At 30.6% G+C, this 72089-nt stretch overlaps 2 protein-coding genes across 3 annotated transcripts; both read left to right on the forward strand.

Moving 5' to 3' along the window:
- Nucleotides 1-8129: 8129 nt before the first annotated feature.
- Nucleotides 8130-9607, forward strand: LOC120076007 (uncharacterized). 2 transcript variants are annotated; one of them, XM_039029781.2, is made up of 2 exons: nt 8130-8429; nt 9187-9607. In XM_039029781.2, exons 1-2 carry the CDS (start codon nt 8160-8162, stop codon nt 9418-9420), a joined length of 504 nt encoding a protein of 167 aa, XP_038885709.1. In that variant the 5' UTR covers nt 8130-8159; the 3' UTR covers nt 9421-9607. The 2 variants fall into 2 exon arrangements, with proteins under 2 accessions (XP_038885709.1, XP_038885710.1); XM_039029782.2 differs by having other exon boundaries at nt 9190-9607.
- A 31134-nt stretch (nt 9608-40741) lies between these two features.
- Nucleotides 40742-43491, forward strand: LOC120076523 (GATA transcription factor 12-like). The gene is made up of 2 exons (XM_039030378.2): nt 40742-41258; nt 42570-43491. The coding sequence occupies exons 1-2, from the start codon at nt 40896-40898 to the stop codon at nt 43296-43298; spliced, it is 1092 nt and encodes a 363-aa protein (XP_038886306.2). The 5' UTR covers nt 40742-40895; the 3' UTR covers nt 43299-43491.
- Nucleotides 43492-72089: the final 28598 nt, after the last annotated feature.

Raw genomic sequence — 72089 nt, forward strand, 5'->3', positions numbered from 1 at the left:
TACATCTCTCAGTAGGTTCTAAGCCACTCATACTGATGCCCTGCTAATTCTAGAGCAATAAATTCACACTTCCATGAAGTAGCTTCTCTACCCAATAAGAACACATATCCACTCGTAAAGCTTACTTCGGCAATTATTAAAATGCAAATAATAATCTACTATACCATTAAGATACCTTGATAAACGACGAAGAGCAATCAAATGATTTTTATCATGATTATGTGTATATCTATTCAATCTTTTCACATACAATAATAGGTCTAGTATAGTTCATAAAAAACATAACACTTCCTATAATCTTTGTGTATTCGAATTGAGAAACATTATCTTCTTTATTTTTCTTAAGGCTCATACTAACATCATAAGGTGTTCTTACAGGAGCTTTCCCATGTAGTCTAATTGACCCAAATAAAATCCGTTCTCTGTTTTTCTAAGCTTAACACTAAGTATTATGTCAGCTCTCATTTATCTTTCATTTCAAAATGTGATGATAATAACAACTTGGTATTATTGATTACATCTATGTTTGTTCCAAAGATAAGCATATTATCAGCATACAAACATATAATCACACAATTAGCTCAAACAACTTTGAGTAAGCACGTGTATCAATGGATATTTACTAGTGTACCGTTAAAGTTCTAATTGCACAATTATTTGGAAGCTAGGTCACCATTGAAAAATGACTTCTTTACATCCATATGATGTATTATCCTAATGCTATTAAGGCTTTGTTTCCTTTAAGAAATTATACTAAATCCATGAAGTTCAATTTTCATTTTCTCTTTCCAAGATCCTAAATGGGCTCAATAAAACAAAGACTTTATACTTTTAATAAATTGAAATTATATAGATATGTATCCATGATCATCTCCTTATCTAACCAATGTGGGACTTTGGTCACATTTCCAACGATCCTCCCCTCGAACAAAGGACCAACTAAACCTCCCTTCAAGTAGCCATCCATCCATCTAACTCTTATCTAGACAAACTTCTTTTCACCAGAGCATACCTCCTATCTAATAGAGTTCAACCATGGATGACACATCATGACTACTTTTGAGGCATCACTACATCTTTGTTCGACACTGGGGATTTATATCAACGTGACTAAGCTAGGGGACGACTCTAATATTACTTTTTAGAGATAACAACTCTCCAAATATCTTCACAATAGTATGATATTGTATCTACTTTACACATAAGCCCTCATGGCCTTGCTTTTGGGTTTGACCCCAAAAAACATTCATGCATATAACTTTGTCAAATATAACACACATGGAATATTATTTCCATTCATAATAACATGCTAACAGACATGCTCAAATAGATCACAATAGCATCTCATTTAATATAATACAGTTTACTACTCATGAAATATTCAAATATGTACTAATAAAGTTATATTGAATATCATGCTATAAAATATCAATAAAATAAAATTGCTAAATTTTCATACCATATGTAAAACTTAAATTTTGTGGAACAATCTGACAAACCACCACAACGTGAGTTAATTATGTCATCACATGGCACATCAACCTCATCAATCAAGAGCAAACTCAACCCAACAGTTCAACAAAGAGATTGCAGTCCAACAGATCAATAGTCAACACCTCAAACAATGGAATGATGCATAATTTCTTGCCAATTTTCAATGACTGTAATATCTAGTATTGCAAATGTTATTTTCCTTGTTTAGATATTACACATAGCAAAACCTTACATTTTTCATTACAAAATAGCTCTCACCATGAGCATATTTCTCTACTTTATATTTCCTTCTTTTTTAGAAAATATTCTTTAATACATTTTCCAACTAATGTACCATTGGCCTTTTCTCAAAACCAATAGTGAATTAATTATTAGAAATATTATTATTCTTCTTTTCTTGTATACAAGATCTCACATTCGATCATTATGGTTTGGGTATTTCAGGAGGCTTGTAGAGAATTGGTCACATAAAAAAATTCTTTGGTTATTGTAATTGTATGTCAAGATTGCCCAAGTATAACCCAATTTTTAACTAATCAAAATATCTTCAACATATGTGAAAGTTAATCAAATTAAGAAAAGGATCACAAGCCTCATCATCCAAATATGGTTAACCACAAAATTCAATATCATGCCACAAAACCCACATATTCCAAAAAAATCCATCACAAGAACATAATCAACATAAATCAATCACTAATTTGTTCATCACAAAGTGGAAACCATAAATATTGAGTTGTCTCTCTAAATTCATCAAATCATGTCTTCGGTCGAATAATTTAGTCAATAAATTATTATTATTTAAAATTAATAATAATAAGTACCCTATTTCCTTAATTTAATTTACCAAGAACAATACTTACTGTCTTTTCTTAATTTTCTTTCTCAAATTGCAATGAAAAAGATTTCCTAATTTCATATCATCATTTAGCAATCTAAAAATATATTATTAAAATATAATCTCTCTCAAATTTTCTTTTTAACAAATTATTCATTTAAAAGTAAACTATTCCAATTAAGATTAGCAACAAATAAATGCATGCATTATATGGTTAGACCTAACAAATTCATAATTAATTTTTCCTTAAAGAAATAATTATCTTCTTTGTTACCTCTTCAAGATAAAATCTTAACATCTTACCCACCGTAGCCATAGCGCTAATGAAAAGTAACCTTTATTCTTACAAATGTGATCTTTGAATTCGGCTCCCATGCATGAATCATACAACCCCATGATTCTCACTGGTTCAAGCTTAATGAATCCCCAAGGGGAGAATTTTCAAGTTCTTTGGCTATTCCATCATAGTCTACCATTTCCACTTTCTCTGCTACTTGACCAACAAGAGTATTTACCGCGATCTATTCGTAAAATTGTTAGTCGTCATCAATTTCGGATCTCAATCATTATTGTATCGTAGAAGATCTACTACCTTGAAAGTAAAATTGGTGCGACCTCGAGCTCAATCGCCAAAAACCGATTGCTCCCGAGATTAACACAACACCCTTCTTAGACGTTGAAGAAGAATAAGACTTTACTTAGAATTAAGTTATTTTTAATAGAGAGAAATATCATGTCAAACTCAAATCTCACCCTTGAGAACTAAAACAACTATTTTTCCTTTGTATAAAAATCCAACAAAAATATTTTTCTAAATTAAATGTAGAAAATATTTCAGATCTTCATTAAATACAAAAACATTCCATATCTAAATTAAACACAGAAAACCGTTTTCAAATTAAATTAAGTATAAAAATACATTTAAAAATCTTTGGTTAATTTTATGACAAGTCATTCCAACAATGAGTAATTGATAAGTCATCCATAATTCGAGTGATGAGTCAACCTAACTTTTTTTAAAATCCTAAGCTTACATAAAAGTGTATGTGACAAGCATCACTCTATTAATTGTTTGACAGTGAAACGAAAAGATTGGCGGCCATACCGGATTGCGCTTTGATTTGAACCTATGTACCAAGAGAAGCAAATGAAGCATCCCACATATTAGCTTCAATGGCTTTAGATACATAGAATTCCCCTAATTGGCAAAATGTTTTCCCAAAATATATGTTTTTTGCCTGAAATACATACGTTGCGTGACATTATGTGAACTTTATGTCATGTATCTAGTTGAGTATAAAATTTAAAAACAAATGAGCTAAGAATATGCTGTAAAATATCATTTAAAAAAAAATTAAATTTAATAACAAAAGAATCAATGATATTATAAAGTATCACATTCTTTCAAAAATTAAAAAATAAATAAAGTATCTAAATAGGATATCTACAGGTTTAAAATCTCGAAATAAAATTAAAACTTCTTTTAAAATAAAATTACAAGTTTATAACTTTCATGATTATGTTTAATTATTTAATCTTTTAGAACCTTAAAAAAATGATCAATGGTAGTGTGAAAGGTATTTAGTATTAGAAGTGCAACAAAAAAACAAACAATCGAAAAACCAAACCAATCTAAATCGATCTAATGATTTGGTTTATTTTTTAGTATAAAGTTGGACATATAGATTTGTATTTGAAGAAAACAAAAAAAAAAAAAAAGTATTGATTCAGATCAGAGTTTGATTGGAAAATCAAACAAAACTAAACCAAAATAAGGGTATATATACCCTTACAAATAAACTCTAACATTAGACATCTTTTATTGTTTTAATTATTATGACGCATATATATTTATTTTTAAAAAAAGACCAATTATTATGGAGTATATATATATATATATTTTTTTAGAAAGTACCTAGAAAAAGAATAAAAATGTTCAATTTCAATATATAAAAAAAAATGGACCCAATTTTTTTAATTTAAAACTTAGTAAAAATGATCCATTCAAAACTAAATTGAAAAAAAGAAGTAAAAATCGAGAAACAAACCAATAATAAACCAAACCAAATAAAAACCAATCTATTGATTTTGTTCTTTATTGGACATCGGTTTGGATCTCTTCTTTATAAAACCGTTTGGTTCAGTTTGATTCTTGATTGACCAAAATCAACAAAATCGAACCGATTATCACCTCTATTTAGTATACCATTGTAAAAATTAAACATATGAAGCTTGACTTGGACCTATTTTAAAGTAGTGTTCCTCTTTATGATATGCCATGAAATCATATGGAATTCTGCTTGCAAATGTAAAATGTAAAAATTGGAGAATCATAAATTGGTTAGGTTGTTTAGTAAAACAAATTATTTGTTAATATGTATTCAGAATCACATTTTAATTTAGATTAAACAAAATTAATTGTAATTTGAATTACGTAAAATTTTAAATAATCATTTTATAACAAATTATAAATTAAATATCAATATGAAGACAATTGATATATTAAGTCTATTTTCCTCCGTATAATTAAATTACACCAATTTAGTATTAATTTACTAAACGCTATAACTATTTGTTTCTAATTTAAAAGTTAAAATTTATCAAACACTATTTTTACTTCATTTCATATTTGATTTTTCTAGAAACACAATTACATACTAAATCTAAGTCACTTAGCAAAACGAAGGGGATATGAAAATTTGAAGGTTAAAATACTATTTTAGTCTTACTACTTAGAGATTTGTTCAATTTGAGTTCATATACTTTCAAATCTAATATTTTAGTCATTATAATTTTAATAAATTTAAATTTTGTCCATACAACTAGTTTATTGCTAATTTCTCAAATCTTTTCTATTATCTATTAGCATTTTCATCATAAATTTTGAAAACGATTTACATATTATATTTTTTGTACATGAAAATTATTATTCTTTAACCAATTTTGATAAAAAGTAAGTCTGAAAAACTAAATTTAAGATTTATTGAAAGTACAAAAGACATTTAAAAGTATAGGAATTAAAATCGTACAAACTTCACAATACATAAACCAAAATAATATTTTAACTAAATTTGAACCTACACCTTCATAGGAGTGTTAAAAAAAATATCATAACTCAAAAAAACCAATCAATCCAACAACCAATTGTGTTGTTTGAGTTGGGTTATCAACTCATTTGGGTTGGGTTGGATTGGGTTCAAATAAATGAAAATTTTATGGGTTCTTTATGAGTTCACCTCATATAACCCAGATGAACTTGAACTTATCATTAACTTTGAAATATATATATATATATATATATATATATATATATATATATATTTTTATTACTTATAATATAATTATTTATACATATTTTGATTTTAATTTTATTTAATTTCATTATTTTTTTAATAATCTATTCTCCAACAACTCTTAAAAATAGTTTCTAAGCACTTTGAAAAAGAAAATTTTCATTAGATAAATTGAAATTGAGGTGTTATTCTTAATTCAATGCATGAAAATAATTAAATCAAATTTTTACATAGTTACATTTTACTTTTATTCAGAACAAAATTTTAAATAAATGACTTGAGTAACCCAAACTAACTTAACCCAAATATTTCATGGTTAGATTAGATTCATTTGTTAATAAGGATTATTTAGGTTGAAGAAATTTATAACTCGGACAATTGAATTGGGTCTAAAAAGTTCTTCAACCCAACCAAACCCAATCCATGAATATCTCTACAACTTCAAATGAATGAATGCATACTAATTACCGTTAAATTATGCCCAAGTCGATAAGTGAGTAAAAAACATTCAATGGACTTATATATGAGTCTCGTGACAACTTAATACAAAAGTTGGCTATGCTTTTCACATACATAACCCCCAAAAAGCTAAAAAGTGAAGCAACCCCTTTTTCCCTTTTTCCCTTTTTCCCTTTTTGAAATCACAACTTTGTCTTCTCCATCAAATCCCAAACTTCACTTTTTGAAGCCTTTTTTTTTCTTTCTTCCTTCTTCTTCTTCTTCTTCTTCAACAAGTTCCTTGTGCACTTCACTTCCCCCTCTTTATCTCTTTCATGCTTTCACCTTACTTTCTCGTGATGTTATGCTTCTCTTTATTCTCAAAATTAAACATCTATGTTTCTCTTCTACGTTGTCGTTTTTTTCAAAATAATATTTTTGTACTTTCAAGAGTTTCAATATTACTCTTAAACTTTCATAAGCGTTATAAAATTACCATTGTAGTAGAAATTCTTTAGAATTTTTTACAAATATTAGCACATAAATAGTGTGGTCGTAACCTAGCAAAAAATTGGATCACCACGCTACTTAGGTCATCATATATCATTTTTTAAGTCCCAATATAGGAGTCTTTTTAAATATAAAAAATATTTACACTTTATAGTAAAAAGTTCCAAAAATATCATTTATGAAAGTTCAAGAAATTTAAATATAAGGGTATTCTTAGAGTTTTTTTTTTTTATAACTTAGCCAATAAATTGAATAGTTCGTTAAACTTTTAATGTTATTTTTATAAACAATTAATGTTTATAATTATTAAATATGGACTAATTGTATGGGTTAAAAATGTGGACTAACTTGATATAAGATTTAAAAGTGTAATTTTGGATTATTATGATCCTGTTTGGTAACCATTTTTTTAATTAAGTCTATAAGTTGTACTTTTACCTTTAAATTTTTTTCTTTGTGGTCTATTTTTTATCACTTGTTTAAAAACTTAAGTCAAATTTTGAAAACTAAAAAAGGTAAATTTTAAAAAGTTATTTTTGTTTTTAGAATTTGACTAAAAATTCAATCATTGTACTTAAGAAACATACAAATTATTATAACAAATGGGGAGGAAATAAATTTAATTTTCAAAAACCGAAAACTAAAAACAAAATGATTACCATGAGGGTCTATACTTTTTAAATCGGTTATATCTTTTGACTTTTAGGATAAAGTCGATCAACTTTCTAACTTTCAATTTTGTTATACAATAGTTTGTATGTATATAAGTGCATAACATGTACAATACATATGAAATTTATAATTCTATTTTAGTATTAAAAAAATTAAGAAAAATTTCAGTAATAAAATAGTCTTTTACAATGTTTAGTGTAAGGAAGTTGTAACTATTGGAAGAGAACAAAATAAGATTTTATGAAACTGTTGTAGACTATAGTGCATGATCTAACGTTAGATTATGCATGATTTTTCATACCTATGATTTAAATCACATTCATATACGGAACTATACACTACTTTGACTAAATGGAAGACAAAACATAAAATTTTTCAAAGAAAACAAAATCTAAGGACAAAATAGGAATGCAAAGATTCTTCTCTATATTATAGATTTACTTATTCCATTCAAGTAGAACTAATTGAATAAAGACATCGATTATCATTCTTAGGTTAATGGTTTGATCTCTCGTCTTAGAATCGTTGAACTTAAAAAATGATAAAAACACAACATTCTTGAATTTTCCTAAAAGCTACCTTCCAGGATATTATTGTATGTAGGAATACAAAGTCATTAATACTTTTTACAAAGTTAAATGTTCGATCCCATTCTATAATAATATTTTGAATTCAACAATATATATGATGAAAGATTCGAATCTTCTAGTTTTTGTCGAAGACACAAACCTTAAAACATTTTATAATACTACTAATTAAATTAAATACTTTAAAAGAATTTAATGGCGAAATAGACACGTATTAGAAGTTGAAATCTTTAAAATACTTAATCATAAAATAAAATTCTCAAAAATAAGGTTCTATAAATTGAGTTGTCCCTTGGATATCCCATTTCTTCATAAGCATTTATCCATATGGCATCAAAAGTTGAAGTGCAAAAGCCATCAATGGAGGGTCTCCAACGAACCATATCCGACATCTCCTCGGAGCTGACTAAAGAAGGTCTTGCAGTTGTCGGAAACCTGCCGCTGCCGACCATCTCCGAGGTGGAGGCCGCCGCTTGCGAGTGTTGCGGCCTCTCTGAGGACTGCACGGCGGAGTACATCGGTCATGTCCGAGACAAGTTCATGGGAAAGCTTATTTGCGGCCTCTGCGCCGAGGCCGTAAACGAGGAGATGGAAAAGGTTAAATTTTTTCTTCTTTAGAGTTCCATGATCTTAGAAATTCGAATATCTGACTTAAAGTCGTAAAAAGAAAACATCATAAGTTCCAAACACGAAATATTTTAGTTAAAAAAAAAAAAATTTGTGATGTCATATATCTATTTTGAGCTTCTTAAATTTGATATCATCTTCAATTATTAGTTATTATATATCAAATTATTTAGGTTTCATTTAAGGTTGGTTAGTGTCTAGTAAAACAAAACTGATGGAACATTAATTTAAACAAAATCACTTTTATAATTACTTTGGTTGAGCCAATCTATGCATATATAACTCAATTGATTAAGATACTATATTCTCAACAAAAAATATCAAATGTTTGAGGCCTCATCTCACATATTAAGATTCCTTTTGATAATCATAAGGTCTTTTTTTCCCTCAAATATTAAGCATATAGCACTATTTCAACTTATGAGTGTCTTTGCGATGTTATCATACTTCTTACAAATATTATCAAAATCTATTCAAGTTCTAAAGATATGATGTATATAGAGAGAGAGTTTTTAAAAAGTAATTTTAAATTTTCAAAAACGACGAAAACTATTGTAAAATTTTTAAAAACAGAATAAAAAACGAAATCACTAAATATCAAACGAGACTTAATTAAGCTTTTATTCTATGTTTAATTTAGCTTGTGTATATATATTTGTGAAAGCACGACATATTGCAATATTTACGATAATTTCAAACTAAGCCTAATTGGTATAAGTTGTAATAGAAGAGTTGGACAAGAGAGGAGGCATTGAAGGAGCACATGAACGCTTGTGCAAAGTTCAATAAGATCGGAAGGGCATATCCGGTGCTATATCAAGCGGAAGCCATTAAACAGATTCTCAAGAAAACCTCCAAGTCCGCCGTCTCCGCCCACCGAAACGGCAGGATTGGCCGGACCTCCAGTTGCATTCCGGCCATCACCAGAGACGTCTGTGATAATCCAACCATGGTCAAATGATAGACTTAATTATATTTATAATACCAAAATATGTATATTGCTTTGTTACCTGTTTGGAGAAACTCTTTATTAATTAATCATCCTGTCTTTAAATCATTCCCTTACTTTTTTTTTCTTTTTTGGGGTATGTGTGTAATATATATGTGTAATTAGTTGTAAGATGAATAAAAAATTTTAGATATATTAATCACTGGTTATTTAGGTTAAAAGTTAGGGTGTTAGTGAACTCGACAACTCGAAAAAATTTGACTAGTTCAACTTGAATTACTAGAGTTGGATTAGGTTAGAATAGCTTTTCAATTGGATTCGTTTGTGTATTTTCAGCAATCGACTAGTTTGGTTCGGTGTTTGAATTTAAGGAAAAAAGTCATCGATTCAACTCAAACTGATAATTGGTTTAGGATTTCATTATCGTAAATTGTTCACTCGCTTATTTGTTAGACTAATCAACCTTATCGCTGTTTAAACGAAGTTCTACTTTTGACCAATGTTCTTTTTTTACATTTGTTGTCCACCACTATACTCTTCTCTCTCAGCCAAACAATCATTTTTTACCATTGAAGGTACACATTGACCGAAAAAGGAAAAGAAAGATTGACCGATGACTCCAAGAGATATATGAGTTGGGTTTCTTTTTTGAATAAGGTTATCAGTTTGGAGAATCAATCAACCTGTCGATTAAAAATTCACACCTAAATCTAATTTCTATATACCTATATTAAAGTATGAAATTGTAGTGTTGAGTCCATTTTTATTTTTATTTTAACTTTTATCGTATCTCTATCCATTTGTCATGGAATATTAAAAGGAAGAAAATGTTGGATTGTACACTTGGAAAAGCCAAAGTGGTACAAATTTCGTGTCATAAAAAGCAAAAAATAAATTGAATTAAGAAAAAAAAATCAGGCCCATAGGCCGAATACAGGGCAATTTCGTGAATATGGACTCAAATATTTCTGGCCCATATCAAAGTTGGGTCTATAGAATCAGGCCCACGCTATAATTATTTCCCCATATCACTGCTTACAAGTTACACGTATCATTTGTCCTCTTTTTTTTTCTTTTTTTTTTCTTTTTTTCCTTTTTACATAATTAAAAGATCACTAGTGTAAGTATAAACCGAATTAATTAAAATAATTTTAAATCATTAATCAAATTTGAAAACTTTTACAAAATAATGCATACTAATCAAAGTCGTGTGCTTATTATAATGTGGTAAATATAGTAATCTTGCGAATTTAAACGAACTTCACCATAATCCATGGGTTTTAAATAAAAAAAGAAAAAGTATGAGAAAAAAAAAATAATTATATGACAATCCAAACCATCAATATAGAAGTCTATAATGTAGGGGTGGTTTGCGTAGGTTTTGGTCAACTTGAATAGAGTGAACAACCTAACTTGATCAAATGTAAGTGCAAAAATTTGAAATTCCGAACCTTAAATAAAATTATTAAAATTTGATTTTCAAACCAAGTTAATTTGACTCTTATTTATAAGGGAAAATATTGAATTCCTCAGCAAAAGTGCATGAACGCATGTTCTTTTGAAATTCGTTTTGAAAATTCATGAATAACAGAGAAAAAAACTCAATAAACTGGGCAAACATAAAACTTATATAAGCTTGCTTTTAAGGGGGAAGAGAGGAAGAAGAGAAACTAATCCTTGAAGACAATCTTCAATACTTTCCTCTCCCTGTCACAAACACCTTGTTCCACAAGCAATTCCCTCAAATTCAACATACAAGAACATCACCACCAGTTCTTCCTTGCTATTCTCTCAAATAGGAATCGAAGAGTTGTGGGCTCTTCAATTTTGGTAAGGAAAAAATAATTGAGTGATTACTTGAGAGAAAATTTCAAGAATTTTTCATCTTCTTCCATCAATTTCACACAAACACTCCTTCGAGGAATTGAAGGCGAGAGGGGAGGGAAGATGACTCCTTTCAATCTCATGTTAACTCCCTTCATAACTACATCGGGAGTCCATTTTTATATTTAATTTAATACTAAGTTAAAACTTATTTAATTTAATTTGATTTAATAAATATTGTATAACCCAATTAATTAATTTCAACTAATTAAATATCATCTATTGATTTAATGTCACATTTGAATCATATTCAAATCCATTTCCTCTCATATATTATAGTTCTAATATGAATCTCATACACATTAAATTTAACCTATAGTTTTAATATGAATTTCATCCATATTATTTAATACTTGAGTCTAATTCAAATACCTTATTCTCTCATACAACCTATAGTTTTAGTATGCATCATATTCATATTAATTTTAACTTGTAGTTTTATATTCATATAAATAATATTTGAATCATATTCAAATATTTATTTCTCTCATATATAGTATTAATTATAAATCATATTTATAATTAATTATATATTAAAATGTATCTATATATATTATATTAATTGTATCTTATACAATTAATTCCTTTATTTAATTTGAACAATTAAAATTAATTAATTCTTATTTTATCCTTAGTAAGCTAACAAGGGGACTGATTGGACCTACAAATTAGAAGCTCCAATGATTCGAGATTAATTAATTAAACATTTTAATTAAATTAATCAACATTCATTAAGTGTGGGTCACTCCATTAAAGACTCATAGCACTCTTCGTACTGTAGATATATTTATTGTCCATAAATATAACCAACCAACAGTTAGTTGAACCTTCACGAATTTCTCACAACTATAACTGGGTCAAATTACCATTTTAACCTTGTAGTTACATCTAACTTCTTAAGTACTACTGATCCCTCTAATGAACAAACAGTTTATAGTCTAACTATAACTGACCCCTCTCGAGCTAGTGAAGAGGTGATGCCTCATTGTTTAAGACCCAGAATCAGTTACTAAGGGAGCAATTTATCTATTTACCTTAAAGATAAGAATGAGGAATTCCATTTTGTGTAGCTGTGTTCCCAACTCCCTACTCGGACAATTGAGTCGGCTATTTTGGTCACTCTCACCCATACAGATCAAATGATCACTCTCATAGGCAGAAATTCACTACTCACTGAGGATTCAGGTCGAGTCATCTATGGTCATCCTAGTGAAATGTAAGTTTCTTCAAGTAATGGTATTATAAAGGGAGATTAACTATTTCATAGTCTGGTCTTATACAAACTCTTTATATAGAATACCTCCACGTCATGTCTCCACTTGAACGATTAGGATAAGATCATTTGTAACATTTTGCAACTATTGTAAAAATTACAAAGTGGGTTATATTCGTAGAGTCGCCAAGATAAGGTACTCAGTCTTATCAGACCATTTAGGTTATCACTTAAACATGATCCACTTGTATGTCAATCACACACATGTTTAAGTTACATAAAATAACCTTAGATCTTTCTTTAATGGATTATTACATACACAAAATAATCAACCAGTGTTTCAATTAATATATAATTACGAGGCTTTATGACATACACCCTAACAATCTTCCACTTGCACTAAAGCCAATGAAACATAAGCTAGTGAGACATATATCTTAGGGCATACTCTATACCCAACATGCTCTCCCACTTGTCCTAGCACACTAGAGACATGTCTTGTAATCCTAGCATGTCTTGTAGTCCTAGACATTCTAAGAAATCCTATCACACTTTAGCCTAGAGAATCCTTTTATATAATTCAAACTGTTATGTCAACAAAAACCATATAGTCACCCTCATGATGTTTCTCTCATTTGTTCTATTCCTACAACTTTGTGTTTACTACTATCCTCAAACGTAGTTCTTATACCACATTATCTTATAAAGTAGATAGACTAATTCATATTTGAAACAACGTTCAAGTATTTAAGGATATATTAAGACTATGCAAATAATTGCTTCATAAGCAATATTATTGCCCTATAGTATAAATTACACCACCTAGGATAAAACATATATTTCTCTAAATCCAGTATGAAACAGTGTATCTTGTAAAAATATCAAATCTTAAACTTTATACACCAACATTTCATTATACATAAATTTTAATTTTTCAATTTCAATGGTCATACCATCGACTTCACTGATTTGACTAACCAATTGTATATTAAATGTTAATGAAGTCTCATGTAAAATTTACATCCTCTCAATACTTGAGGTATCTTAAGAAACTTTTTCCTTAGACATATCAACTTCATTGTAGAATGGTATATTACCATTCCATCTGAAGCTATTACATCGAACATTAAACAACTAATTTGTAAATGTAACATGCATAAGACAAATTTAACATCACTAAACATCTTTATGTGGACTTTTAATATACAAAAAGGCTTCAAATCAATTATTTGAAGTTGGTTAAAAACTCAAACTTTCATATTGGTATCTACATCATTCATAATGGGAAAATATCAGTATAAAATAGATAAATTTCCATTTTTCATTTTCTTGTTTGTACAAGAACATTGTCATTGTTCGAAGTCATGGATTACAATACTGCATCAAAGCTTATTCTTAAAGATCCTAATTGTAAAATTCACTTCAAATGTACATCACAATTTTGCAAATCTTTTGCAATTTTAATCTCTGAAAAAAATGTGCTCAAATTTGTGTAGATGCATTGGATTTATTTTCATGAAAGAAGTTATTCATTTTTACATCTCATATGCAACAATTAATCAGATAATGCATAAAGACTATTATAGAAATTTGACTCACTGTCTATTTTCATCCAACGGTTCCAACGTTGGTTTTCACCTAATGTCAAGAGCCTTACTTTGAATATCTCTATCTCCAAGTTCAACATTTTCAAGTTTTCCTTCTGTAAATCCATTCATATCATTTGGAGTTGACCCCATCAATAAAAATCTGCAAGAACTGACTAAGATTAAGTACTCTATTTATCTCAAATTTTATGACTTTGACATAATTTCCTTTTATCAACTTCTTTTAATTCTTATCATATGTTATGACAACTTTCACTTCCAATGAGCCATAGCAAAGGTTGAGTCATCTTATAACTCTCCCATTATTTTAAGGTTTACAAGTTTTCATCCTGTCATCTAATATAACAATATAGACTTGAAGTAAGCTTTTATAAAGGTTGAGTTATCTCATAATTTTCCCACTACGACAAACACATATTTGGTTGACAATTAGAAATTTATTTTCAAATGAAAATAAATGGTTAACAATATTTGCTAACTATTAAACCGTTTTACTTGGAATTAAATTCATCAACATAATTTGACCCTATTGCAAGTCTGCAACCTTTCATTTTGACTTTTCAAATGAAATCAATATTCGTCACACAAATGCATCATTTTAGTTTGGACTGTCCAAAAGATCATTTACAAACTCCTCAAGGACTACCTATATTTAGGTGTATTTTCGAACATTTATTTCGTCAAAGATTCATTTTAACACAAGTTTCACAACTTACCCTAATACTAAAATGTTGTAAACCAGTTTTACAACAATTTCATAATCCAAAATCATTTCTCAAATATTTTTGGAGGAAATAATGTTCAAAATTGCAATCTCTAATGCATGTCCTTAGTGAGTCTAGCTCTAATGTAATGTTTATGTTTCACAAAGTATTTAATATGTACTAAGTTTAACAAGACCATATTTCTCCTGTTTTAGTACAATTTCATCCAAATTATACCTAATGCTCGAAGTTGAGATCTTATCTCATCTTCATCAATTAGGCATAGTATATTAAATTTCCTGTACTGATCATTATGATTTGACCATAATGTCACAATAGACTTTCCTAAATGACTTTGACTGTAGTCTAATTTCTTTTGAACATTTCAAAGAAAATAAGACTATTTCAAAGAAAATAAAACTTAAGTTGTATTAGATTTACTTTTACTCATAAATAATCATTAATCATAAAAATGAAATATTTACGATGTCAGACTTACTCTTTCAGTTATTAAACCATCTAGGTCAAAAATGCATAAACCCAACAAATTCTTTGGCCCGATAACCTTACCTAATACGGTTTAATGAAGCACTTGCATGAAAAGCAAGAGTTTTGACCGATAATAATAATTTAACTCTAACTCTTTGAGAATTACCCATAATAGTCACTTAAATACTAAAGACAAGTATCCTTTTAGGATAAAAGAATTTGCCTTTCTTTTTGGATTCATTAATCTTTACACTTTCCCAATTTAGTATTTAAATGTGTTAACTTCTAACACACATAAAAATGTATTTATTTAAAGTTGAACATATTTTCAAACAACTTTTGAAAGCATACCTTATCACTAAAACCATTCCTACTCTATGAATTATTTAGTAATAAAGTTTGGAGAAATTGAATTTCTTTAATGATGATAAAAACGCCATATTCAGCATAAATAAACAAAATGCCTCTATCGTTGCTAATTAGTAGAACTATTCCACTGAATTAAGTATTTACCAAGAATTTCAATCTAATTGTAATGAAGAAAATTTTTTATAGTGAATCCTTATTCAACTATCAATATGTGAATCTATAATCTCCACCAAGAAAATCAAATTTACTAATTCTTATTTTTCTTTATTTTGAGGTATTTCTAAAATTCCTCATCGTGTGACATCCCAAGCTAATTTGGAAACATTTTCCATGTTTGCTTTAGTCACATGAATTTTTCTTGACTTAGATAATACTTAACTTTGGAAGCCATTTACCTTTTCATGACTCCAATATATAATATGTTTTATCGTGACTTTATCTTATAATTTAGACACATCATATATTATCTAGATAAAAATAAGCTATCACTTCAAATATAATTCATGAACATTTCATGAACTAGCAACACTCTTTTGAGAACATTTCCCAAATAAAAGACAAATTTAAGATCACACATTCATTTAGCGTTGATGACATTTTCTCAAGTAACTTATTTATTGAACCTTTTGACTTATATCAGTAATTAAAAAATAATACTCTTGAGAGGAAATAACAAAACTTTGAATTATATAAAACATGTTATTCGAATATATATAATCTTTTATCTATTCAAATTCAGCATAGAAATTTAAAAAATAAAAAAAGGAAAAAAAAAAAAAAAAAAAACCAATAGGCTTAATATGAATCTCATTCATGTTAATTCAGAATTTCTATGGCTACGATACTCCATTGAGTTAGAACAAGCACCACTGAAGGATGCTTAGTTATTCCTTAACTGGATTGAGACATTCTTAACCAATTGTTACACCATAATAACTCTTATTCCTATAACAATTAGTTATCATTGGTTTGGTCAAGAAATCATTAACTTGCTTAATAATTTCTTGTAAATGTGACACACCATTTTAGATCCTAAAGTTTCACCCCAATGAACCAATCGAAGGAAAAAACTAATTGCTAAAGCAACCCAATTTATTTCTGGAGTTCGCCTTAATACCTAATGCACAAACCATCTGAAGGAGAATGCTCCCACGACACCTCAAGGCTGTACAAAAAGATCTCACATTACAAACCAATAAAGGAGATCGTAGGACATGTTGACATACATCCTTCTCCCACTTACTATAAATACTTTCTTTATTCACCTTGATATTGACTCATGCAAACACCATCCGAACGAAGATGCTCCCAAGGCGCCTCGAGGCTAAGCATGAGTCTCACGATGTGAACTTTTAGGGAGAGTGTGAGAGAAAAATGGCATATCATATATATATTTTTCTCCCACTAAGTATTTTAAAAATTGAGGGTTCATTACTTAGGTAAATTAGGCTAAGAAATTTATCTAGGTCTTGTTAAATTTTCCCAATATAACTCTTATATTGGATAGTTTAACAAAGAATGATTATTATTTATTAAACACTTTAATAAATTTTAATCATCTATTGCATGCTTATAAAATATTTAACTATTTCACCTTCCCGGTCGATTCCCAAGTAGCGGTGTTTTGTTTCCGTCAGCTTAAATACACCTAGACAGAACGTTCTTTAGATAAAGGTCCATTATAGGCAAATGTTTTATAAATTTTATCTTTTATTTTCTCATTTTAATCCTATTAAAAGAAAATTAAAAAGATATATATTTTAATCTAATCTTATTAGAAATAAAATTTGAAGATTAAATAAAACAGTTTTATACCAGTTAAAGCAAGTTAATTAACCTTATCCTAATCACATTAGGCTAGCATGCAATCGAATAATATATATCTCGTGGTATTATTAATTAAATATAACAATTATAAACTAATTAATAAAACCATATCTCATGCATATCACATTCATTACATGCACAATATAATTTTTATATTAATGTTAATGAATTACTATATAGTTAAACATGCTTTTAACCATATATTAAAACATATAATGTAACACTTATATTATAATCATGCAAACTATATAATATAATCATGCATGTACATACTTTAGAAATTAACCTAAACTTTAAATATAACAATTATATTTAAATACGATGCATGGTCATGCCTTTTTATTAATTAATATAACTCTTATATTAATACTAATGAAAACAATAAACATATTAGCATATAATATAACACTTATATTAAACAAAATACATGATAAAACATGCAATCATATAGTATATAACATTATATGACGCGTGTGCATGTTTATTAAATCATGCAACCATATAATATAATATTTATATTAAATAGGATCCATGAAAATGTTTCTTCTAAGGTGAGATTTTAAGCTATATGACATACATTATGCAATATATAATTAACATTAATTTAATCAAACATCATATGCAAAAATTAAATTATTTAGCAAAGATAGACCAAATTTTCGCACCCCTAAGAATTAGTTAAATTAATATAATCATATTATATCAATTTAATTAATTAAAATAATAAATTACATAAAAAAACATTATTAAAATTTAAATTAAAAAAAAAAAAAAAAAAAAAAAAACTACAATTGCCCCATGCTAGGCTTAAACCCATGACTTCTAGTTTTTTTAGCATGCATCTAACAATCAACAGTGTTGCAACGCTATTGATTAGTGTTGCGATGTTAATTAGATTTGAACCTCCTCGTACGCATGTCTGAGTTGGAGCGTTGCAACGCTAGTCTTCTGTGCTACAACGTAAAGGGTAGCGTTGCAACGCTTTTCCTTTATGCTCTAGCACATAATACAATTTCTGCTTCAGAATGAGTCTGTTCTTGCTCCAAATTGCACTGACTCCTCTACAACACTTGCGCCACGATCAACTCGAACTTACAGACTCGATAGCATGAATTAAAATGTCCAAAAGCACTAAACCCTTACATTTTGATCCCATCAAAACTGTAAACTATGTTCCAAAATTCAAAATTATCCATTTTTACAAATTCAACATCAAATGCACAATAAGCTACCCACCTCTTCTCTGTTTTTCATTTCAAAACAAAAATAGAAAATACGATTTGGCTTTGATATTAATTGAAGGAATCGAATTCCTCAGCGGAAGCGCGTGAACGCTTGTGCTTTCGAAATTCATTTTAGAAATTCATGAAGAAGAGAGAAAAAAAATCAATAAACAGGGTAAACATAAAACTTATGTAAGTATGCTTTTAAGGGGAAGGGAGGAAAAAGAGAAACTAACCCTTGAAAAAACAATCTTCAATGTTTTCCTCTCCTTGACATGAAAACCTCGTTCCATAAGCAATTCCCTCGAATTCAACATACAGGAACACCATCAATTTCACATAAACGCTCCTTTAGTGAATAACAGGTGAAAGGGGAGGGGAGATAACTCCTTTCAATCTTAAGTTAACTCTATTGCTAACTGTAGAGGAATTAAATTTTATACTTAATTCCAATTAATTAAATATCATATATTTAATTAATGTCACATTTGAATCATATTCACATGTATTTCTTCTCATATAATATAGTTTTAATATGAATCTCATTCACATTAAATTTAACCTATAGTTTTAATATGAATTTCATTCATATTATTTAATATTTGAATCTTATTCAAATACCTTATTCTCTTATATAACCTATAGTTTTAATATGAATCAATTCATATTAATTTTAACTTATAACTTTATATGAATCTCATTTATATAAATAATATCTGAATCATATTCAAATATTTATTTCCCTTACATATAGTATTAATTATAAATCATATTTATAATTAACTATATTTAAAATGTATCTATATACATTATATTAATTGTATCTTATACAATTAGTTCCCTTATTTAATTTGAACAATTGAAATTAATCCAAAATTAACTTATTCTTATTTTTATCCTTAGTGAGCTAGAAAAGGGACCTAATGGATCTACATATTAGAACTCCAATGATTCGAGATTAATTAATTAAACTCTTTAATTAAATTGATCAACCTTCATTTAAGTGTGGGTCACTCCACGACCTACAGTTGCACTTTTCGCACTGTAGATATATTTCTGTGTCCATAGATATAACCAATCGACGGTAAGTCGACCCTTCAAGAATTGCTCGTAACTACAACTGGGCCAAATTATCATTTTACCCCTATAGTTACATCTAACTTCTTAAGTACCACTGATCCTCTAATGAATAAATAGTTTATAGTCTAACTATAAACTGACCCCTCTAGGGCTAGTGAGAGGGTGAGACCTCATTGTTCAAGACCCAAAATCAACTATTAAGGGTACAATTTATCTACTTACCCTTAAGACGAGAAGGAGTGAATTTCATATTGTGTAGTTGTGTTCTCAGCTCCCTACTCGTACAAATCTCCAAAATGGTTGTAATTGAGTCGGCGCATTTGGTGATTCTCACCCATACAGATCAAAGGATCGTCCTCATAGACAGATGTTCACAACTCACTCAGGATTATGGTTGAGTCACCTATGGTCATCCTAGTGAAATGTAAGTCTATTCAAGTAATGGTGTTATAAAGAGAGACTAACCATTTCGCAGTCTGGTCTTATACAAACTCTTTATATAGGATTCCTTTACTCACATGTCTCCACATGAACGTTCACTTACGTGTCTCCACGTGAACGATTAAGATCATATCATTTGTAACACTTTACAACTATTGTAACAATTACAAAGTGGATCGTATTCGTAGTGTCACCAGGATAAGGTATCCAACCTTATCCATGTACTACAAACTATTTAAGTTATCACTTAAACATGATACATGATCCACTTGTATGTCAACCTACATAAAATAACCTTGGATCTTTGGATTATTGCATTTATAAAAAAATCAACCAGTATTTTGAATAACATATAACTACGAGGTTTTAGGCATGCGTCCCAAAAAATATATGAAATCCAAATAATTAGAGATGTAAGTATAAATCCTATTAGATTTGAGATTTAATCTCTCAAATAAATCGATGGACGGATTTGGGCGATGGAATAAAATATTTTTATTTTATTTTGGCCAAATAATTTGTTTAAATTATTTTGAAGTTCAAATTTTGCAAGATTTTGGATAAAATCCATGCGCCTAAATACCCTCAACTAAAGTCTTCATGATCTGGGTAGTTGATAGATCTTCAATTTGGAAATTTCCAAGTGACTTGGTTTTGTGTTTTTTCTCAAGTGTTGTGCAAAATTCAAAGTTATAATTCTGTGAAATTCACAAATTCTACTCCAAATTATCAAAAAAAAAAATGGTAAAACTTATTCAAAATAAATCAAAGTCAAATTTTGGTTGAGCACAATATTTCTATTTTAATTCAAATAAGAGTTTACCCCCAAATAATGAAGTCAAAGCAATAACAGACATCCTTTGTAGACTTAGCGTGAAAATGTGTCAAGCAAAAGAATTTCAAATCAAAACACTTAGATAAATTCATATTTTAATCAAGTTGATGCATCAAAAGGAATCAAAATCATACATTGATTTCAAAACTATCATTTTCGAAATTCATCCATACATGAACGTGGATAAATTTTTCAGAGACATTTATTGGAGAAGAAATTTCAATCAATTACAAAATATCATGTGTCTTTCGCTTGGCCATTTGATCAATATAATGAGCTTATCAACTTCAACCACGATGGGACCTAGACCACGATCGATAAATTTGGTCGGAGGTTCGACTGGGCTTTAAGTCATAAATTGGACTGGACCAGGTAACTAAAATCGCTAAGGTCCAAAATCCGACTCACAATTCAAGCCCGCAATGAAAATTTTGGACCGAAGAAAAGACTGGGTCCAAGCCCAAACTTTAGCTCAATAACCCAAAAGTAGATGGATCCAAGCTCACCTAAAAGCCCATGAAAAAACCTTTATGAATAGAAATCTTCCCCTTTCATTTGGGAGAAGTTGAAAAAATTGGCAATGAAATACTGAAGGTTTAGAGATCAAGATTGAAGCTCTAAAGCTCTCAAGACCTTGAAGTTCTGATCGATTTCGAAATTACCACCTTCTCAAGATTAAAGACTTGGAAGATTAGAACTTCCTTAAATTTCAGAAGAATGAAGCTCAAATCGATCTCAAGATTACTACCTCCTGAAGATTGAAAACTTGGAAGATTAAAATCTCCTTGAATTCCAGAAGATCGAAGCTCAAAGTAATTCCTTGAAGATTGAAGAATTAGAAATTTTAAACTTTATCCCTTGTTTGAGAGAAGACATAAGAGGATCAAACATTAGAGATTATATCCACTATACTATACTGAAATCAATACAAAAATTCCACGAATTAAATTTCTTCAAAAATCCTATGTGAAGCTTCTATATCAAAATAATTACTATTCATAATATATATAAAAATAATAAATTAAAAAAATAATATCTCATAAAAATTAAAAAAAAATGTAAATTAAATATCTCATTTATATAAAAATAATTATAAAAATCAATGTGTCCTACAAGGCGGACGTCGTCGATTTCAAGCTGGTTGTCGTCGTCGACTTTGAACTTGAGGTTGTTCGGGTTCTTCATAATGTTGCTCTGGTACCTCTGCAGGCGCTTCATAATATAAATATTCATTATGCTCTCCACGACCCCGACCATGTCCATGCACTATGAAGACGAAGGACCAGCCTCTGAGTCATAATGTCCTGAACCAAGTGCATCATCATCATCGGACTAACATAATCAGTTTAACTCTACGTCTGCATCATCGGGGGCAACTCTTCCACATTATGTGCAACCTCATCAAACTCATCCTCTTCTCGAATAGGTCCTCTACGTTTAGGAGCTGGTAGAGGAATAATAGATATATTGTACATATAATGAATTTCCTTCATATAGCTTTGGTTGTCACTACATATAGCAAGAACCTGGTTCGGATCATTCGCAACCTCACGGAATCTACAGTTGTTCGATCTCTGTGAATTATAAAACAATTAGACAATATTTTAAATAAATTTAAATGAAAAATAATTAGATAATATTCATTTACCAGATGACCCACAGCTGTTTCCGGACGAGTGACATAGAGCCTTGTGATATTATTATACCAATAAATATATTCTGGAGTGACATCTGTGTCAAACTGTTCAAGAGAAACCCTCAATGCAATAAACCTTGCATGATAGTGTCATCGCACTACCAAATGAGCAAATTTTCGGATCAATCTCCAGTCTTTAGGTCAATATAATGCAGTATGGGTTCAGTATTACAAGGCGATGGGACATTCTGCTAAAAACTGAATTGTCTCATCACCCTGTAAGGAAGATGTCATTCACCAATGTGAAAACATATGAGAGGACTCATCGTCCGCTATATGTTTTGATCATTCGTACAAAAATTAGGCAAAGTATGCATAATAATTTTGTACGGCTCTCAAATAACCTAAAACATAAAATATTATATTAGAGAATATTAAAGACAAATACAATAAAAATATGTATAAAATAATCAATTAGGTTCAGTGTAATGTACCTGTTCAGGTTGAAGCAGATCAAACATGTATCTATACTGGCTGATTACATGTGTGGTTGTCCTAGTCACACAAAATTTGTCTCTCCACCTAAACTTTTAAATTGATAATTTAGAATTTAAATTAACTAGATCAGTGATATAAAAATTAAATTGAATTAAAACAACATACCGAGAACCGTAGGCTCGTCCAACTAACTGAGCGTCATTAACATGTTGTAGCTATGGAGCCATTGTTGGAAATCGCTCCCAAGCCCATAGTTGCAAAAGTATGAGAGGCTCAGCTATCTTTCGAACCTCAAGTCTTGTTGCTTTGCATAATTGTCTATACAACCATGTCAAGCATGCTCCACCCCACAAATACCAGCCCACATCATGGAGGTTAGCTAACAGTGGCAGGAACATAAAGTGAACAAAATGACTTAATTTATCTGAAAATAGACTTCCACCCATCATTTGTAATATATAAGCTCGCGCATATCTTATGACGGTTTCCTCGTCTGCATCATCTGTGAGCTCACGAAATTATGTTCCTAACCATATTAAATTTAACCTCGATTCTTAATCTTGTCGACAGGTGGGGTCGCACCGAGGTACAATTGACAAACTTCTAATCAGTCATCGTACATCACTCCGGTGACCGGCTCACCGTCAATAGGTAACCCCAACAACACTTCTATGTCTTGTAGAATGATAGTGCACTCTCCAACAGACATATGGAATGTATGTGTCTCGGGCCTCCATCTCTCGGCCAAGGTTATGATCAGATGCCAGTCCAACTGAATAAATCCTAATCTGGCAACCCTATAGAATCAAGATGTGCGCAATAGCGGTAGTATTTGAGGGTGGAACGGGATAGTGCGTTGGAGAACTGCCTCTTGACGCCTACAAGATATTTCTCCAGTAGTATGATCTCGCCATACAACAGATGATCGATGAATGGACTGGTCGTACAAAACATCAGGATCAATAGCTCCTGGGTTTAAAGCTATGATCTGGAAAAAAAAAATGTACAACTTAATTAGAAGAATAATGTACAACTTAATTAAAAGAATAATGTACAAATTAATTAGAAGAGTAATGTACAAGTTAATTAGAAGAATAATGTACAACTTAATTAAAAGAATAATGTACAATTTTATAATAAAAAATTGAATATACAATAAATTTATTTACTTTCCATAGAAATATATATATATATACACACACACATGACCAATGAGAAAAAAAGCTAGTAATCATTAATGAAAAAATAACAACAATAACAGAATTTTGAATTGTAAGAGAGAGCGAGATTCTGAGTGAGATTGTAAAAGAGAGCGAGATTGTAAGAGAGAGCGAGATTGAGAGCGAGATTGTAGGAGAGAGCGAGACGCATACATTCCATAGACGTTGGAGATTGTCCCATCTTACAATCTCGCTCTCTCCTACAATCTCACTCTCTCAATCTCGCTTTCAATCTCGTTCTTCCTACAATCTCGCTCTCAATCTCATTCTCTCTTATAATTTGCTTCACCCCCTTATCTTCCTTGTCGAGGATTGAAGTTTCGACTTATGTATGTCGAAACTTCTACCCTCGACAACCCTAATTTACATATTATTTTCAAGTTTTTATTTGTTTGTCGAGTTCTCAACGTTCGATCTCTACATTAATCGAATCCTCAACTCTCAACTTCTAGCCTCGAACTCCCAAAACAACAATATTTCTCTAATAAGTTTCAAAACAACAATATTTCTGTAATAAGTTTTGAAAACAACAATATTAATATTAAAAGTCCCATTTTTACCATCCGCCACTAAATATTTTGCTTTCATTTACTTTTTTTTAAAAAGATGCACAAAGAATCGAATAAACTTTTGAGACTGTAATTTTACTAAACTATATTAGATTGACCAACCAAAATTGAGTTATAACCATAATTGGTATAAGAATCCCATCCTTGATTAGTCTATCTAAAGATGTATTTGAATTGAAACAAAAATTTCTTATGCAAACAAATAAAACCTTAATAAAACCTTCAATTCAATCACAACAAATGGAAAAAGAAAAAGAAAAAAGAACAAAGAACAAAGGAAAAAAAGGGGGAAAGAAAAGGTTCCCACGTGCCCACCCCGCAAGTTTATGAGGCACGTGACTTCTTACGCACGTGCCATCACGTTACTGTATACCCGGAACATGGAGGTACATATAGGTTGTAAGCTAATTAAAAGGAAGGTTTAAATAAAAAGTTTTTTTTTTTTTTTAAGAAAGACTAATTAAAAGGAAGGTGCTATGAAATTTCGCCACGTGGATTGACCGCTGCCAATTTTGGCTTTTGACCTCACATGGTTATGGTTAGTTGATGCTTACTCCCATCACTATCACGTGCCTAATGGACCCACTCTAACTAAACCTAAAAGCCTATAAATATCATACAAATATTAAAAGAAGAAAAAAAACATTTCATTTTCATTTTTTTTAAAGAAGATTTTCATTATTTATTTAAAAGTGAAGTATTTGGATATGAAATGAAATGATATTTAAGAGGGTGTTTGGGGCAAAAATCTGATTATTATAGTTTGATTATAATAGCTTGTATTTGGGACGTAGATTATTTTAGTTTTTGTTATAAAAGTATGTGTTTGAGATGTAAAATATTTTAGTTTGAAAAGAAAATAGTAAACATTGTAGTAAAAAAAAAAATTATGAATATAAAATAATAAAACTATAGCAAATAGTAAATATTGTAACAAACGATCTTGAATATTGCTAACCATAGTTAATTGGGAAATGAAAAATAATATTTTACTGTAACAAAATGCGGTTATTACAGTTTTAAGATAGTTCTTACCCAAAAACAACGTAAAATATTATTCTAAATATCATACCACTAATGAATAAATAGAGGTAGTACTAAATTTTTTTAGATTTTTTTTTTTTTTTTTTTTTTTTTTTTGGAATTGGAAGGGTGGAGTTAATGTATGGCCTAAAAGTTCTTAAACACATCGACTTAGGATTAAAAATATATTAATATCATAACTTATTAATTCTTTACGTCGTGAGTTCTAACTCTTGAAACTTGATAAATCTACTCTTCGCCTCAAATGTCTCTTTAATGTCGTTTGGTCCTAAACCATCCAAGTTCGAGACTTTATAAGCCTAAAATTATTAAATTTGTAGTTGTTTAGTTTGAATTTTACTATGTAACAATTTAGTTCTTATATTTCAAAATCCATAACAATTTAGTCCCTACTCTAGAAATTAGTGTTAAGATTTAATGAAATTTATTGCATGAATAAAACAATAAACTAATAAAAGACTAAATATATTTATAAAATATAAAGTCTACATTGTAAAATAAGAAAAAAAAAAATATAATTTTTTTATGTTAGGGATTAAATTGTTACAAATTTAAAAGTATAATGACTCATTGTTACATATAAATCAAATTTCAAAGACCAAATTGTTACTTTAATCAAAATTTAGGGACCAAAAGTGTTTCTTAACCCCTTTTATTAAGGGGAAAAAAACGCAACCGCAACCCTATAAATTGTTAGGTTTGAAAATATATTTTTTTTGTTTAAAAAAATTCTACTCTATTTTAGATATTTAAGAGAGAAAAAAACTCAAGGAACAAAATTTGTATATAATTTTCAAAACAAGATATAATATAAAAAGTTTTTCGACTCAAACTTTTAAATTTTTGGTATATTATATTAGAAAATAATTAATTGAAATACAAGAATAATTTTATACAAGCAAAGTAATAGAAACTTGTTTCTATACTTTGAAGTTTAATAGATCTTGAACTTAACTCCTAATACTAGTTTTTTTCTTTTTTTTTATAAATAAAATTTTTTTTTGTAGATTGATTACAATCAATATCCAATGATAACTATAATAAGCAAGAATTTTGAAATATTAGTACGCGTATAATGAAAATTAAAAATAACTAAAGAACTTGTATTTATTTACCCTGTGTTATATGGAATAAGAACTAATCAGTAGAAGAAATTCAGGCTTTAATGTCGGTTGAAAGATAGTGTTATTAAAACCCTTTAATGTTGGTTTTAAAATGACATTAAAGGGCTTCAATAACACCAATAACACAGCCTTCAATGTCCGTTGCCGACATTGAAAGTCTTTAATATCGATTACAACCGACATTGAAAGTCTTCAAATTTTTTACTATAAATTTCATATTATATGTTATGGTATGAATTAATATTAATAATTAACCAAATTTAATAAAAATTAAGTATGATGGATTAAATTTAATATCTTTTAAATGTATAGACTAAAATTAGGTAGACCATAAACATCATTAAATTTTTAAAACATCGGATAAATAATGTATTGTAAATTAAAGAATGAATTACTCAACTCAAAGTTGGAAAAGAACTAATTGTTCTAGTTTAATGGTAATCGACATACATTTTTTTTAGGTTGGAAGTACAAATCCACGTCTCTTCTTAATTATATATTTTTTTTTACTAGAAAAATTTTATTGATTGACAATCATAGTTAAATTATATTTTAAGAAAACTAAAGTAGACTGCAAGAGGCTAAAAGTCTAGAAAAATAAATTGTTTTGTCTCCATACACTAGCTTTCAGCTCAGCTAAGTTGGTTAGGTTAAATGTTTTTTTTTAAACTTAATTAGTCTTTTAATAAATCTTAAATTTAGTTATACAACGTTTGAAATGAGTTAAATAACAGTAATAATCATCATCATAAAAAAAACAAACGTAAATAAGTTTTAAAATTTTATAATAAAAGATAATGACAAGAAAATCAAGGTTAAATTATAAATTTAATTCCAATAATTTGAAGAAAGTTAAAATTTAGTTCATATGATTTATATTTATAATATCTTCTATATATTTTGATAAATTCCTCCTATAGTCCTAGACCATTTAAGAGTAGTTTATCAAACTATAAAAACTAAATATCTAATTTTAAAATCTATAAAAAGTAAAATTTAAAAATATACGAACCAAAATGACATTTTAACGTAAAATTTATCAACACTTAGAAAATTTACTACTTCAATTCATTTATTTACATAAATGAATCAAATAACCAATTTTAATGTCATTTTTAAGTTTCATATCATTTACAATTTAAAATTTTAATTATACGCATTGTTTCTTATTGTGTATTGGCTTTTCCTTCTTTTTTTCTTTTTTTTTTTTTTCCTCTTTTTTTCTCCCTAATCTTTCCTTTCAAGTGAAGCAATCAATGTAACTTTCAATAATTTTTTTAAAAAAAAATAAGTAAAGAAGAAAGAAAAAATATCTAAAAGAGGAGCAATTGATATATAGAAATGAAAACCTTATCCAATGTCTCCAATAATATTTTCTTCCTTAGATCCAATACAATGTTTCTTGCAAATTTGAAATAGATAAATAAATATCAAATTCAATGAATTATAGGATGGGGCCCACCTCACTTAGTCTCCACTGCTGTTGCTGTCTGCCACGTTATCAAATTACTGACATTTTTTTCCCCACTTTTTTTGTCTCTCTGTTTTTTCACATGTATAATGTATTATATGAGCAAGAAAAACCTTTTTTGTTTTCAAGTATTAAGTTTAGTTTCTATCTAAAGTATGTTATATTTTAAATTTTTATATATTTTTTTAATTTGACTTCAATTTAGCCTATAAATTTTATAATATTAAGATCTTATTTCATAATCATTTTGTTTTTTTAAAATTGAGCAGATTTCCTCCTTCATTTCTTATAATAATTTATATTTATTTATAAATACAATTATTGAATTCTCAGCAAATTTCAAATTCTAAAAATAAATTTTTAAAATTCACTTTTTTTTTAGTTTCCAAATTTTGACTTGATTTTTTAAATCATTGGCAAAAAGAAAATAACAAAAAAAGAAATTTGGAGACGAAAGTAGTGTCTATAAGTTTAGTTTTCAAAAATAAAAAATTAAAAAAACAAATGGTTACTAAACCAAGCTTAAATTTCTTATTTTTAAGTTTTGAGTTTTGTTCAATGGTCCCTATAAAACTTATACTTATAACTTCAATTTTTCACTCAATGCTCACTTTTAATTTTGGCCTTGATATTTATAAATTAATTTAAAAATAGTTATGATGTAACATTTTAAAATTAATTTTAATAATAATGAAAAATAGTGAAACTTGATTAATTACAATTCTTTTAAGTTAATTAATAGAGATGGTTAATATTAAAGATTGGAAGTAAGTATTTAATTGAAACATCAAAATTAAAAGTATCTTGAAGTCTATGAATCAAACTGAAACATAATTCAAAGTAAAATGTAATATTCGAAACCCTAAATTGAAATGAAGTTCAAAACTTACAACTTAAAAATATAATATTTTAAAATCTAAGGATCGGATAAAAACTAAATAAACAGAAATGGGAGACTAAAAAGGAATTTTTACATACATATAGAAAGATATCGTCGTCAATTCAAATATAAAATCAATTAATATAGCATCAATTATCGTCACAAAATTTGTTTGTTTGATTCCGTACTCTTACCGTTATTATTTTTTTCTAAAAGGAATAATTAATATTGTTCGTCTAGTAAAACAATCATAATTACACTCAAATATCCATTTCATTTATATATATATATACACAAAAGTTGCAACATTAATCCAAATATCATATCAAATTTAAAATTTGAGATCTACCAAAATAATGAGTTTTATATGTAGTTATAATTTTTTCTTCAATTATGTTCTTTTATTTAGTTTTGTGTATGAGCAAAATTAATATATTATATATGATATAAAATAATATATAATTCAAGTCACATACAAGTTAATCATTTTAATTAAAATAAAATTAGCCTATAAACAACTTGGTAATATATTAACTCGAGGATATTTCTAGAAATTAAACATTTTCATATACATAAATCTATAAAATAAACAAAATATTTATTTAATATTATCGGGCATAAGATTCTTATAAACAAATCCTACAAAATAAATAAAATTATAGAGAATTCACATATTTAAATAGTCATAAAACTTTATTCTTAAATATCTAAAATAGTCAAATTAAATATCCTAGTTGTCTCAAAATAAACCTTCTCAAAAAGTATAGTTGAAATTTATTGATACTAAATTACTTTGTGCCTACAACATTATAGGAGAGTGAAAAGGTAACAAGGGGCCAAGTATCATTCTTTAACAAGGGCAGAGTATTCGGCATCCATTGCATCTTTCCACTGCGGTGTTTTGAGTGCATCAATAACACGAGTAGGTTATGTTGTTGACCAATCCCTTGAAGGTTTAGTGAGTAGTATTCTAGGTTTGAAGATGCTTGCTTTCCCACGAGTTATCATTGGGCGTGTGGGAAATGGAAAAGGAGGCATTGGTGTGACTGTTGTTGCAGGTAAGTTAGTAGTCGCAGAAGAAGGTGTTTGATAAGGAGAGGCATTGGTTTGTAAACTAGATGTGGACTGAGGAGTGTTGGGATGATTTGGTGGAGAAGGGGTTGGATGTGGGTTGTGTGTGTGTGTGGGGGGGGGGGGGGGGGGGGGGGGACACTGATAGTGTTGGAGTATTGGTGGATGAGAAATTGGTTGTGACTTGTATGGGAGGAGAATAGGTCAGGGACACATCTTGATGATATCAAGGAACAGGGCTGGGTAAGGGTAGGGAAGGCACAACAGGTTGAACCATAGGGACTATGGGTAGTCAAGATGTAGGAGCAGACTATTGTATAGGGTTTTGTCGTGCTGCTGTAAAACTGAACTTAAAGGGAAAATCAAGCTCATTAAAGATAACATGTCTAGAAATAAAGACTCGTCCAGACTCATTCAAACATTTATAACCTTTATTATGCAAGCTAGGTCCAAGGTAAACACATTTTTCTGTACGATAATTAAATTTGTGGGTTTTATATGGTTTCAGACAAGGAAAGCAAGCACAACCAAACACTTTTAGAGATTCAAAGTCCAGCTTTTTATTTAGAAGGAGTTCAAGTGGAGACTTACCTTGAAGTACCATGGTTGGTAAGCCATTTATGATGTAAGTAGCATACACAAAGGAATCCCACCAATGATGAAGGGGAATGGAAGCTTGAGCAAGCATTGTGAGGCCTTTTTCAACAACATCCCTATGCCTTCTTTCAGTTCTTCCATTTTGTGCATATGTATAGGGACAAGAAAATCTGGAAATAGTGCCCTGTTGTCCACAGAACTGATGAACCTTGACATATTCACCCCCACTGTTATATTGGAGCATTTTGATAGTACTGTCAAACGGTCTTTTAATCATGGTAGTGAAGTGTTAATAAGCACTCTTCAACCTAATGGATAGATCCAAGTATATCGACTGTAATCATCAACAAATATAACATAGTATGTATAACCATCAGTAGATAATATTGGTGCAGGCCCCCATAAGTCCGTGTGAACTAAATCAAACAACTTAGTGGCTCGAGACTTAAAGTTAGGAAAAGCAAGAGAGTGAAACTTGCCATATTGACAGAAATCACAAAACTGAATATCTTCATTGATGATAGTAGGAAGATTACATTGCTTTAAAACTAACTCGTGTTCTTAAAGAGGGATGACCAGGACGTTTATGCCACATACTTTTAGACACCTGACTTGAACTAGATAAGGTTAAGGCAAACAAACTATTATTTTTGTGCACTGACTACTTCTTACCAGACTTCTTCAAGAGACCTCCACTAGAGCAAACTTGTACATCTCTCAGTTGGTAAATATCATCTCTAAGTTGCCTCTTCAGTATGATTAGCCCCGTATCTTTATCCTTGATAAGACAAAAGTCATCATGAAACTCAATAAATATGTTATTATCTTTAGTAAGCTTGGATACACTTACTAAATTTTTGGCAATATTGGGTACACACAACATAACCTTTATTACTAGATAAATAAGCATCACCAATATGAGAAATGTTAAGGCTGACACCATTTGCAATAACAACAAATTCCTTACCTCCATACTCATTGGCATTCCCAAGATTACCATAGTCAGCTGTTACATGACTCGAGGCTCCAATGTCAACATACCAACTTAAATCAATGAGTGTTTCAGGACTTGCAGTGAAAGGATGAGAACTTTGTGAGGTTGCTAAGACTGATTGATTTTGAGGAGTTCCCCTATTTTCCTGTGAATTAAAGTTGTTTCTGTTGGGGTTTGTACCCTAAAGTCTCGTGTCCAGTAGTTTGTAAACAATTTTGTACAAATACTTGTGATGTATGATATAAATGATATTTACTTCACTACTTGACTTTGCACATTTAGATATTTTTCATTTTACCACAAACCAATAAACTTAATATCCTTGGTTATCTGTATGTAACTTAAGCATGTATGTAGTGACATACAAGTGGATCATGTCTTGAGTGATAACCAAAATGACCTGTAGTATATGGATATAGAAGGGAAACCTTATCATGGTAACGCTATGAATGCGACCCGCTTTGTGGAATGGTCACAAATGTTCTGACTTGTCACAGATGATCTGATCCTAATCATTCGTGTAGGGCACATGCGAGCAAGGGCGTCCTATACAAAGAGTTTGTATAAGACCTGACTATGAAGTTCTAACGTCTCGTTATATAACACCGTTCATAATTGAGACTTCACTTCACTAGGATGACCAAAGGTAACATGGCCTCAATTTTGAGTGAGTTGGGAACTTCTGCCATTGAGGGTGGTCTTTTGATTTGCATGGGTGCGAGTGGCCAGAATGTCGACTCAAACCTACCATTTTGGGGATTCGTCTGATTTGGGAGTTAGAAACTCAAATACACAAGATGGAATTCACTCCTTCCCCGAGGCAGGGGTAAGTAGATAGATAGCTCCCTTAAGGGCTGATTCTAGGGCTTGAACAATGTGGCACCACACACCTTCTCATGGCCCGAAAGGTGTTCACACATAGTAAGACTATGTTGTATTGTTCATTAGAGGGATCAGTGGTACTTAAGGAGGAAGATGTAATTACAGGGGCAAAACGGTAAATTGGTCTGCTGTAATTACGAGTATTTGTGAAGGGTCATCGTACTTATGATTGGTTATATCTAATGGACATAGAAATATATCTATGGCAAGAAGAGTTCAACTGTCGGTCTTTAGTGGAATGCCTGACAGTTAACAGATGGTGGATATCATGACTAAAGAGTTTAATCAACTATTCACGTACCGTTGGAGCTTCGAGCCATAGGTCCATAAGGTCCCCTTGGTAGTTTGGATACAAGTTAAGAATCATTTTTTGGGTTAGTTTGAAATGTTCAAATGGATAAGAGGGAGTTCAATTATATATGATATAATTGATAAGAGGGAATTAAATATGATATAATTAACTTTATATGTGAGATACATTAATTTGGAGAAAATTGGATATAAATATGATTTATATCTAGTAGAGGAAAATATTATATTTAATATATGATATTAATTATATGTTATGAATATGATAAGATCACATTCATTGGACAGTTATAAAGGAAATAGGAAGGCGCCTCTTCTGTTCTAAATAATAGATGAGTGCATTATAAATAGCAGACAGTGTGTTGATCTCGGGGCGTATGGACATTGTGAAAAATATAGTATCATCGTTTAGAAAATCAGTGCCTATACGATACTGATTGCACGATCGCTTACATATACGATGTTGCTAAGCGATCGCATACCGATTACACCGTCATGCACTATTATCTAAACGATAGTTTACCTTTTTCCTAAGCGATTGTTTAGCTCCCAGTATTTACTAAACGATCATATAGACGATCGCTTAGTTTTTCCTACGTGATCATTTGGACGATCACTCACCCTTTTCCTACACGAGACGCTCGTTTACCTTTTCCTAGACGATTGTTTAGACGATCGCTTATTTTTTCCTACACGATCATATACTTCACCTAAATGATCAAGCATTTTGTCTATGCGATAGACTACCGCATCTCTCACTTGCTTGATCATTGTGTATTGTCTCTCTTTCTCCTTCCCTCTACCAAATCCGAACAAAGCTCACACTTTGGATTCTCACTCCAAGAATACTAAAGGCTCTGAGTGGTGTTGTCTTCTCCGTTTCCTTTTGTCTGAGTGGTGATTGTTCGAGGTAGACGGTTGGGCTTCAGACTCGCTGTGAAGAAGAAATCTTCATTTGGTATGATGTCTTGATCTCTTTAGCATTAGGAAAGTATATTTGAATGTATATGCGGTAATTCTATCATAATGAATTGGAAAGATCTACTTCCGCTTATAGGTACTCTTGAATAAGAGTTCCTTCAACTTCCTCCTTTGTTTTGTGAAAAATTTGGTGGTGTTAGTTCTTTGTTGTAACGTCCATAACAATAGTGTGACCAAGTCGACCACACACCTGACACATTGGCTTGTTGCCTCTGCCTCTACCTCGTCCTCTATTACTTCCACCTTGCTGACTTCCATTGTTATTAGTTGCATTCTGAGACTTTTGGTTGTTGTTGATAAAAGGTCCCTTGGAGTTGGCTACATTAACAATGGCATTATGACTGAATCCCACAGAGGTTTTTTGTACAGCTTGATGTTCTAGGCGTTTCTCAAATAGGAGCAACTCAGATTGCATATCAAGCCAAGACACTTATGCTTTATTCTGAATTGTGGCCACCAGAGCATTGTACTCTTCATCCAGACCTAAGAGAACCTGTGACACCAAAGCTCTCGTAGAAATCGGACTACCAGCTTATTCAAGGTTATCAGAATTGTTCTTTATAATTCTTAAATATTCTTCCATTTTTAGATTACCTTTGCGAGTAGATTGGAAACTTGCCCGAGATAGTCTTCTTCTACACGAGATCATACTCCAAATAGCTGCTGAATGCTGTCCCGCAGGTCTTTCGCACACGCACACCCCATTACTTGAACGGCAACTTTAGGGGGTCATTGAGTTGTACAACCAGCTGAGTAAGAGTTGGTCGACAACCATCCACGCTTCATATTGAGGATTTACCTCAGGAAACAAAGTAAGCTCCAACACTCCCACTTGAGCTTCCTTCAGACGTGGATGCTCCAGCAGCAGCTTCACTAATGCCAACATTTACAGCTCCCACAGTGTTCAACTCTCCTCCCATAGACGTTTGAAGATACATCGAGGGACAAGTCTTCTAGCCGGTCAGATGACCTTCAAGCTTGTAGCTCCTCATAATAGGTAGGGCAAGATTCTTCCACCGCAGGAAATTACTTCGATCCAATTTTTATCGAGGTGATTTGGTTCAGAAGTTTGTTTAAGGGAGAGCTATTAAACATGGTGCTGCTAAGGTTAAAAGGGGAGTTGTCATTGATATTAATGTTGGCCATAATAGCTCTGATACCAAGTTAAAGCAGAAAACGAAGAGACAGGGGACAACTTTAATGAAGAAGACGAAAAGGCTGAAGAATTCTCTGTGAATCAATGATTATTATTCAACCAATACATTCAGTTTTATACAATAAGAGCCTTAGCATATTTGGGCAAAAACAATAATGAATAAGGAATGACTTAGAGTTATAAGTGGCAACTAAAGAGAGGTGGTCCTCACACCATCAGATTATTCTCTAACCAATTTCTGTTAGCCACATATGCAATCCACTCAGCTGTTGATTATGTTGGATTGAGGTGTCAGATGACCTTGCTATTGCTGACATGGTCATCTTTAGCTTCTCCTTAATAATCATTCCTAACGATTTAACATTAGAGTAAAATTAATAATGAACTTTTTACAACGATTATTAATTTAATTTGGTCCATAATTTCGATAGAGTTTTCATGGGACTTAACTTCAATTTTTTCAATAGTTTTAAATTTTCAATGAGACCCTTATGACTTTGACATATAGTTTCAATTTCGTTCCCATAATTTAGTTAAATATATATTTTTTAGAATACGTGATATTATTATACAACAACAAGGGGGATCCCACAGCTCGGGATCAAGGCATCAAAGCAACAAAGCACAGACAAAAACAGGGCAACAAAATCAAAACAAAGCCAACAAGATAAGACTAGAACAAAACCAATACATAAACGCAAACTCGCAAACCACCAGGGAGAAAGCCAAAGAAAAGAATCCAAAACCCTACAAACTAGGGACAACAGCAAAACAAAGAACAACGGAAAGTTCAAAAAGAAAAAACATCCGTAAACACACTAGATAAGACCAAGAAGGTCAATCCGCCAGGAAGCAGCACGAGCACGAATCGTAGAGACCATAAGGTGAACCAGAGCAGACACCGACCTCAGTCGACCTCCATGTAACCGCCGATTACACTCCTGCTAGATGTAGTATATGGAAGCACACCAGAAAACACGGAACAACTTACTATGTACCCCCTTATCCAACCCCACTCGGCACAACCAACTCAACTCTACATCCCAACCCGCTACCCAATGCGACGAACCCAACTAACATAGCACATCAGACCACACCTCTTTCCCAAACCCACATTCAAAGAATAAATCATCCCGCGACTCCACGCCTCCCCCACACAGAAGACACCCGCCTCTGACAACACACCCCAACTCCTCAACCAATCTCGCGTACCCAACCTGTCCCTTATAGCTAACCACGCACAGAAGAAGTGACGTAGAATACCACCCCCGCCCACAAAATACTAGCCCAAGGCACCCTAGGACGATGAGGACGCAAACTCTCCCACGCACTAGCGATAGAAACCAACCACTAGCATCCGACACTCAAATCCAATAATCCTCCCCCTCACTCTAGGCCCAACTGCCTGAATAAGACCTCGGATCTCAAGCAGCTCCCAAGACACAGTGAGAGACCTGTAATTTAGTAAAATATTGCAACCTAACAAATTTCTCCAATAAATAATAATAATAATAATAAAGAGGACAAAAGGAACTATTAGTTTGACTAAATCATGGGAACTAAAATAAAAAAGTTAAAGATTTTCAATTGAAATTATGCCAAAACTATATAGAGGGGAAGTTAAAACTCTTATTTAAAAATCGATATATTTAATTTTCACGGTTTATTTAGGGCGTTTAAGAATAAATTGGACCATTCCACCAAAATTTAGGAAAAGTAAAAGTGGAAGCTTGTTCTCCCTCCAATAATAGGAATTTCACTAACAAATTCAGTAGATATAGTTAAAGACTTTTTTTGCGGAGGTTTTTTCTGTTCAATTTCCATTTAAAAATACACATAAATACCTTTTGAAAAAAACAAAAACCCTTTTCACGAGGAAAATAAGAAAATGGGGTTGTGGGAAATTGGTGACTACCTAATGCCACCAGTTTTAGCGATAGACCAGCTGAGATCGGTTGCTTGTTGAATTTGTAATTTCTTTTCTTTTCTTTCCTTTTTTTTTAAAAAAAATAAAAATTGTAAATTAAAAATCATTTTTTTTCTTTTTGTTAAATCAATTACCTCTTAATTACTTTGGTTTACTTTCTAAACTTTTAAAAATATCTGATATAGCCTCGAAGTTTTAATTTAATCGAAATAAATTTAAGATCCCTAAACTTTCAGATAAGTAACAATTTAGTCTCTGAATTTTTATATCGTAACAATTTAGTTCTTATATATTAGAATTTATAATGATTTGGTCCATATTGTAGAAATTAGTATTAAGGTTTTTATGAGATTTATTGCATCAATAAACTGATAAATTAATTAGAGACTCGATATTATTACAAACTACAAAATCTACATCATTAAATAATAAAAATTGACATCTAATTTTGATGTTTTTTTTATCACATTAGAAACTAAATTATTGTAAATTTGAAAGTACAGGGACTAAATCGTTACAAATCAAAGTTTAAAAAATAAATTATTGTTTTCAGAAAGATTATGGACTAAAATTTATGACTTTCAATTTTATGTTTTACCATTTCCTAAAGTTTGAAAATTTTGAAAGGTTAAAAAGTGTATTTTTTGAGAAACTGTGAAAAATAGCACGTTAGATTTTTATCTTACAAAACTAGTACACTTTTTGAAAATTTGCTCGAGATGGACTACCAAGAATTAGTTAAGGCCCCACTTGGTAACCATTTTTTTTTTTTTTAAATTAAGCCTATTAACATTATTTCTACCTCCAAATTTATTCTTTTACTATCTACTTTTCACGAATGGTTTAAAAAACCAAACCAGATTTTGAAAACTAAAAAAATAGTTTTCAAAAAGTTGTTTTATTTTTGGAATTTGGCTGAGAATCTAACCATTGTACTTAAAAAAGATGCAAATCAGTATAAGAAATGTAGATGATAGACTTAATTTTAAAAACAAAAATAAAAAACAAAATGGTTACCAAACAGACTTAAAAAATCAACTTTTTTCAATTTATCCATTGTTTTGGGACTTCTCGATACACGTTACCTGATTACACATCGAGCTATGCTTTTTCTTTTTTCTTTTTTTTAATCTTCTCAAATCTTATACTATTTTCAAATTTTCTCCAAATTTAGTTATGTTTACTGAATATTATATAAAATTATTATGAAAATTTTCAAATATCTAATACAATTTATGTTTTCATAATTTTATGAATTTCCAAAATTCCAAATGCGTTTTTCAATTATCAAATTAGATTTTCCAAATTGATTCAACATTTTTAAATTTTGAGATAGAATAATTTTTTCAAAAAATTAGATAAGATTTGGGATATATATAGAATCTTAGTGTTAATCATGTCCGAGATTCCACTGAGAAAGCTCAAATATATGAATTTCGGTGTTAATTATCCCTAGGATTTCATCGAGAAAGCTAAATATATAGAATATCAGTGTTATTTTGTCTGAGATTAACATCAAGATGCACATAATCTCGATATATAATCTGACGAGAGGTATCGAGAAAACCTCAAACAATCGATAAGTTGGAAAAAAATTGATTTTTTAACTAAAATCTCAAGATCGATCTCGTCAAAGATAGATTGAGAAAAACTATTTTTACTAGATTTAAAAAAAATATATGCTAATTTTGTAAGATAAAAACTTAAACATGTTATTTTATTTTTTTATAATTTTCGGTGTTTTTTTCTCTCGGATACTTTTTCTTTTTCAAATTAACCTTTCAAAAAATCACCACATACCTGTGTTGCACAATTCCAAAATTGCCCTTTATCAATTTATGTTATGTTCATATGATATTTAATAATTTCTCTAACGTCAACCAACTAATTGTAATACTCATATGAATAGTTAACCTTTAGAATTATGTTTGATACATAACTTTTATTTAATTTTTTTAGTTTTTAAAATTTTAAAATGATACAAATTATCATTTTTATTTCGTATCTAATAGATCTTTAAACTTTAAGGAAAAAAAAATCTAATAAATTTCTAAACTTTTAATTTTGAATCTAATTTCTAAAATCCATATTCTCTAATATCATTTTCATGCCCGCCCTTGATCTCATTTAAATCTTTGTTACCTACAAAAAATGAAATTGAATTTTACAAGATTTTCACTTAGAATTACATTTATACAAAGATGGTTATAGTTTGAACCCTTTTCACTTTTAATAAGCTAATTTAAAAGAATACAACAGGTGAGATATTTTTGTTAGAAGAGAAAAAAGTGTAATTTTCTAATGATGTTGTGCATGTGGCCCAATTATTTCCTTTTGGAATTATAGATCTAAAACATCAGAAGAGCTTTGTTGAAGACCTTAATCAACAAGCAAAATATATACATATTGAGTTTGTTAGATCCATACCATAAATCCAAGGGTCCACAAAATCTACTTGTATTTTTTCAGAATTCTACACTTCATCAAGGTTATCAAAGTAATTACACACACAAAATTTATTTTCCAAATTTCAAATACTCGAACCACATTTAATAGTTTTAAAAAAGCAATAATTTAGTTCTTAAACTTTAATGGATAACAATTAATCTCTATATCTTCACTTTTATAACAATTTAACAATTCAACCTATTTCATGAACAACAATTTTAAAATTAATGACATTTCTTACATATATTTATAATATACAAATACTACATTTTTCTTTCTATTACAACAAGTGAGGTATATAGAGGAACTTAAACCTCCAACCTCAAGAGACATAGTACCTGTCAATAACCGTCAGGTGTGTAAGTACTAAGTTATTATATAATAAAATTTAGGGAAAATATCGATTCACACCGGAGACTTTATGGGAGTTGTATCAAATTAAACCTAAATTAATAATTGTATTAATTTAAACCACGAACTCAAATATAATTAAAAGATAGAAATCGATCCACTTATAAGAATTAAGAAGTTAAATTTGAAAATATTATACGTTTTGTACGATATTTTTCGAACAAAATCTAAAAGAGGGTATTAATTGATATATTTATAAAATTTATGGTTTAAATTGATATACATAAAATTAAGAGGGTCTAAAAGTAAAATGGTTATGAATTAAAGTTGTGAGACTAAATTGTGAAGTAAATTTTTAAAAGGTATATAATAGAATTTTCAAATTCAAAAAAGAAAAAAGAAAAGTGAATGCTTTATTTTAGGTGTCCGCTTGTCCCCTTCAAACGCAAACCAACCTATTCTCTCTCTTGTTTAAGAGCCATAATTTTCTAGTGTTCTCTCTTAGCCACTTACTCTCTCTCTCTCTCTCTCACTATTTTTTCTTCTCTCATTTTTCCCCCAAATTTCCCCTCCAAAAGAAAAAAAAAAAAAAAACCCAAAGAAAAAAAGAAAAAAAGAAAAAAAAAAGAGAAAATTTTGTAATTCCCACACACCCAAATGGAAGCTCCTGAATATTTCCAGATCAATGGGTACTGTTCCCAATTCTCAACGCACTCCTCCTCCGACACCGACACTACCACCGCCACCGCCACTGCCGGACCGGAGCATTTCATCGTGGAAGAGCTTCTGGATTTCTCCAACGACGATGACGGCGTAGTTGGCGACGGTGGAGGATTGTTTTACAATACTAACAATGGGAATAATAATAACAATAATTCAACGGAATCTTCCGCCGTTACGGTGATTGAGAGTTGCAATTCGTCGTCGTTTTCAGGTTGTGAACCAAACTCGTCGTTTTTTGAAGACATTAGTGGCTCTAATTTAGCCGACGCTCATTTCTCCAGCGAACTCTGCGTTCCGGTAATCCCCCCCTCATTTTTCTTCAAAACGATGAGTTTTGCGCTCTCTCTCTTCCCCCCCTTTTTCTTTCATTACCCAACCACCATCACGAACTTTTCTTTTCTGGATTTCTTACCTTTTTTTCCTTTTTCCTTTTTCCTTAATATTTTGTTTTGAAGGATTTTCAATATAATTTTTTTTCTTTTTAATGAGAAAATTTAAATGTTGCATTATATATATATTTTTCGGTGTGTGTTTTCTTTTTTAATTGTAAGCTTAAAGTTTTTACCTTATTTGTATATAAATGATTACTATTTCTTTTTGGTATTGGTCTTTGTTTTTTTCTTTTAAAACAAATATTGGTACTTTGAAAATTAACTTGTTAATAAAATTTGTATTATTAACATATTTGTACGTAGGAAGATGTCACTTGGATACCACTGGAAAGAAGTGGATTCTGTTGATGCTTAGTTAACTTTCACGTGTCTAAGTAGAATTAAGTGATAATTTTGTGTCGTTGAACGTAAATTGCAAATACTACTCTTAAAGTATGGCGATATTGATAATTATAGTCTCAAATTTTTAATTGTAAAAATTAAGTGCTTATGTAAGCGTGTAAATTGAACTCTTAAACTTATATAACTGTAGAAATTATAATAATGGTGTAAGTTTGAAAGTACAATTTTTATCATTTGGAATACAATATCTACAATTATTGTAAATTTGAGAAGTCCAATTTTAACATCAGTAAAAGTTTGAGGATTTAATTTTTATAATTGAAAGTTTGAAAGTGTAATTGCAATTACTATTTTTTTTTCAATTTGCTCTTTTATGTTATTATTAAAGTTTAACAATTATTTATCTGTTTAATATGAAATGGTTGGTTGCAAACTTTTTTATACTTTATAAGTAAAATGGAATACTAAAAGAAAAAAGTAAAATGGTCAATGGATAAAAACCAAATGGAAAATTATCTAAAATGCTAGAAACCCTTTCGTATATTTATTTAGCAATAATTTTTAATAGATATTTAAATACAGTTTTAACGCTCATTTTTAAAATTTATTGTTTTTTTATGGAAAAAAATTATAATTGTTCTTAACGTCAAATAAACCAGTTCATTTTTGTAATTTTCTTAGCAAATTTTTTTTTAAGATAGTAAAAAATAATATTTCAATAATTTTTCGACAAAATTGCAACGGGACAACTCTTTTCTATTTCTTTTTTTTTTTTTTTTAATTCTCTATGTAATGAAATCCTCAAAAACATATGTAATGAATATTATTATTATTATTATTAAAATATTTGTTTTTTATTTTATTTTTTGTACAGTACGACGATTTAGCTGAGTTGGAATGGCTTTCACATTTCGTAGAGGAATCATTTTCCAGTGAGGACATGCAAAAGTTGGAACTAATCTCCGGAGTCAAAGTCAGATCAGACGAACCCACCAATTCCCGACAACCCACCGCCACCCGAAACGCCGCCGCAATTTTCAAACCCGATATCGTTTCGGTTCCGGCAAAAGCCCGTAGCAAACGCTCACGCGCCGTCCCATCCAATTGGAACAACTCCCGCCTCCTTCCTCTTTCTCCAACCACCGAACCCGAAATTACCGCCACAGCCGGACCACCCCACCCCATAAAAAAAAACCCTCCCAAGGCCGCGACAGCCAAGAAGAAGGACAGCCCGGAGGTCGGAGTGTCATCCGGCGAGGGGCGGAAGTGCATGCACTGCGCCACCGACAAGACGCCGCAGTGGCGGACCGGCCCAATGGGCCCGAAAACGCTGTGTAACGCTTGCGGCGTTCGCTACAAATCCGGTCGCCTGGTGCCGGAGTACCGCCCCGCCGCTAGCCCCACCTTCGTTTTAACCAAACACTCCAATTCTCACCGGAAAGTTTTGGAGCTCCGGCGGCAGAAGGAGCTTCTTAGAGCCCAACAACAGCAACAACAACATTTGCTTTTGGATCATCATCAAGATATGATCTTTGATGCATCCAACGGTGATGATTATCTCATTCATCAACATATGGGCCCTGATTTCCGGCAGCTGATCTGACCGCCGCCCGCCGCCGCTAGGGGTAGAGTTCGGCCAATCTGATTCATTTTGGGTTTTTTCCCCCTGAAATTTTTAGATGATTTTGTTCGAAGTTCTAACATTTTGATTTTGATTTTTCTCTTCCCATAGACATTGTTTTTAATTGTCTGGAGAACAAGAAACAAATTACAAATGATGAAAAATAGTTGTTTGATTAATTAAAGAAAACATTAAATCCACATTGTTTGGTATATGATAGGGAGGATCTTGAAAAATGTGATTCATGATTTTAAAAATTGAAATTTAGTTCATAGGATTGGATGAAGTTTTGATAAGTACTCTCTAGTAAAATTAGAGGTGAACATGGGTAGGTCGGAGTTAATTTGCTGATCAAATCGTCATCGAACCGACTATGATCGGTTTAGTAAATGTTTAAATCAAACTTGATTGTCGAGGAGTAAAAGTCAATCGGTCAATTTTATTCTTTAATCTTTTATTTTTTTCATTATTCGATTTGGAATTTTTTCAAATCGACAATGATCAACTCTTCTCTTTCTCCAACCGATAGACTTTGGTTTAGTTAGTCGGTTCGATTTCTCGGTCTATCATACTCACTCTACCATGAATTATTTATGAGATTTTTTATTAAAAATATATGAATTAAATTCTAATTACAAAATACAAGAATTAAAATTAAATTTTATCGAAATAAAATCTAATCAAAACAACATTTTAGTTTTTATAATTGGAAACTTATTTTATTTAACCTACGGACTTTTAAATATTTAGATTTAATATTTTTTATGTAATTGTTATCGATTGTTTCCATATATATATATAAAAGGTCTATTTCATATTGCTAAAATTTTAGAAGTAAAACTATCATTATTATTTAATCTCGATTTCTATTAAGTTTAATTTTGAATCATTAAATTTTAGATTTATTGATAGGAACATATATTAAATATGAACCTTAAAAAATATATGAATTAAAATAAAATAAAACTCCAATTGTTGTTTTTAACCAAATATATATAGTTGTTTCATTTTGAACTTTATAGGAAGCCATGCTAAATTGTAATTTTGTAGTTTATTTCTTCAAATTTTCCAACATTCAATTATATCATATTAAACACTTTATGCACTATTTTTATGTTCTAGAAAAGAGAGCATTGGCATGGAATTAAGTGAAAATTTTGCAGTAGTATCCCTGAGGGATTTTTTTTTTCCAATGAAGTCCTTTCCCTTCGGGATCAATACTCAGCACATGCACAGTTCGAGTTTACTAACGGTTTATTATTTTTATTTTTTCTTTTCTCTCTCAAATAAAAAAGTTACTCATTAAACTATATTTATTAGGTTTAAAAATCATTTTAATCCTTATAGTATATATTTTTTGTTTCATTTTAGTATTTTTAATAAATCTTAAAATTAGTTTCTATAATTAAATGGTTCAAAAAAAGAGAAAATGATATTATAAAAAAAAAAGTTTAAGTTGTTTTCAAATATAAAAAAATGAATCAAGATAATTACAAATATAACAAAATTTTATTGTTTATCTGCGATAGACCGTGATAAACTACTATATGTGTCATGATAACTAATAGACACAGATAGTAGTCTATCGATAATAATTTGCTATTATTTGTAAATATTTTCAACAGTTTTATCATTTAAAATAATTTTCCTTGTATTATTAAAATAGTAACTTTCTTTTGCATGTAAATTATTATTATTATTTAACTAATTCTGATAAGGTTTTTTTTGTTGAAAACATAGGGACTAAATTTAAATTTTATTAACATAAAGATTAAAAGAGACCGAAATCCAAATTATAGAGACTAAAATGATATTATGACCTATTATTATTATTATAATACTTTGTTACATCCATCTCCCTGCACTCTCAATCACAAAGGAACACAAACAATTAAAAAAATTATCTTTTTGAAAAAAAAAAATCTGTCACGTAATAACTTGTGATTTGATACTTGAATGAATTGTACAAGTAGACATCAAATATTTTCTTCTTTTTATTATTTAATATAAATATTTGTGATTTAAAAACAATTAATTTCAATATCAACTTGGAGCGAGAACTATACACGTAGGGGTTTTTTTTCCCTTTAGCATATTAGGTAATACATTCAATTTTTTTTTTTTTTTTTTTTTTTTATATTTTTATATTTTTTCTTTTTATTAAATTTTTACTAAACGTCCTTATTGTTGGTAAATACAATTAAAAATCAAACGCAACATGATATTTATAATTGCGACTTAAGAAAAACTTTATCGGTTGAGCACAAATGCTTTTATGTTCCATAAGCGGAAGATTTTTCATACTTAATTAATAATTAATATAATATGTTTTAACAATATATATTATAATGAAATAGTACTAAAGAGGTTACTTGGTTAAATAAAAAAAAATGAAATTTAATATCTTCTTTATTTATAAATTAAAAAAAAAAAAAAAAAACTCCAAAGCTAATGTTTGTATTTGATATTTATTTTAGTATTTAAAATTGTAGTTTTTCTTTTCATCTTTTCTTCATAATAGGTTTCATCATCTTTACTAAATAAACAGATTACCAAATTTCAAAACTAAAATTAGATTTTAAGAATTATTCTTGAATTTTGAAATCATTATTAAGAAGTTTTTAACACATAAAGAAGTTCACATGTTGAAGTAATGTTTATTAACTTAATTTTTAAATTTCAAAAGTCACGAACTTAAGATCTTGTTTGATAGTTATTTAGATCCTGTTTGATCATTGGTTTTTTATTTTAAAAATTAAGCCTATAGATACTACTTGTACTTTCAAATTTCTTTATTTGTTATCTTGATTTAAAAAACCAAGCCAAAATTTGAAAACTAAACAAAGTATTTTTAAAAAAATTGTTTTTGTTTTTGGAATTTAGTTAGGAATTCAACCAATGTCCTTAAGAAAATGCAAATCATTGTTAAAAATAGGGAAGAAATAGATTTAATTTTCAAAAACTAGAATAAAAAACAAAATGGTTAATAAATGGAGTCATTGTTGGTTTTTTTTTTTTAATTGTGTTTTCTTTTTCACACAATATCTTTATTATAGTTTCATCCTTCCTAAGAAAGTATTGAATTCACAACAAAGATCTAAAAAAAAAATAATAACTATTTTTTTTTTTTTTAAAAAAATGGACATTGATTTTGAAAACATTTATCAAATATTAAAAAAAAAAAATTTAAAAAAAAATCTATAGATAGAAATAGTGTGTCATAAGTTTTAATTTTTTTTAAAAAAATCAAATAATTATCAAATAAGATTAATCTACTTCATTTTTTTCTCCCTTATTTTTCAAGTTAAATTTGTTATATTTGTGTAATAAATTTTAATAAGAAAAACATGATTGATGATTGAAAAAAATCAAGTATTAGAAATATTTGGTTTTCATGATGTAAATTTGGACTCCCAAAATTCAAACTCATACAAGAGTTGAATCTAGCTTATAATATGATAATTACATGAGAAATAAAAATAAAAGTAGTAAGCAATAATATCGCAAAAACAATATATTAAAATTCTGACAATTACAAAAAAAAAAAAAAAAAAAAAAAAGGAAAGAAAATAAAAACATAATAAAAATAAAATAAAAAAGCAAAGTCTACGGTGAGATCACATGCCCATATTTTTAAACTTTTCTAAGTGCTTCCTTTTCTTATGTATAATTTTCTCATTACTGACACTGACACATTACATCTTCACTATTTTCTCTCTTCTTAACCAAATACATATTTTAATTCAGATAAATAAATAAACCTTTGGGGTATTTTTACTTTATATAAAGTGTATAGGGGGAAATAATAATATTCCTTTTTTCCCCTCCAAATTTGATCTATGAAGTTTGTCTTTATTGAAGGGCTATTATTTTAAATTTCTAAGATGGGATCAAGTAAATTAAGAAATGAATTGATCAATCAAATTGAAAGAAAATCTCTCAACAAATCACCTAATTTAATTTAAAATTGTTGAATCAGATCAACTTTTTATTAAATGGGGTGGGTATGTATTGGTTCATTAGGTTAGTCCTTTTTTATTTGTATTTTTATTTTGTTGAAATGTAACTTATCAAATGCAAGAAGATGGGAGTTTTATATAAAAGGATAATGAGTATATAAGATATTAGAAATATAAATATGAGAGAAGTGATTTGGATAGGTATTCCTTTTTTTTTTTTTTAAGAAGAAAAAAACTTCATTAAGCCTCTTGGACATAGGAATAAACAATGTCCTTATTTACGAGAGAAATTACCTAATTGGGAAAATTATTACACCAAATACTAGAAAGTCTATAACATCTAGCACTCTAGCAACTTCATGAGCAACTAAATTCAAGTTTCTGCTTACATTGAGAAAAAAATATTACATTAAAATTCTTAGCCAAAAATGAAGTTTCTTCAATCAAGCATTGAACTTCACTTAGGGACGTTGATCTACCAATAATCAAATTGACAACCTCAAGGCAATTTGATTCCAAAATTAATTTTGAAAACCCCATTTGTCATGTAATTTTTAAACCTTCAATAATAGCCATCAATTCTGTCATTGGAGGATCAAGAAAAAATTTCAAACAATTAAGAGCTAAGTGTAACGTCCCACAAAAAAACGTTCTTCAAATCGCGCCACTAAGGAACATGAGACTCCATAGCATGGCCAAGAGGGAGTTAAGACCCATCAGAAGGTATCTCAAAGATAGGCAAGGCCGACATGACTGCCTTGGTCAGGGTGCCCACATGCCCAGGTGAAGGCATACGAGGGCGTGGCAAGGCAACACGGCAAAACAGGTGCCAAGGACAGCGCCTATATGCGCCAACGTGTGTGCAGCCAAGCACGCGCACGCCCAGGAGAGGCAAGGCCTTATAAGAGGCCAAAGGAACTCACAAACGCGCGACCAAGCACGCGCCCTTGTCCGGAGTGTGTGAGACGCCCACAAGTGATAATTCCCATGCGATAGGTGCACACGCCCCCTTGTACGCACCTCACAGATGCAGATGCCCAGGCGTGTGCACAACACCGCACACACATGCCCTAAGCCTGCAGCAATCCTTGTGCACACGCCCACGACCAGACGCTTTGGGAAGACATGGGAAGACGTACGACTATCCTAGACGGTCTTGGAAGCTTCTAGAAGGCACGAAACATGGCCTAACTACTTGTCTAAGGCTAAGACAGTCCCAGTCGGTCCTAGAAGCCACGAGACAGCACTAGCACCCATAAGAAGTATCCAGACACATCTAAAAGCCTCTGGACAGCCCCACATTGTGCTGAAAGGGCCTAGATAGTCCCACACAGCCACGAAAATCTCTCAAAGAGTCTAGATAGTGTCGAAACATGTCAGATGACTTTGGAAGGTTCATGGACATGCTAGAACGTCCCAACACCTCTTTAAATGTACATACTCTAGATTTCTCTTTAATGGTCTAGAATTGTCTAGAAGAGTCTAGAAGGATCATGTATATACTTGGAAGTGTATGGAATGGCCTAGAATGGCCTAGGGACATGTCAAAACACCTTGGAAGTGTCTAGAAGGGCCATAGCCGACCTTAGGGGGGCTTCGGTCGATGGGAGAACTCTATAAATAGCCCAAATGGGCCTCATTTGTAATCATCCCACAAATCCTAAAAAAAATACTCAACATCCAACAAGTGTTCATCAATAAAGCTTCTCAACATTCTTTCAGACTCACTCACTTACCCAACACTCTTTAAACCTCTAAATCATGTACCTAAGTGTATTCAATAGATACGAGCTCTTCTCTAAAGGCTTACTTGGTGCTCTTTGATAGAAAGATAGGCCAAGTGTCGCACGGTTGATTCATGCGACTTTACATCAACTATTACGGATTGAATATAATAACGTATCTCGGTTGCAGGGGATTGTTAGGGAAATTAGGTGCCAAATCCGAATTCTGAATCCTGAACTTGAGATGCCATGAGAGATATGTTTTTTTGTTGCATGGACAGTGAGGTGACCTACCCTATGGATTGTGAACATTCTCAATATAGATGTATGCAATCATGAAGGTTTTTATCTTAGAAACTGGCATCAGGTAATAGTTACAGCTATTAAGAGTTTATGGTGATGTATTTTGAGATGACAGATGCTCTATAGTATATAGGGACTTCAAGAGCCTCATTTAAGTGAGATTTTCAGACTCGTGCATAGGAGGGTCTAAATGGTGATATGTGTTTATTTTAAGATTAAAGAGTAACATGATATTATCTCAGATAAGTTATACAATTCATGGTAGGAGGTGAAGACTTTTTGAAACGTGGAGTTAGTATTAATTAAAAGTTATTTGGTAGAATTATCGATCTGAAGAAGCAACTTGGAAACATGAGGATGAGATAAGAACTAAGTATCACAAGCCTTTAAGGACTTGAACTTTCAAGGGGAAAAGTTTCTTAAGGAGAGAATAATGTAACATCCCGAATTTCAGGAAAATTTAAGTTAATTATCTAAAATTATTGAGTTTAAATTTCCCTTTCATTTGAAAAATTGGGGTTAAATTGAAATAATTAAAAAAAATTTATTGGTTAAATTGAATTTAATTGATTAGATATTCGAACGGATTATCTTGAAAATATTGAATTTTGCTTCCCTTTGATTTTGAATTTTAGGGCCAACATAAAAAAAATAAAAAATAAAAGAGATAATTAATTTCATGTGGTTTTGAATTGATTTAAATATTTGGAAGGATTTAATTTGTATCAAATTGATGGATCTTATGCCTTTAATTTCAGTTTTTGAAGCGATAATTTGAAAAGTTAATTGATTTCTAAATTTAATAGAATCTTTGGAAATTTTGGAGATATTGTGATAAAATATTATATTTATCTTTTCAAGATTTGATAAAAAAAAAAATTAAAGAATTGAGATTTTTTCAAAATCAAATGAGAGTGAAAAGAGGTAAAAAATTGGGAGAAAGCAATTCGATTTTTCAGCGACAGCTTCCACAAAATTGTCTATTTCTGAAGTTTTAATCGTTCGATCGTGCTCAAATTTGGTCAGTCTGTTCGAGACATATAGAGTTTCATTTTGAACGGTTGGATCGTTGTTTGAAGCTTTAGTTTGTTCGTAATCGCTGCTGAATTAAATCTGTAAAAGAAATTCCCCTTCTCTCACTCTCGCAAACCCTCCTCATGCAAGACCCTCACTACTAGTCGCAAGCCTAAACAATTTATGCCGTCCGACAGCAACACTCGCTGCCTATCTATGGTTGCCACGAGCCGATGCGCCATCAGCCGCCACTGGCCGATCTTTGCCAAAATCTTAAGAAAAATCTTGGATTCAAGATTTGGAAGTTTTGAGGCATTGACCAACAAGCTAGAGACCATTTTTCGTTTTGCAGAAAATTGATAAAGATCGGTAAGTTTTGGGTAAGTTGTTGGTTGGTTATTCTTTTGGATTGAGAGAAATAGTGGAAAAATTAAGTTATTAATTTTGGATTTAATTCTTGATCAGATTGGCTAATTGAATCAAGTTTTGAAATTTATCTTGGACCAAGCCACAACTTTGGGTTGATTCAAGTTTTCCAAAGGTTTTAAGGAATTATTTGCATCGACTTTTATGACCAAGTTGAGGTAAGTGGTACTATTACCGGTGCCTTTGTGCCAGGCAGCCTAGATTACATTTACAAAGTTAATTAATGGACTTTAGAAGCATGATTTTGTCGTTGTGATATACTTGTTGTATGACAATTAAGAGTATTATAAGCAAGTTCGAATTGCTAATCAGTATTGATATCATGTGATGCATGAATAGACCAATAGAGTGGCTTACCGTCTTGCCTTGACGCATGTTTTATTTCAGATGACCTACAGGTCTAGTTTCATGTTTGACGGTGTGCCTACGGGCCACTAGACATGCGTGAGTCGAAAGGTTCACGTTCATGTTATTTTTCCATGTTTGACGGTGTGCCTACGGGCCGCTAAAAATGCGTGAGCCGACAGATTTATGTTCATGTTAATTTTTTCATGTTTCATGTTTGACGGTGTGCCTACAAGCCACTAGATATGCGTGAGCCGACAAGTTTACGTACACGTTATTTTCATGTAACATCCTTATTTATTTTGTAATTAATTTTTTTTTTTATGTTGGCTGATAACTTGAGAAATACAAGTTATTTATACTTTTTTATTTAGATATTGCGGCCAAAAGAAAGGAAAGTTGCGTCAATTGTATGGAAATTAGCTAAGAAATGCAAGAATTGTAAATTGTCGTCAATACACCCACTGACACCATTGTGATGGTAAAAAAGAATATTTCAAATCTGTTTTGTAGGAAATCAAGTCACCGCATGCATTCATGACTCAAGATAAAGAGAACAACGCATCTACAACACATTGCCCCAATCATTCAAAAATGAATAGACGATCAACGCAATGATGGTGCATGCGACAATCGATAAAGAACTAAGCGATTACCGCAATCTCAACTGCATGTGGTAATAAAAAAACAACACCACATGCGGACAAACGATCGAATATGCAAAAGAGTAACACAATTGCGGAGGATCCAGACATGTGTACAGCTGACCGTTGTGCATTTCTAACGGGATTGATCGCGTAATAGAAGGAATATTCACTCCACCATTTTTCGGAATTGTCATAACAATAAAGTGGGGTCCACAAGTCAGAGAGTCAAAGATGAGCCTATAAATAGCCTCTGAAATTCTATGAGAAGAGATACTTGATACGGGCATATTTTGATATTTGTATATTGAGAGAGAGACTGGTCTGAAGAGCCTGATCGGAGAAGATTCGGGAAGATTTAAGAGACAAGGCCAAGAGGTGAGTCTCAGGACAAATCCTTTCAATCCCCGTCGTTGAAGCTCTGTACCAAGGTCAATTCTACCGGACGAGCAAGCTTGAGAGGGAAGCTCTTCTCTACATTCACTCTATCCGCCGGCAAGCACATCCACCGTCCAGATCTGTGCGAAGATGTTAACACTTTTCTGTATTTGTTTCTATCTCTTTATCATCAATTGTATTCATCTTATTAATCTATCATTCGCACTATGTATCAGACGCTAAATATTAGTATTGAATATCGTGATCATTTTCATCTCCATCTTTCTGTCTATTTCCGTTCCTCCATTAATCGCTTTCTCTATGATGTTTTCTTAATCCCTTGGTAATTAGCATGAATCTAACAAGTAAATTAATCTGTGCTAAAGAAATGAATATGTTTAGCTAAAGCATGCTAGACGGTATCTTCACTTGTGAGAGCAGAAGTGAAGATGCCATTCCTCCTGTCGAGAGAAGGTTGAAAGAATACGTTAACTAAAGCGAGAAGTACTTCCAGAGATGGAAGCAACCTTGCGTTCATTACATTCATCCCTGCTTCACCACAGAGATGTGGGAACACGGCTGATCACCGAGAGGTGTACGCCAAAGGAAAGCGGAACCATAATTATGTCTTTAAAGCAATTAATAACTTGCGATGTTTATACTAGTTATCTTTTCTATTTCTATTTCATACATAAAGACTTACCACCGCATGACACGACCTTTTGTATAATCTTCACAGTCAGTCTCAAACTCAGTATCATGTATCAGTATCCTGTATCTTGTATCATAATAGCTTAGATTTACTTTTATCGCACTTTACTTTATTATCGCAATTTTACTTTACCGCAATATTTTACTTTACAACAATTTTAAATACTTGTACACACATACTCTTTTTATTACTTGAAAAATCTTCGGTCGCATATATCACGAACATAACGCATTAATACGCAATCTCTGTGTTCGACCTCGAATCACTCCGAGAAACTTGCGGTGAAATTATACTTGGTTTAAACGCAAGGAAACTTGTGACAACGCATAGCTTACTACAAACATTTCATTAGTAACATATATCATAAACTTGCGTTGTAATCATCCATGCGTTGTGTGACATAAGATAAGATCAAATTCTACGTTACATTGGCTACTTGGATAAATTATATGAGATTTATCTTTTTGGCTAAGCTAAAATATGATTTAATTATTTGGATTTAATTGAGTTTTATTTTGACTTGCATTTGGAGGATTTGATTATCTATGGAGATAATTAAATGTGTTTATTGGATTTTTTTTAAAAAGAAATATATATATAAGTATATTTTGGAAAATAATTAAGGAATTTGTTTTCTTAAAGGAAAAAGGGAAGAAGTTTAGTTTCTTATATATACTTATGGAAAAGTTAAAAAAAAAAAAGAAAAAAGAAAAGGAAAAAAGAAAAACAAATAAGTTTTCTCCCTCCTCAAGCCACGCGCCTTTCCCTTCTTTTTCTTTTTTTCTTCTTCTTCTTCTATTCCTTCCAAACCCTAGCCGTCGCCGCCTCACCATCACCAGCGCTGTCTCGTCACAGCGACAGAGCACCGATCGTTTGCCGTTGTCTGGATCGTTGGGTTGACCGCAAGCCGCCGCACCCAACCGTCCAGTTTCACTTCTGCCGCCATGCCTAGCCAAGTCGACGTCGTTCGCCGCCACTGCCTTTTTGAGTTGGGTAAGAATTGGTTTATTTTGGGCAAGGGTTTGTGTTTGAGTCTTTTTGGAGTGTCACTTGGTGTTGGAAATAATTTTAGTTATTACCCATTATGTCGACTTTCAGAATTAGGATTTTGGAAGATTTTGGGGCGTTGCTATTAATGAAGAGACCAATATTTTCAACGGAGAATTTTGGAGTTAGGTAAGTTTTGTGTAAGTTTGTTAGTTATCCTTTGGACTTCGACCCCGAGGATTTACTTAATTTTTGACTCACTTCATAGGCCATAGTTGCTAAACTAAACTTGTGGTTAATGTCTTAGGGTTGATTTGAGTTTTTATACAAGAGCTATTAAGGAGTTATCTGTGTAAACTTTTGAGACCAAGTTGAGGTAAGTGATACTATTACCGATGCCTTCGTGCCAAGTGGCTTAGATTAGACCTATAAAGTTACTTAGTGGACTCTGGAGCATGATTTTTTTTGTTTGTCATTACGTTTTGCTTGTTGCATGGTAGTTACAAGTATTATGAGCATGTTCGAATTTCTAATTAGTACTGGTATTATGTATGTGATGCATGAATAGACCAGTAGAGCAGTTTACTATCTCACCTTGACGCATGTTTTATTTCAGATGATCTACGGGTCTAGTTTCATATTTGACGGTGTGCCTATAGGCAGCTAGACGTGCGTACCGACAGGTTTACGTTCATGTTACTTTTTCATGTTTCATGTTTGACGGCGTGCCTACAGGCTACTAGACATGCGTGAGCCGACAAGTTTACGTTCATGTTATTTTCATGTTTTGACGGCGAGCCTACAGGCTGCTAGACATCCGTGAGCCGACAGGTTTACGTTCATGTTGTTTCCGTGTTTGACAGTGTGCCTATGGGCCGCTAGACATGTGTGAGTCGACGGGTTCACGTTCATATTATTTTCATGTTTGATGGTGTGCCTATGGGCGCTAGACATGCATTTCAAGGCAAGATAGTACGTCTTTTGGTTTTCCTTTCATCATCAAAAATCGATGTAGCTATATGAGTCACGAGATATCTTTCTTTGCTCGTGGATGCATAGTCTGATCCCAGTAATGGGATCACTTACTAAGTATTTTATACTCAACCTTTATCTTTATTTTTTTTCAGGTAAGGGTAAGGACACTCGGGCAACTGACAAGAGTAATCCGTGATAGTGCCAAAGGAACCAGAATTCGCTTCCGCATTTGACCCTTTATATTTTCTCATGTTTTGTTTTTATTACATTCATGGTTTTATTATAATTTTTTTTTAATATAATTTAATTCTTGTTAAAAAGGATTCCCGGGTTGAACGATTTAAAACCTTGAGATAATGTCAGAACATTTGCTTATATACCTAAAGCAGTTGAAAATCATGATTATTCTATTCTATTTTACTTTATTTTCCCCAACGGGAATATTTATGCATGCATGTAGTAGCGATCCCCTTTTTAGTAGTCCTAGGAGGTTGGGTTGTTACAACCTAAGTGTATTCAATAGATACGAGCTCTTCTCTAAAGGCTTACTTGGTGCTCTTTGATAGAAATATAGGCCAAGTGTCGCACGGTTGGTTGTCTCAGACATTGACCCCATGACATAAGGCTCTTAAGCTACCATTTGCATCCATATTTATTTTTATGCATTCAAACGGAGGCTTTAGCCAAACTGTTATTCGATGGGTAATTGCAAATTGCATTAGATGAGACAATGAAGATGATCTGCCTTTATATTTCCCAAACTCTATAACATATTTTTGAAGCCAAGCAATTTGAACGGATGAATCAACTATGAGAGAATCATGGATTACCTTGTTGCGATCAGTCCAAATCCTCTAGTTGACAACAATAAATAAAGCGAGGTCTCCCCGACTGCACAATCTATTCAAATTAATCCATCTATCCACAAAGCTCAGGCTAAAACCTTCAAATATTATGGAGCAATCCGTTAAACGAGACCAAATCTCCATTGCTCTAGGACAACCACAAAGTTATGTCTTAGTCTGACGAGTGGGCCTCATATTACTCTTCGGAGTCGGACTTCGTAGTAACAAGGACTTCTTCTTCTCCAACATATTACATCACTGGACTTATGATAGAATGGAAGTAGATCATCTATGACATACCTTTCTTCTTGGCTCTATTAGGCTGTGGGGTCTTGTCTCTCAATTGAACCCATACGTGATGGTAAACTTTTATATATTGATAACGAAGCGCCAAGCGTTGGTACTTCGCGAATAGTTCCCGAGCACACTCTGAATGGTACTTCTCTTTCGAAATCTCGTTGAAGCCATACAACACTTCATTCCAAGGAGTGTACGACACAGGATGTGATCCACCTTCTCATTGTATAAAGGGTAATAAGGTACAATATTCAAACCTTTTTTCTTCAACATTGATCTGGTAGGAAGTAAATTATTTAATACTCTCCATAGAAAATGTTGAATCTTTGAAGGAACTCTTAGTTTCCAAAGAGTCTTCTAAACAAGTGACATATTATTGGAGCTAGAACACTCTTTTGCAATAAGAGCTTTCATAAAAGGTTTATATCCACTCTTGATAGTATAGGAACCACATCTGTCATAATGCCAAATAATGTTATCAAGTATCCTTCTGTTAGTAGGAATCTTTTTGATGTAATCAACATCATCCTCACATAATAACTCGTTTAAGAGATTAAAATTTCAATCTTCCATAGGTAACAAGAAATCGCCCCAATCAAGATGAGAAACTCTCAAATTAGGAAACAAATCATTTTGAAAGCATCATTGCACAAAAATCTATCAAGCCTTTCCCAAACTCTAACACCACGTCTCATACTTGACCACCTAAAACTCTCCCAAAAAAGAATCCAAGTCTTTAAGCAAACAATCATCAACAACATTCCTAAAACGCTCAAGATAAGTGTATTCTTTTAATAGACTACCTAACTTCTCACGATCCCCAAAAATTTCGTTTAGTTCACCACTGATATTCCATGGTGAATCATCATTATTGTGTAATCTCCTAACAAAGTCCCAGATAAGATATTTCTTTCTTTTTTTTTCTTTTTTTTTTCCCTGAGAAACCATATAAACTTGAAAATCTCCAAAGTTTACAATTCCAACTAATTTCAGCAACAATGTGATTAGAATAGTAAAAACGAATATTTACATCAACGTCCTTTTTCCGTATAAGACATAACCCGCCTTTAGCGCCTTTACTACAAACAGTAAGAAAATAATCAAATCCATTACTAAATTTAATACGATTTGTTACTCTGATTTCGCATTTCATTTCAGATAAAAAAGTAGTTGGTGGTTATTTGTGAAGGAAATCGGACTCGAGATTTCCATGAGCAGCGAAAATAAGATCATTCCAAATTATAATCATGAATGAACAACAAAAATTACAGTCATATAGAAACATGCGGTTATACAATTAAAACACAAATAACAGCATGAATAACTACAAATGAACAAGGGGAAAACTCTACGAACATTTGTAGACTCGTCTCCACACTCCTTGCTCACGAACGCTCTAACACAACAACCTCAAATGCTCGAACAACTTGACTGCAACACTGCACAAACACTTTGCGCTTGTCCTCAGCGATTGCCTCGGTCACAAACTCCTCAGCAATACGAACGACCTCCACAGAACCTGGACAGTGTCGAGTTGATTATGACACCACCAAGAAGGTTACCTTGGTATTCTCGGTGTGAGAATTCAAAGAGTGGGCTCTGTTCGAACTTGGTTTGAGGATGACGAAGAAGGAAACGCCGATCGTGTACACGATTGGGCAAATGGGAGATGGCGGAGACCTATCGTATAGGTCGATGCCCAATCGTTTAGCTAAAGCTATGCGATCGTTTAGTTCATCGTTTAGCTCGGTGTTTGTCGCTTACAGACACTACACGATCATTTACTTTGGGCAAGCTGTCGCTTAGTAAATACTACACGATCGTTTAGCTCACCCAAGCTATCGTTTTGTAAATCTGTACTTACTTGACAATTATCGTGAGTTTTCTTTTGCGAGAGAAAATCTCAAAAAAAAAAATTTTACAAAAACTTACTAAAATTAGGAAAACCATTTTTCTTTTATCTCACGGTTACATGAATCACTGATAACCACCCACTCAATTGGTTATTAAAGAAAAAGAATTAATTATCCAATAATTAATATTATTATAAATATAAATGAAAACCAACTTATCATACTATATTTATAACCTATAGTTTTAATATTTCATCTCATGAAACATATAAATCATAGTTCTTTTTCTATTCCATGGTACTTAATGTAAATCTCATTTACATCAATCCTCCACTAGATGTATCTCATACATCATACCGATAATATCATATATAATCAAAATACCTATTGTCAATTTGAACATTTCAAATTAACACCAAGAATTGATCCTCAACTGAATCCATTGAGCTACCAATGGGACCTTATGGACCTGTAGCTCGAAGCTCCAACGGTAAGTGAATAACTGACTAAATTCTTTAGTCACGGGATCCACCATTCGTTAACTTTCAGACACTTCACTAAAGATCGACAGTTGAACTCTCCTTACCACAGATTATTATGTGTCCATCTTAACTAAGGAGCAGCGCGACAACCCTTCACAAATCGCTCGTAAGTACAACTTGGCCAATAACCGTTATGCCCCTGTAGTTACATCTAACTTCTTAAGTACCACTGATTCCTCTAATGAACATAAGTCATAGTCCTACTATGACTGAGTATTCTCTTTCAAAAAGAAGTTGTGACCACTATGTTCAAGCCCTTAAGGGAGCAATCTCTCTACTTATCCCTGGTTCGGGAAATGAGTGAATTCTATCTTGTGGATTGAGTTCCCAGCTCCCAGATTAGACAAGTCCCCAAAAAGATAGGCATGTTGAGTTGGCATTCTGGCCACTTTCACCCATACTAATCAAAGGACAACCCTCAAAGGCAAGAGTTTCCAAAACACTCAAGATTGAGGTCGTGTCACCTATGGTCGTTTAGGTAAGATGTAAGTCTCTAGTATCAACGTCGTTATATACAGAGTCTAATCATCTCGTAGTCCAGGTCTTATACAAACTCTTTGTATAGGATACCCCCGCTCGTATGTCTCCACATGAATGGTCAGGATCTACCATCTGTAGTAGTTTACAATACTTGTAAACCTCTACAAAGCGAACCGTATCCATAGTGTCACCAGGATCAGGTATCCCACCTTAATCCTTATACTACATACCTATTTAGGTTATCAATTAAGGCATGATCCATTTGTATATCACATATACATGCTTAAGTTCACATAAGATAACCAAGGAGCTTTGTTTATTGGATATGAGTAAATGCTAGAATTAAATAACATTTATTTTATTCATCAAACAATGTGTATCTTTACAAAACATCGAGACTCCGGGAGAATTAGGACATCAATCCCAACAATTTAAGTGAGTGAGCTCTCGTAATCTCCATAATGCTCCATGGTTACCCAAACTCTAAGCATTCTAGCAGAAGATATTCATAGTTCTGGGCAGAGGCTATTTAAATTTGAGATCTTAGGAATCTGAAAAACCCTCCTTTGACCTTGGTTTCTTATTGCCTCTTCCATATTTAGCAATATGGATCTTCCTTTTTAGATTATCCTCAGGGTTCACAGGTTGATATGATAAACTATTCGATCTTGATTTTCTTTTCCAAGCTTTTAACTTTACAGAAGTAGTATCACAATCATTCCCTTTAATAGTAGGAGTTTTTGGGGTGTTCTCTTCAATTTCTTGACTTGATATATTATTTAAATCAAATGAAGGACCATTTAACAAGGAAGACTCTAAAGGCTTGTCAATCTTTTCTTTATGTTTGATGTTAGATTGAATGAATAGATTGAAGCTTTGAGCACGTTGCTATGGTTTGATTAGAAACATTTAATCATTCGATTGTTTATCTTTAGAGGAATGAAAAAATTATTCATGTTTGTGCTTCGCAGAATATCATCAACAAACATTTTTTTGTTTGTTTCAGAGGAAGGAGCACTAACTGGACGAGTTGAGGTGGAATATTTTCTTGTCGAACAACCTGTTCCTTGAAATCTAAGCCAAGGACCGTTCTAAAAATTAACATTTGTATCACTTTCTGAATGTTCTGAGAAAAAAGAGAAATCTTTAATAGTGTGACCAATGCAACTGCACTGAAAACAAAAAGTTTGGAAGACGTTCGTAACGAATATCAAACCAGTGTCCTTCAGGATGATTTGCTATCTTAATCTTAATTCTTCTGAGTAAGGGTTTAGAAATATCAATCAAAACTTTTAATCTCATGTTCTCATCCCAACAAAACTCCTCTTAATCTGAATCAACTTCCAAAAATATTCCTATCATGTTGCCCGGTTTCTCAACAATGTAGTTGCTTTGATAACCAAGGGGAGGATCCAAAATTTTGATCCAGAAGACCTTGAAACAAAAAAACATAATCCGAAATGATGGAATCAACCTTCGGTATCTCCAGAATCATCATGTGTTTAAAAAAAATCCAAGGCCCTAATTTCAAAATCCAATCATTGTCTTTAATTAAATGAAATTTAAAAAGAAAATAGTTCTTGCCTGAATTCTCTACCGAAAACCCCATTTTCACTCTCCAATCATTGTTCATCGCGTTCTTTTTCATATTTGCAACAATCGATCTACTTGTTAAGATTTTTTCGATGAGGCAAAAACCTAGATGACTGTTAATCTTTTGTAGAAATTCTTATCAAAATCTTCACTCGATTTGTTTTCTTCATCTGTATGCTTTAATTTCTTCCAATCATTCAGAAGAGTATCTAGTTCCATCTCATCAACTACTTGTAGGACAGTCACAGACAACCCGGTGGAACCTCACTTAGGGGAGGTTCTTGAAGGGATCCTCACTCAATTTGGATAGGTATTCTATTTCGTTTATTTGAGTTTAGAAGAATCGAATTTCTAATCTTAAGGTTTATAGTACAAGTTTTATGTAAGTCAAGTTAAATTCATGTTAGACATTCATTCACATTTGCATAGAAACAATACTTTGAATCTCCATATTTAATTAGATTTTGATTCTTATTTATATTTAGTATAGTTTGATAATTAGAAAAATAAGGGTTACAGAATGTCTCAAATCCACCATTTTTTTTCATGAATGACCTAATGGGTTACAATATTATATAAAAATCAAATCCAAGTCCATAGCACCCCTATTGATTTCTAGCCATTTAAAAAAAAATAAAAAAATATATAAATACAAAAATCATGTGCATTAAATTATTTTTTAAAATTGGTTTATTTTTCTCACTCCTCCTTAATTACACTATTTTTTTTTTCTGTCCCTCATCCATCACCTACGATGCCTTCTCCATCTTCTCTACATTTTTTCAATCTAAAAAATATATGAGTTTATTTTAAATAATAGTTTATATCTTAATTTATTCTGTTAGCATTATTATTATATAATATGAATTACATATTTGTAAAATAACTAAATATAAATGTGTATATATGACATGTTAGGTGAAATATATATCTCGGAAACAAGACTAAAATTAAAATATGGAGTATATATCAGTACTTGTTCTAAATGCATTTAGAATAGCCTCTAAACTCGTATATATATATAATAAATGAAACACAAAAGAAAATGAACATCTGTAATCCTAATTCTACATTAAATATAGTCCACAAAAATCGAAGATTCTAAATTTTAAGTCACAATAAAAAATCTGTAAAAAAAAACAAGTATTTATTTACAAGATAACTAAATATACATATCAATTTTTAAAAAATATACGTGTGTATGCTTGACAAAACATGTGGAATATAGATCTTCATGTAAATGAGATTGAGATTAAAATTAAAATATGCGGTACATAGTAAATTTGTATAAATTCTAAATATATTTGGAATAAATCTCGTATATATTTAAAATAAAAAATGAAAGGTAGATGAAAACCAATATTTGCAATAATAATTATGCATTAAATATGTAAAAAAAAAAAAAGGGTGGGAGGGGGGATTTTGGGACAAATTTATAATTAATTGAAAAAAAAATATTCAAATTCTAAAATCAAGGAAATGATATTATGACATATCTTGTATTAAAGTAATATAAACCGAATTTGCTAAACTCGGTTTGAATTTAATATTTTAATTATAAAATAATATAAAAAAATTTAACATAAGAGAGATTGTATTATAAAATAATACAAACATTTTCCTAGAATTAAGGGGTATATACCACATTCGTTAATGAATAAAAAAAACCATGAAATGAAGATATATAATTAATGCTGACATATAATGATATTAATTATTTTTTAAAAAAAATTCTCCAAATGATTATTACTAAAAATGGTTTGAATTATTTTTAATATTTTAATTATAAAATAAGACGAATATTTAATGAGAGAGAATATACTATCAAGTTAAAATGGTAAAAAAAAAATCTAATTTATAGAATATAATTAAAATTTAAAATATTTGTAAAATATTACTAATGAAGTAGGACAATTTTATAAATCTTCAGAAAAATAAATTAAACTAATAATAAATAGGAACTTATAAATTTTATGAACACAAAAATAAGAAATAAGTGAAATATTTACTTGTTTCATTACACTAACGAGTATAAACCGACAATCTAAGAATAAAATAAAAAAAACAATAATTATAGAACAAATAACATGGCAAAAAAGGTGAATAAACGAATTATTCTTTTTTTTGTAAGAAAAGGATAGAGAAGGATTTTTTTTTCTCTCATTTTTTTTTTATAAATTGAAAATGGGGAATTTGAATCACATACCTCTTGGTGTTGGCAAATGACATAGAAATTATTAAACCATTGAAGTTTTTTAAAAGAAAAAAATTCAAAGAATCATTTTTAAGTCTCTCATTTTGTAACGTTTTAGTCTGTTTACTATTAAAATATAATTATAGTTGGTAAGCATATCAACTTTCGTAAATGTATAAATGTTCGGCTACATTCATACATCTAATACTATTTTTCAATCAAGTTTTCATGAAAATTGGAACTCAATGGTTTGCTTTTACCGGAACTAAATTGTTAGCAATAAAGTTTATTGAAAACTAATATGCCATATAGCAAAAAAGAATGGGGGAGAAAAAATAGAAGAAAAGGCAAGAAGAGGCCTTCCCCAATGCCAATGTATAGCAAAAATGGAGACAAACCTCTTTTCAAACAAATGGGATTTCTCACCTTCTTCCTCTTATCTTATCACAACAATCTTTTTCATTTTAGTGTCTACCTAAATATTCTTTAATTCTATTTCTTTCTACATATTACATGTCTACCTTGTATGGGACAAGTTCTATTTTTTTTTTTTTTTTTTTTTTTTATGATAGCTATTCTTTGCTCCCATATGGTCTTCATTTTTTTTCTTATTTTTAAAAAAATCATCAACCAAATTTAAGTGTTGGTGTTGAAATTATCAAGTGGTATAAATAAATCATCTTGAATTCAAATTCTTCTCTCTCTAGCTCTGAACAAAAAAGAGAAGTTAAGATACCGATCCACATATTTTAAAGTTTATTCAATTTTAGTCCCTCAAAACTAATTTATATCAAAATTGGTTAAATAATGAAAATAATTTTCATGCAACGAAATATAATAGGTAAATACGATTTAAAATTTTATTATAAAAATGCTAATAAAAAAATTATTAAAAAAAATAAACTAGCAATGGGATTACACTTAAGATTTATTAAAAATATATAAACAAAAATTTAAAAAATTTCAAAGTATTAAGATGAAAATAATATTTGAAAAAAAATTATTATAATAAAAGATTCTCTAACAATTGTAGGGCTTTTGTAGGCCTCAACCCTCAACTTATAGACTTGGTTTATTTATTTTAAAGCAAGCCCATACCGAGGTGACCATTATATACAAAATTTGATTAGGGTTGTTTGTATTAATAGCTATTTTGAAAAATGGCTATTGACCTTTTTTTTTTTTTTTTTTTTTAATTTGATAAATAATCAGAATATTGATAATAGATAATTTTAAATAATGAAACGGACTAAAATACTCGAAGAACAAAATTTTGGAATTATGGAGTATTTTCGATAAGGAATAAAAAACAATAATAAATAAATATTTCATGGATATGGGTTTTATGGTGGGTCGGGTTTTTATGGCTTTTCATCAACTCAATATGTACTTTTAATTCAAGTAAATTGTGAGATAAATGAATATAAAATGGACTTGTTAGACTATAAGATAAATTAGTCATTATATATATATATATATTTATTTATTTATTTATTTTAGATGAGAAAATTATTAAAAAAAATATTTGTACATAATAACAAAATATTACAGTTTATCTATGATAGATCGCGTTATACATCAATAGACTACTATTTGTGTCTATTTATATCATGATAGACACATATAGTAGTCTACGGTCTATCACAGATAGACTGTGATATTTTGTTATCATTTGTAAATATTTCAATTCATTTTTTTTTCTCTATATATATATATATTACTAAAATTTGTAACAAAATATACAACATCACAAGATTATTGTATAGCAAAAAAAAAAAAAAAAACCATCGCATAATGCAACAAATAATAAAATATTGTAAACTGTGATATTTTGATAAATGTCTCATATTGCAACGTCCCAATAAGATGTCACATATTGTGATGTTTATATTTTGTCGCAACAATGATGCAACATTTTAGGTATTCGTCGCATATTATAATGTTTGTTAATAAAACGTAGGAAAAACCTTTCAACGATTAGGCTTCAGTGATGAAAGCTTGCAACGAGATATTTTCGCTGCTGAATATTTTCTAATATGAAAAATTAGATTTAGCGGCTAATTTGTTTCATTACTACAAATTAGATTTAGTATATATATATATATATTCTTTTCGCACTCTTTTTAAAATAAATGTCTTTTATTGGATATTTTTATGTTTATTTTTTAAAAAAGAAAATTTTTATTATATTAGTAAAATAATAAAAAGATATGGTAAGAGAAAAATGACTCAAAATTTTTGTTCAAAACGTAATTATTTTAATATCAAATCCTGGCATTTTAAGACATTAATCTCAAGAATTCTAAAATACCGACAATCAAAAGAAGATTTTGAATTAAAGACTTCAATGCACACAAAATAAAATAGGTTAAATTATATACAATATCTTTGATATATTTATATTTTATGTAAAAAATACTTTGAATTTTCAAATATTTAAAAAACACTCTTAAATTTTTTCTACAAAGTTCAAAAGTACCTTTACCATTAGTTTTGGATGAAAATCGTCGGTGTTTTGTTTCAAAAATACTCTTGAATTTTCAAAAGTTTCAAAAATACCCTTAAACTTAAAGTAAAAGTTCAAAATTACCCTCATTGTTAATATATGAATAAAAATTATTAATACTTCGTTGCAAAAATACCATTAAACTTTCAAAAGTTTCATTAATACTTTTAACTTTAAAAAAAACTAAAAAGCTATTATCGTTTATTTGAATTATGTAGAGTTTTATTTTTTAACTTAAAGTATTGGTTTACATTTCGTTGTGACAAAATTGGTGTAAGAATTGGACAAGTATTGTGAGAAAATAAAGTGTATATATATATAATTTGTTTTAAAATTAGCTCTTTCGAACTTAAGAAAACTTCAAAGAAATTGATCACTTTATTCACGATATGAGTATTTTAAAGATTTTTTTAAAAAAGTAATGTTATTTTAATATTTATTGACGAAAATAGAGTTGAGAAGAAATATTAACAAAAGTGGGGTAGTGGAATCATGGACCGGGTCTACAAATAAAGGTAATCATGGACCCAGTCCACGATTTAGAGCATACTCGTGGACAGGATCTACGATTAGCATGCCATGTCACCAGATTCCTTGTTGACCGTGCCACCAGGCTACCACAGGATAGTCATGCTTGGTTGACCAACTAATCGTGGACCCTGTTTACGAGTATCCTACTTGTGGATTGGGTCTACGACTTTGTGGTCCCTAAACCCCCAACCCCCATCTATCGATCCCACTCTTCCCTCTCTTTTCCTTTTTTCCTTTCTTCCTTCCATTCTCCAAGCCAGTCGTCGGTTGCCATCTGCCGTTCATCATTGTGTTCCATCGCCTATCTGCTCCCATGCCACCACTCCCATCCATCCGGCAACTATAGGTATTGTTCTTTTTTTTTTTTTTTTTTTCAATATATGATAATAATCTATAGATCTAATGTTTTGTAAATGTATGGAGGAATAAACTTGTAGCTCTAAAGTGTAAAGTTTGTTTTGTTTCGGAGGATCTAGAGTGTGTAAAGCTTGTTTAGTTTGAAGTTTGGATTCATCTTGATTTTTTGACTGTTAGTTTAGGCTTGAAATTTAGTTTTTTGACCGTTAGTTTGGACTTTAACTTTTTTTAATTGTTTGAGTTTGAACTTGAAAAATATGATTGTTGTTTGGAGTTTATTATTTTAATTGGATTGATGTTGGATTGGGATGTAGGTTTTTTCCCCTCAAAATTTAGATTGATTTTTAAAAATTAGTAACTTAGACTAATGTTGGATTTGGATTGTCCTTGGGCTATTAATATGGACTTGAAATTTGGACTAATATTTTCTTGACTATAACAGTTATAAACAAATTGATTAAGTTGTTTCATCCTAAAGATTTAGTCATTCCTTGAACCTGAAAATAGTAGGGATTCCGATATTGATGTAAAAATTGATGAATTTTTTGAAGAAAAAGTAAATGTAGAAAATGAAACGAGTTAGTACTGTCAGAGATATTCACACAAATAGAATGGAAAATTACTAATTTGGCCTGTGACAAGGATCAACATTGGAGGAAAGGGAAAGATGTGTAGATAAGTCTAGTCTAATACAAAAGAAAATGTTATTTCACACCAAAGAAGATCTATAAATGGTCGTAAGAATATTGTGTGGCATAACTAAAGGGAGGATCGAATCTTGCAATTGAATCGTTTTGTTAGAACGCCTTGCATCCCTCAAATCGATTTTACATTAAACAAAACCATTGTATAAAACAAAATATATAAACATGTAAATTAGCATGCTATTGGGGAAAGTATTAAAATGATTCTTACCTTCGTAGATTCCCTAATGTCACAAACAAGCCTCTCCAAGGTTCCAACAAACGATTCTCCAAACAGTTTTGGTCATGAACAACTTCTTCAGTGATCTCGAATACTACCACGAGAGTAATCTCGTTATTCTCTTAGGATTTCAATAGAGGATATGTAGTATCCAACTATTGGGAGAGGGATAGGAGAATAATGTTTTGGAGAGTAGAGAGACTCAGAGAAAATTATGCACAATAATACTAGGGAGTTGTGTATTGTTAGATTTTCTTTGTGTATTTAGTGCTTTCCTAAAGGGCCATAGAGAGGTCTTTATATAGAGAATGATCAAATCTCTTTCCCAATATATACTTTCCTTTTCTATAATTAATTAAATAACATTTATTTAATTAATTATCCATTTAATTAAATAACACTTATTTAATTAATTAGCCAATTAAATAATACTCATTAAATTTTAATTTGTACAATAATTAAATAACTATTTATATATTAAATCCAATTTAATGTATATATTTAATTATTATATACATCCCATATATATGTGCAAGAACTTTCAATTAATTAATTCTTTGTGAATCTAATTCACTTGAATTAATTAATTCGAATCTTATTCAAATATGACTTTCCAATATAATATAGATCATATCTATAATTAATTATATATTAATCACAATAATATATAGTTTCATCAAATTAATTTGGACAATTTAAATTATCCATCTTAAGTATCCTCTAGTGAGATAACGAGGGGGCCTAGTGGACCTGTAGATCAGAAGCTCCAACGATATGAGATTAATTGGTTAAACTCATTAACCAAGTTGATCAATATTCGTTAACTGTGGGTACACTCCACTAAAGACCCACATCTAAACTCTTCTCACTACAAATATATTCCTGTATCCACAAATATAAACTAATATCAGCAAGTTAGTCCTTCACGAGTGCTCGTAACTTCAACTGGTTCAAATTATCATTTTACCCTTGGGTTACTTCTGACTCCTTAAGTACTAGTGCTCCTCTAATGAACAACCTGTTTGTGGTCCAAAATGTGGGATTATTGTCAATAAATACAATAAACTAGGGCTTCCAAATACCCATTACACATCTTCCACTTGCCCTAGATTATCCAATGTACATTTCTCGTAGACCTAGACTGTCTGGATAACCCTCATAAACTTTAGTCAAGAGAGAGCCTTCGTAAATAAACCAACAATAACTATTGCTCCAATGTTGTAACAGTATAAGGTGATGAGTAAGCCATATTTGGAACCATTTTCAAATCACTTAGGAACTTTCTGAGCCAAACTTCTTCCTTTTCTACTTCACAAGCAACTACATACTTAGATTCCATAATGGAATTTGCAATACATTCTTGCTTGGTGCTACACCACACTACAACTCCCCATTTAGGGTAAACACTGATCCTGACATAGATTTCTTAGGATCTTTGTCAGTTTGAAATCAGAGTCGATGTATCTATTGGGTTTTATGTCCTAAAACTCACAGTTTGTAAAGTTAAACATATTCTATTATCAATAAAGATGTTATTCAATATTTCTTCAATAAAGGTATTGAATTTATTAATTGCATTCATAAAAGTCTAAATCCAATAAACTAAAGTTCATGCCTACTATATAAATACTTGAACTTTATGTAGAGACATAGAGATGGATCAAGTTCGAGTAAATAGCCAAAACGGTCTATGGTACATAATTAAGATTGGGTACCTTATTCTGGTAACACTATTGGATGCGGCCTACTCTGTAGTTGTTACAAGTTATTGTAAAGATACTACAAATGAAGTCATCCAGATTCATTCATGTACTAACATGAGGAGTGAGGGTGTCCTATGCAATGAGTTTGCATAAATTCGGACCAAGAAATAAGTTACTCTTACTTTATAACGTTGTTTACTGTATAAGACTGACTATTTCACTTAGATGACCTAGGTAACTCGATCTTAATCGTGAGCTAACTATGAACTCCTGTTCATTTGGGATTATCCTTAGATTTGCATATGTGAGGGTTGGCTCAATAGCATCGGCTCAAAAAGCCTCCTATTTCAAGGGTAAGATCGGGTAGATAGCTGGGGACATAGGGTGTAAGACGGAATTCACGCCTACCCGATTTAGGGATAGGAGAAAGGTTATTCTCTTAAGTACTAAATCCAGGTCTTGAACATGGGGCCCACCCTCTCACTCAGTTGAGAGGGATCTGGTTTAGTGACTGGATCATAAACCAATTGTTCATTAGAGGATTAGTAGGAACTTAAGGAACAATACGTAATATCGGGGGTAAAACAACATATTGACCCAGCCGTTATTACGAACAACCTGTGAAAGATCGACTTACTAGTTATGGTTAAATCATGTGGACACAAATATATCTACAGTGAGGAGAGTGCAACTATTGAGCTATAGTGGTGTAACTTGATGTTTAACGAATACTGATTAATTTGGTCTAAAGAGTTTTAGCCAATTAATCTTAATCGTTGGAGCTCTTAATCTGTAAGTCCATAAGGTCCCTCTACTAACTCGTAAAACATGAACATCTTGAATTATTGAATGAATTTGAAATTATATCAATTTGAAATGTTCAAATTGAAATTAGGGTTTGAATTTGGATAAGTTCAAATTCAAATTGGGGTTTGTATAAAGTATATTTAATATAATTATTTAACGTTCAATTTATTGAAATTAAACAAAATTGAAGAATTTATGATATTTAAATATTGATTTGAATATCAATTACATGAATTAGATTCATGTCAACAATTTATATAAAACTATAGATTAAAAATTAACATGAATGAGATTCATATTAAAATTATAGGTTAAAATTAAAATGAATGAAATTCATATAAAAAAAAAAGGTTATGTAAGAGGATATTATTTGAATATAATTCAAATGAAACTAAATATATGATATTTAATTTGTTAATTAATTTATATTTATTTAATAATATATTAAATTTGATTTAGTATTTATTAAATAAATAAAAGAAAATTAGAATAACTCCACGGTTTAGGGGAGGGGAGTTGTTACTCCTCCATTCATCTGTCTCAAGTAAAAAGAGAATTGGTACACAAAGATGTTAGTGTTCTTTTCTGAGGGTGTTCTCTACACAATAAAGTTTTCATTCTCAAAAATTCTCTCTCTCACACAAAAACTCATCCCTTCCAAAGGATCCTATAATCCCAGATTCTGTTCGAAGAATAACAAAATTTTCAACTTATAGTATCCTTATTCGAAACATGGAAAAGAATCCTGAGAATAAAGTGAGTATGACTTTTCTACTCCGTAAAGCATGTTCTAGTTTAAAGACCAGTTTGGATTGACTTAGAAAAAAAATATATATTTTTATTTAAACACTCTTGATCAAAATTGATTAAAATACATTTAAAAACTTGTTTGGAATGATTGCCAAACACTGAATTTATTCTAAAATGACTTATTTTTTAAATTAAATGCGAAAATGTATTCCAAACATATTCTAAATATTTATCCTGATGTGATTTCTCTATTTTTCTGGTGTTTTAAAAAGGAATTTTACTGGCACACACGTCCATACGCTTCCGTTGAGAAATTTGATTATTTCGCTTCAGGCATTACGGTGTCGTTGATGGTAGTTGCAAATAAGGAAGGCTTGGAGGCCGCCACAGCCATCACCTCGTCGGAGAAGGACGGGCCGGTGAACGTTGAAGAAGGAAGGAAATCATGGGTATTGGTGATGGTAGCTCACTATGAAGAAGAAAGCAACATAAAAGTGGGGGGCAATTTTGGAAACTTGCACAACTCTACATACAAGTCACATGGGCCACACAACTTCGGGCCCATTAATGGGTTACTGGTTTAACCTATTGGACCATCCAAAGGGTAATTTCCATTTATTTGGGCCCATAATGAGAATTTTGAATTGAAAAAATAAAGGATAAAATTATGAGAAATGGGGAAATGTTAAGCTCTAGATTGAAGTAGATGAGAGAGGAATTTATGGAAAAGAGAGATGGAGGTATAGATAACAATTGCCTTTGAATATTAATGGTAATTATAGACGTTTTCTAATTTTTTTTTTTTTTTTATAGAGTTAAAGGTATAAACATAACTTTTGAAATTTCAACTAGATTTTTAAAATGAATTGCAAACTATAAGATTATTTTGTTTGTTTCTTTGTCAACAACTAGAAAGGGTATCGATGAAAATTTCAAAAGTTTAAAAATATTTTTTAAACAAAAAGCAATAATATTTTTATATTTTTGTAAAGTTTAAGAATATTAAAGAAACTTTTTTAAAAATCGGTATTTTTAAATCAATTACAAAAATTTGAAGTATTTATCGAACATCTAACGTTAAAATCGATAGTACGAACTTTATATAGTTAAGTTATTCTCATATTGTCAAAAAAAAAAAAAAAAAAGAATAGTATCGATTTTTTTCCGCAACACTAATGCTTTAGAAGTTAAACTTTATTACTAGTAACAAATGATTTGATATTTAATAACATGAAGAAAATAATGCTTTAGAGGTTAAACTTTATTACTAGTAACAAATGATTCAATATTTAATAACATGAAGAAAATAATGCTTTAGAAGTTAAACTTTATTATTAGTAACAAATGATTCAATATTTAATAACATGAAGAAAAGCATGCAATAGTACACATAATTACACTGACTTATTGGGATTATTTTAGTTTATTTTCATTTTTCCTAATATGAAATTTGTGTTAATTCAGAGAAATCGCAACTTGCAAAGATTCTCAACGCCATTGGATCAAACCTTGAAACTTGATTGGCTGAGGCTCCCAGACGTTGGCAAGTTTGTTTATTTGATAATAAAATTTTCAATACAACACAAACAAAATCTACTTTTGCACTCTTTTATTTAATAATGATAAAAATTAAAAAAAAAATTAATACAATAAAAAATACGATAATTTGTAAGTTTTAAAAAATATATATTAATTATTGTTTAGTTACGATTATTTTGACAAAAAAAAATATTATATTTTGAAATCAATGAAACGATAAATTATATACCATGTTTAAATATGGTACATTGAATGAAAAGACAAACAACAGATTATTTTTGGAAAAAGAAAAATTATAAACATCTTCAAATATTATAGACACCATACAAATATAAATAATATATCAACCAATAATTATATTTTATAGATAAAAAGATTACTTGAA

This window comes from Benincasa hispida, chromosome 4 (genome assembly GCF_027475165.1).
Source record: "Benincasa hispida cultivar pf3 chromosome 4, pf3_genome.v1.1, whole genome shotgun sequence".
In the NCBI taxonomy this organism is placed as follows: domain Eukaryota; kingdom Viridiplantae; phylum Streptophyta; class Magnoliopsida; order Cucurbitales; family Cucurbitaceae; genus Benincasa; species Benincasa hispida.

Excerpts from the sequence above, each read along its gene's own strand:
- LOC120076523 (XM_039030378.2), top strand. The coding sequence starts at position 40,896 with ATGGAAGCTCCTGAATATTTCCAGATCAATGGGTACTGTTCCCAATTC. Across the intron at positions 41,259-42,569 it reads CCAGCGAACTCTGCGTTCCG|TACGACGATTTAGCTGAGTT; the intron begins GTAATCCCCCCC and ends TTTTTTGTACAG.
- LOC120076007 (XM_039029781.2), top strand. The coding sequence starts at position 8,160 with ATGGCATCAAAAGTTGAAGTGCAAAAGCCATCAATGGAGGGTCTCCAA. Across the intron at positions 8,430-9,186 it reads TAAACGAGGAGATGGAAAAG|AAGAGTTGGACAAGAGAGGA; the intron begins GTTAAATTTTTT and ends AAGTTGTAATAG.